Genomic DNA, 72,089 nt, shown 5'->3' on the forward strand with positions numbered 1-72,089 from the left:
ATCATATGACTTCACTCATATGAGGGCTTTAAGACACAGAACAGATGAACACAAGAAAAGGGAAGCAAAAATAATATAAAAACATGGAGGGGGACAAAACATAAAAGAGTCTTAAATATGGAGAACAAACAGAGGGTTCCTGGAGAGGTTGTGGAGGGGGATGGGCTAACTGGGTAAGGGGCATTAAGGAATCCACTCCTGAAATCACTGTTGCACTATATGCTAACTAACTTGGATGTAAATTTTAAAAATAAGAAAACTAAAAAAAAAAAAAAAACAACAAAGATTTGGACTTGTTAAGTCTGAGATATGGTTTAAGACATCCAAATGGAGATATAGACCAGACAATTGCATAGAGAACTCAAGTTTCAAGAGCGGTCGAGACTGAGGACAAACACTTAAGAATTGATAGTGCATACATGAAAAAATTCTCAGTATCACTCATCATCCAGGAAATACAAATCAAAACCACATTGAGATATCACCTCAAACCTGTCAGAATGGCTAACATTAATAACTCAGGCAACAACAGATGTTGGTGAGGATGCAGAGAAAGAGGATCTCCTTTGCACTGCTGGTGGGAATGCAAACTGGTGCAGACACTCTGGAAAACAGTATGGAGGTTCCTCAAAAAACTAAAAATAGAACTAACCTATGGCCCAGCAATTGCACTACTAGGTATTTATCTAAGGGATACAAGGGTGCTATTTCAAAGGGACACATGCACCCCCATGTTGATAGTTGGCACTATCAACAATAGCCAAAGTATGGAAAGAGCCCAAATGTCCAGCGATGGATGAATGGATAAAGAAGATGAGGTATATATATATATATATATATATATATATATATATATACGATGGAGTATTACTTGGCAGTCAAAAAGAATGAAATCTTGCCATTTGCAACTACGTGGATGGAACTAGAGGGTACTATGCTAAGCGAAATTAGTCAGTCAGAGAAAGACAAATAGCATACGATCTCACTTATATGAAGACTTTAAGACACAGAACAGATGGACACAAGGGAAGGGAAACAAAAATGATATAAAAACATGGAGATATAAGAACAAAACATGAGAGACTCTTAAATAGAGAAAAAACAGGGTTGCTGGAGGGGTTGTGGGAGGAGGGATGGGCTAAATGGGTAAGAGGCTTAAGGAATCCACTTCTGAAATCATTGTTGCACCACATACTAACTTGGATGTAAATTGTAAAAAAAAAAACAAAACATAAATTATAGAAAAAGAGACAGAAAGAAAAAATAAAAATAAATAATAATAAAAAAAAAGAACTGGCAGTGCATAGAATAAATAGAAAAGAAGAACAGTCCAAAGACCAAGCTGGTGGACACACCTAGCTATAGAGGTTTGGATCATCAGAGGGAATCAGCAAAGGATACTGAGAATCAGCAGCTGGAGAGGCGGGAAGACAATCGAGAGAACTTGGTGACCTGGAGGCCAAGTGCAGAAATGTTTCAGGGAGGCTGGAAACATCAAGAGCAAGATGAAGACCAAAAACTGACCATGAGATTTAGCAACAAGGAGGTCATTGGTGACTCTGAGAACAATGGTTGTAGTGGAAAAAGGAGTGAAAACCTGAATGGAGTAAGTTCAAGAAGAGGAAGAGAGAAACTGGCGACAGTGAGTATAGACCAGTAAATATTGTAAGGAGGTTTGCTGCAAAGGAAGGAAAGAAAGGGGCATTAGGTCAATAGAGAGGGTTTTTTTAAGGTAGGAGAAATAAAAGCACATTTTTATGATGATGGAAAGTATACTGTAAAGGGTGGAGAATTGATTTGGGAATTGTTGGAGAACTGGACTTATAGGAGCAAATCCCCTCCTTGGGTCAAAGTGGACAGGATGCAATGCTCTCCAGTTGCAGTATTTGGAGTTTGCAAGGAAAGGAAAAATGGGATACCCAAGGTTGGGGGAGCTTGATTGTTCCTGTTTTTATTTCTGTTTGGTGAAATAGGAAGCAATGGTGTCAGCTTACAGTGAGGATGGGAGGGGATGTGGTAGATGTTTGAGAAGTGAGAAAATATGACATAGCCATCTAAGAGAATGGAAGTATGAATGGACTAAGGAAATAGAAGGTAATGGCCAGGCAGCACTGTGGACCCACTGGAAGTCTCTGTTAGCTGATTGTCTATTTCTATGCAGTTCTATTCAGCTGCACATGTGCAGGCAGGGGAATGGCTCCATCCAGGGTCATAGTCAGTCAAGTGATTGCAGCAGAAAACAGGAGCAAGCGAGTTGATCATGTGTGCAATGGAGTGATGATATTGATTGACCTTAGTGTTTGAACTGGGTAAGGAAGGACATGAGGGCACAAGACGGATTAGCAGTGAAAGCAGCAATGAGTGGTCCTGGTGGGGTTGAAAGACTGTTGGAGCCAGGAGATGGAAAGAGAGGGGATAGTGAGCAACAGTGTGGAATGTTAGGAAGTGTCACTGTAAAAAGTTATAGTTACGTAAATAACAAGAGCTGGGGCGCCTGGGTGGCTCAGTGGGTCAAGCGGTCGACTAGACTTGGGCTCAGGTCATGATCTCACGATCATGCGCTGACAGCGCAGAGCCTGCTTGGGGTTCTCTCTCCCTCTCTCTGTCTCTCTCTCTCTCAAAATAAATAAACATTTAAAAAACGTGTAAATAACAAGAGCTGGGGCATGCAGTGGGAGTGAGTGTCAGAGGGTGGGTAGAGAACAAGTTAATTGGGGAAGATAAGGTCAAGGAGTTTTGAGGCCAGGGAACTGAAAGGTTCCCACTCATGGATGTTGAAAGCAAAGAGTAATAATACCGGAGTCACATGACCAAGAGGGGCCCTCCTAATAGAGCAGCAGATGCAGTGATGAGCAGTGTCTGAAAAGTGAAAACTGTGACTTTTCTTTGCAACCTTTGACTTTAATGAGGTTGAACTTTTCCCACAATGATTCACTGGCCATTTGTATCCCTTTTATGAATTGCCTTTTTGGTTCCTTTGTCCGTAATTCTCTTAGGCCGTTCATCTAAGAGCACTTTGCAAAGCACTTTAACCTTCTATCACAAATGTTGTTTGTCTCTTCAGTTATTTGCTTTTTAAATGTTTCCAGGCTTGTTTTTTTTTCTTACATAGGCTTTCATTTTTTACATAGTCCAATCTAACAAAACTTTTCTTTATGGATTCAGCATTATGTGTCATTCACATAAATCTCTTTTCCGATCCAGGTCAGACAAATAGTCAACAATATTTTCCTTTTCTATGGTTTTATCATTTATATTATGCTCACATCCACTCAAATACATTGATAGGTTATTTGGTGACTCTTGCCATTTGTCTACCCAATCAGCAAATTATTTTCAGCACCATTTAAAAAAGATACATTTTTAAAAAAGGACAAATCATCCTTTACATTCTAATTTATAACGACATCATATGCAAAAATATTTATATATTTTCTCTTCTGTTCCATCAATCTATCTATTCCTGTACCGGCCCTATTGTGGCTATTGTGGCTTTATTAGTGCTCCGAGATCTGGGGAGAGATGTTCCTGTTCTACTCATCACTTTCCCAGTTTACATGTTTTTATGACTGTAACTGCTTTAAAGCTGCAGGCAATTATAGAAAGACAATAACGTGTCCGTAGAAGACACAACTTCCTTTGAGCATTCCCTCTCAATATACCACCCTTGTATAGAGAATTAGGAAATCCAGAGCTACAGATTCCATTCATTAGCTCCAAACAGAACCAAATCAGTCAAAAATATACCTAGGCCAATAATTAGAATAGACCTAAAGAGGGTTGTTTTTTTTTTAACAGACCACTTGCCTAAAACAAAATCAGTATCTCCTGACTCTCTTCTCTGTTCCCACTGGCTTTGTTTCTATGGGAATCGGTGCTTTTGAGGGTATGGTTGTCTTAACCATTTACCACTGTGTGGCCCTTCTAATATGATACTCCATTCAATGCTTTCTGCGTGTGATCTCCAGGACGCCAAACTTTCCCAGATTTCCCCTCCCTCTCTCCCTCTCTCTCTCTCTCTCTCTCTCTACTCCTTTCCACTCTCCTTTGCTGGTCCTTCCCCATCTTCCAAGACCCAAACACTGAGTGACCAGGACTCAGCCTTTCAATCTCTCCTCCATCTATTCACTCTGCTGGCAATCCCATCACCCTGTGGCTATAAATTCCATCTGCACACGGTATGTATGTGTGTGCCATCTTACCTTCCTTTCCTATGTACCCACTTTGAAACTGAAGAGTCACCTCGAAGCTAATGTGCCCAATCACCTGATTATCCCTCAAGCCTGCTCCTCCCACAATCTTCCCCATATCAGCAAATGGCAACTGCATTTTCCTAGTTGCTCAGCCAATATCCTTGGAGCACTCCTTAATTCTTCTTTTACTCTTATATCCCACATCTGATGCAGCAGCAAATTCTACCTGCTCTACCTGCAAAATACATCTAGAATCTGACTACTTCCAATGCTATCACCCTCTTCCAAACTATCTTCTTCTCTCTCCTACATTACTTCAACCACGTCCCAACTGATGTCCCTGCTTCCCTCCTCACCACACACAATACATCAACCTGTAATCCAGTTAAAACTTGAACCATCTCTATTCCAAACCATCCAGGGGCTTCCCACCTCATAGAATGAAGTGTCTACACACAGAAAAGCAAAAATAGACAAATGGGATTGCATCAAACTAAAAAGCTTCTGCACAGCAGACAATCAACATTGTGAAGAGAGAACATACAGAATGGGAAAAAAAATATTTGCAAGCCATATACCTGATAGATGGTTAATATCTAAAATATATAAGGAACTCAAACAGCTCACTAGCAAATAACCCAATTTAAATAACCCAATTTTAAAATGGGCAGAAAATCCAAACAGAAATTTCTCAAAAGAAGACATACAAACAGCCAACAGATATCTGAACAGATAAATGAAAAGATGCTCAATATCATCAAAGAATTATAAATCAAAAACACAATGAAATACCACCTCACACCTATTAGAATGGCTATTATCAGAAAGACAAAAGATAACAAGTGTTGGTGAGGATGTGGAGAAAAGAAAGCATTTTTACACTGTTGATGGGAATGTAAATTATCATAGACATTATGGGAAAATATGGAGATCCCTCAAAAATTAAATACAGAACTACCAGTAATTCCTGCTTCCAGGTATATATCCAAAGGAAATGTAATCAGTATCTCAATGAGATGCTCACTGCAGCATTATTTACAGTAGCCAAGACATAGAAACAATCCAGTGTCCATCAACAGATGAGAGCATAAAGATGAAAGAAGATATATAATAATATATATAGTTTATATAATATTCCATTATAGATACATATTATGCTGTTATATTTTTATATTGTATGATATATATAATGGAATATTATTCAGCCATGAAAAAGGAAATCCTGCCATTGATACCTACATGGATTAATCTAGAAGACATTTCGCTAAGTAAATACAGACAGAGAAAGATATATACTATATGATCTCACTTACGGTGTAATCTAAAAAAAATAAAGATTGTACTCATAAAAGCAGAGAGTAGAATGATGGCTGCCAGTGGCTGGGAGAATGGAGGAAATGAGGAGATGTTAGTCAAGAGTATAAAGTTAGTTATGTAGGATGAGTAAGTCTAGAGATCTAATGTACAGCATAATGACTATAATTAATAATATTGCATTAAACACTGGAAATAGGTCAAGGGAGATCTTGAGTGATCTCATCACACACAAAGAAGGAACTATATGAAAGAGGTAATGTGTTAATTAGCTTGACTGTATTTATATCAAATTGTGTTGTATATCTTAAATATATACAATTTTTATTCTAAAATATATGAATAACTTACAAAGCCATTGGTCAACAACAAACCTAATCTTCCTCCAAAATCTCTTCCCTAGCAGCCCTCTAGCCTCCCCTATTTCTCTCCCATTTGCGATTTTTGCCCAGCCACACTGAATTCTTTGCCCTCTTTAAACACTGAAGACACATGCCTGCATGAGGTATTTTAACTTGTCCCTCTCTTCTCTTTAAAATGCTCTTCCTCTGGATACCACATGGGTAGTAGCTACTTCTTCAGGTCTTTGATTCAAGCATCATATTTACAGTGAAAAATTCCCTGATCATTCTATTTAAGATTAAAGTTACAATTCCCATGAGGTACCTGAGTGGTGGCTCAGTCAGTTGAGTGTTCAACTTTGGCTCAGGTCACGATCTCATGGTTTATGAGTTCGAGCCCCACATCGAGTTTGCTGCTGTCAATGCAGAGCCTGCTTCCAATCCTCTGTCCCTCTCTCTCTCTCTCTCTCTGCCCTCCTCCGCTCATTCTCTTTCTCTCCCTCTCTCAAAAGTAAACATTAAAGTTATAATTCCCACCTTCCCAACTAACTCTCTATTCCCTCTTCTCTGGCTTAGTCTTCCCCATAGAACTTATTACTCTCACAAACTATAATGTGTGTGTGTGTGTGTGTGTGTGTGTGTGTATGTATATACATATACATATATATGTATATATATGCATATATATACATATGTATATATGTATATATATGTATGTATATGTATATATATGTATACATATACATATATATATGTATATACATACACACACACACACACACACACACACACACTCATTTAGTGTGTGGCTCCTTTGTAAAACATAAGCGATGTCATAGGATTTGTTCACCGCTGCATCTCCAATGCCTGAAACAATGACAGGCAGAGTAGACACTCAGGAAATGACTGTTGGATAAATGAATCAATCAATGAATGAATTCTGCTAACAATCTTAGAAGAGAACTAGAATAGATTTTGTACCATTCATTGCAATTTGCCAAGGTGCAAGAAAACCCAAATGACTTGCCAAAGACCTTAAAATTGTCTCAAAGGTATGACTACTGTAGAAAAGACACCATAGTTGCTTCTTGTCTGGGAGAGAGCCACAAATTATTTTGCTTTCCCTACCAACATAAGGCCATTTCTTCATAGTGGGTCTAGGGGACCCAATTCTAAGAATGGAAAAGAATATACAATTGTATACAGATATACACGAATATACCTGCCTTCTAAGGAGTCTGAGTACTTCAATATTACATATGTAGAGAATAAGCAAAATACGCAGTCGAGTGCTAAGTTATCTAAGTGTAAAGTCTCCACTGGACAAAGAAGCTTGTCTTCATTTAATAGAATGGTTTTGTGGAAAAGATATGGAAGAAATAAATGAAACAACAGGATGATTTCAACATTCTCAAACACGTAATTACTAAGTACCTGGTCATACTTGGTGCTGGGAGGGGCATGACCCTGCCTTAATGCAATGTTTCTGATATTCTTGATGGAACCTTTCATTTGGAACATATTCCTATGTTTCTTCATTTTCCTTGATTCTCCGTGTTGGTTTCTATGCATTAGATTAACAGCCATCTCTCCCAGTCTTGAAGGTATGGTCTCGTGTAAGGGGTGAACCCTATCAAACTCTTGGTTGCCTCAAACCTTTCCACAAATTGCACTGTATCTGAAAACTCCAAGTGTTTTGTATGACAGATTAAATAGGAAAGCCCCACCTTCACCATCTAGACCTAATAATATCATTCATGCCTCCCACAGAGAGACCACAAACCCGGAGCTGGGATAGACAGCAGGACCGAACCTTCCGACAGCCCCCACACAACAGGTAAATGGAAGGACCCAGAACACAAGCTCCACCACTGCATCTCTCCCTCAGTGCCTTCCCACAGCTTTTAGAAGTTCTAGTGTAGCTTATGAAGTGCCTCACTAGCTCATCGTATCGCCCCTCTCACCCCATCACCATCAGCTCCCATCCAGCCAAGATGAACTCCTAGCAGTTCCCAGGATATGCCAAGAACCCTCGGTGCCTTCTTTGTACCTGAGGTTCTGCGCCTGAAGCCTCTTTCTTCTCCCACCTCTGGCTGGCCAGCTCACCCTCTCTCATGTGGTTCTGCAGAGGACTGCCCTCTGGGGAATCTTTTCTAACCCGCCAGTCTGACTTAGCTGCCCCTGTTCTGTGCTCCCAAAGTAATCCATGCCAACACTGGGCATGGCTCTGCGTACACTGCAGGTTACTGGGTATATCCTCACTAGTCTGAAGAGCCTAGCATGCAAGGACTTTCAACCATACTGTTAACTAATACCCACCTGGGGCACAGCGAGAACTTGACTGATGATGGCTGATGAGCAACTGAAAATCAGAACTGGGTACTAGAACACAATCTATGGAAAAGCACATCACTTTGTACTGCTTGAAGTTATCGCATGCATTATGTAAAAGTAAGCAAATAAGCAAATGTCTTCCTGGGAATGAGTCTCTTACAGAACTTTTCACCCTGAAATTCCTCACAACCTTGGACATGGATACCATATGACTACACAAAGCTCTCATTTGCAAAACTGAACCTTTTCTCTTCTTCTTCAAGCTCTTACCAATTCAAACATGCAGAGACAGCTTGCCCGTCATGCTAACTTAGCATCTTCTATCATTCTGCCTCTCTCCCCCAAGCCTTACTCCAGATCACTTTTGAGAACTCAATTTATCAGGCCAACCAATCTTCAGTAACACCTCAGAAGTTAGTTGTACCTGCCAAAACCAGACTTCTACATCCCAGATTTTCTTCCAAAACTAAACTCTAGTGGTCTTTCTTAACTAAGTCTAGGAGTAAATGTGTCCTAGCTCAGCAAGTTTCTTAAGAAGGCCTTCTCTAATCTATTAATCAGAAAATTTCTGAAACTCATCCTTCTGTTAATATTTTTAAATAATAATCTTGCAAACAACCAGGATATATTGTTTGAAAAGATGTTACCTCTTAGCTTTCAGGCATTTTTAAGGCTTCACTAATCTCTCACTTTTCTTTTGAAAGATCTTAATGTTAATAGATCTCCTACTTTAAGTCTTTCACTCAAGATTCTTGCAATCCTTAATAAATATTATAATCATTCGCCTTAAGACAGAGGTAAGTGAGTGGCAAGTATTATTAGCATGTGAGAATCACAAGGTTCTAAATTTAAGTAATGTCTAGTTGAAGGAAAATGTTAAGACTTGTCATAATATGGAAAACACTATTCATTTATAATAAAATTGATGAAGTTTTAGGAGTATGCTTTAACTTTTGACTTGGATTTTTGTTTTGTAGGCCAGCTTGCTACTAAAAGTCAACCTAAGGCAGGGGGGTGGGGGGAAAATAAGCCATGTCAAGAACCAATCTGGGGGTGCCTGGGTGGCTCAGTCAGTTAAGCAACTGAGTCTTGATTTCAGCTCAGGTCATGATCTCACATTTTGTGACAACAGTCCCACATTGGGATCATGAAATAGAGCCCTGTGTTGGAATCTGCCCTGACAGTGCAGAGCCTGCTTGGGATTTTCTCTCTCTCCCTCTCTCTCTGCCCCTACCCCTTTCTCAAAATAAATAAACGTTAAAAAAAAAAAAAAAGAAAAGAACCAACCTGAAGAACTACCAATGGTCAAAGCTCAAAGAATTTGAGCAATAAATAGTGACAGTATCGGATTATAATCTAAAGAACAAAATAGATATCCATCAATACTGATATAAATAAGAGATTGCACAAATAAGTACATAGGGGAGAACAGACAAATATTCCTTAGAGAAGAATTCCAAATAATACATCTGACTGAATGAGGAAAGTAGAAAACCAGCACTGAAACACCACAGTAATAAATGCTACAGGCAACATCTGAGAGTGAATGCTACAATTAGTGGGCAAACCTTTAAGAAGAAACAGGACATTTTCAGAGTCTCCAAGTATCTCCCCCAAAATACTACTGTAGTGCTTGTTAACAAATGTCTAAAAATTCCTTGATACTCCTTCCTCCAGGAGGTAGAGTTTTATTCTCCTTTCTTTTGAGTATGTTCTAAACATGGTAACTCATTTTATAAGGACCAGAGTTTGGAAAAGAAAAATTAGAAACCTTACAGTGGAAAAACCAGACAGATGCCCCCCTAACCAACCAAGCGATCATGGTCATTATCACCAGCAACAAGCTGTGGTGAAATCATGAGATACGATGTGTGATGGGGGGGGGGGGGGCATCGCCTCTGTGGTATTCTACCCTAAAATCTAAAACCTCAGTCTAACCATAAGAACACAGACAAATCCAAATTGCGAGACATGCTACAAAATATCTATCAGGAGGCCCCAAAAGTGTAAAGGTCATGAAAAAACAAGGCAAGACTGAGAAAACTGCCAGAATGGGGAGACTAAGAAGCCAGGAGGACCTAATATAATGGAATGCAACGGAACCTCGGATTGGATCCTGGAACAAGAGGAAGGACCTTTATGCCCAAACTAACGGAATCCCACCAAAGTCTGTAGATTGTACCAATATTTAATTTCTTAGTTTTGACAAATCTGTGTAAGACGTTAGCATTAGGGGAAGCATATGGGAATTGTCTGTGCCAACTTTACACTCCTCTATAAAGCTAAAATTATGTCAAAATTAAACGTTTTCACAAAGTTAATCTGTTATCCTTAATGGAATAAACTGCTGCTGTTCCATAGAAATGCCATTAGGGGACAGGGGGATGGATATTATGACCATGTCTTACTCTTACCTTCAATGTTCTTTTGTCATGTTAAAAGTTCAACGGGCTTTCATACAATTCTAGGTTCGTGTGAGATGAGACCAGGGTGGTAAGCAGTGTAAATGGAAAAGTGAGAATGTGTCTTGGCATCCAGGGACAGACAGCAACCTAAGCCAAAGCGAAGGGGAGAACCGATCACAGGGCCACAAATTTGTTTCACAGAAGCCAACTCACACTCCCCGTGGCACAATGGCCCCAGGACTATCATGTCCTTAGGAACTTAGGCAGTTCTCTGTGTTTGCTTTGGAGTCTCCCTGCCTCTCATTCAGGCTTCTTTCCACACAACAGCTTATTCTTACATACAAATGTTAAATTGGTGTATCGTATTGACTAATTTGTGGATGTTGATCATCCTTGCATCTCTGGGACAGACCAACCTTGATCATGGTGTGTGATCCTTTTAATGTATTGTTGAATTTGGTTTGCCTGTATTTGTTTTGTTGAGGACTTTTGCATCTATGTTCATCAGGATTATTGTGCTGGCCTGTAATGTTCTATGCTGTGGGGTCCTTGTCTGAGAAGAATACGTATTACATCTTTGAATGTTTAATAGAATTCATCAGTGAAGCCATTTGGTCCTTTTGTTTGTTGGGAGGTTTTGGTTACTGATTCAATCTCTTTACTGGCCATTGGCTTATTCAGATTTTTCTATTTTCTCAAGATTCAGTCTTGGAAGATGGTATATTTCTAGGAATTTATCCACTTCTTCCAGATTGTCCAGTTTGCTGGCATATAGTAGTATGTTTGTAGTATACTAAACTACTATATAGAAGTAGTTTGTTTGTGGTAGTCTATTATGATCCTTGTATTTCCATAGTATCAGTTGTAACTCCTCTTTCATTTTTGATTTTAGGTATGTTAGCCTACATGTTAGCTTATCTACAAAGAACCAACTCTTCACTACCTTTTCTACTATCCTTTTAGTCTCTCTTTCATTTATCTCCACCTTATTATTTCCTTCCTTTGGGCTTCATTTGTTCTTTTCCTAGTTCTTTTACATAAGAATAAGCCATCTAGATCCACAGGGAGCACCTTTCAAGGTATATCACATATACAGTCTTGTGGGTCTGCAATCCTAAACCCTGCAGACTTTCCAGACCAGGAAATCTGGAGGCGTCCCCAGGGGGACAACTGCAAAACTCATGGCTTTCTGGAAGGTTATCAGCCAGCTGTTAGGAGGCCAAGGGAGAGCTCCAGTATGGTTATCTTCCTGCCCATCTTCCCTGGGGGCACCTCTGTAGCCTAAGAATATGTGGCAAACCAGAAGCCTAGAAGCCTGCCCCTCGGATTGAGGCTCCAGGACAAGAAAATATCCTTTTTCACATGAACCCTGGAGGTATGTTTCAGTCCTCTGCTTGTGCAGTGCCCTGGGGGGTGGCAACCCATCAAGGACTGATTGTCCAACGGGTCTAGAAACACAATCGCCCGTTCCCACCAAAGCCAGGTGCTCCAAGGTGACCCTTGTGTGGGCTGCACATGCCCTGTGGCTGGCACAGTGGGCCATGGGGGCAGGGCACTCAGCTGGAGCTGGGTGGGCTTCGGCTGCCGTACCTGCAAGCAGGACACTTCCACCAGAGCTAGCAGGCTTGGGGGGTGGGGTACAAAAATGGCGACCGTCAGCACCAGTCCCAACAAGGCAGAAGCAGAATGCAAAAATGGTGTCTGCCAGCACGTCTGTCCCCAGAGACTCCCAACAGGTTCCCGTCTCTCTGGCAGATGCTGTAAGATTAACAAATGAGTCCCCTATGCATATGATCTAAGCATCTTTTACACTTACTTTTGTGCTGGGTCCTGGGATGAGTGGGTCTGTGTGTAAGCCCTTTAAGAGGGGATTTTTCATTCCCTAAAGCCCTCTGGTTCTCCTGGAAGTCAGCCCTGTTGGTTTTCAAGGCCAGGTGCTTCGAGCGTTCATCCCTCTGACGCAGTTCCCAAGGGCTGGGTTACCTGAGGTGGAGCAAAACCCCTCCCTCCTCAGGGACAAGTTCTGTATCAGTGAGCCCCTTCCCAGTTGCTGGTCCCTGTGCCCAGGGTGGAGCTGCTTGCAAGAGCATGACTGTGCCCCTCCTCCCCATTCCGTGTGGCACTTCTATCCTTTGTTGTGGAGGCGCGGTTCAGCTAGCTTTCAGGTCCTTTTCGGAGGGAACTGCTTCACGTGGAGATGTAGTCTGCTGTGCACGTGGGAGGAGATGAGTTTAGGATCTTTCTATGTTGCCATCTTGAACCTCCTCCCAATAAACTGTCCTGATAAAATATTGACAATAGCTATTAGGACCACGCAGATCTCCCAGGTCTGATTTACTCTTTCCTCAGAGCTAGGTCCCATGGCTCATGACACCCCAGATGCAGCCAGCAACCACTCGAAGCAAGATCCAAGACTCTGCTCTGGCCACCTGCTCAGAAAAGCACTTTTGATATATATTTATCAATTTGACATCCCAGCGGTTGTCACACAGACCAGATATGTAAGACAATGTCTTCCTTCTTACGAAAAATTTTGATTCTTCGTGGCAATCGAGTTATATACATTGTTAGCTTTATACACTGATACAGTATCTATATATCACAATGCCATGTGTGACTTCTTTGAAAGTGATCTTTTAAAAAACAATTAAGAAATCCAGGTGAAGAGGGATTAAAAATGTTTTAATTGTTGAAATACATCGGTAAACTGAGTAATCTACATTGCAGTACTAAGTGGCCACACATCCTCAAATAAAGAACTTTCCATACACCCCACGAACCATCAGTCACAAATCCTCGAAGAGAGTATAGAATTAACATGATGAGAACGGGAGAATCGATGGATACGAAGGATCCAGGGTGACATGAGCCTTCGGCTAAAGAAAACAGAAAGTTAATCGAAACGCGCGTGGGGCATGCAAATTTCAGTGGCTTATTTTTAAATATTGCAACATAAGACACACCGTTCCTAACTGAAGAAATTCTCTGACGCTTAAATAAAGCTGAAAACCAAAAGGTAAAAAAGGAAAAGAGGTAACAGTAAGAATCAACTTAACCATTATTACAGCTAAAAATTAACGTGACCTAGAAATAGTGAAAGGTAACACACAAATATATTACTTTAGGGAGTTCACGTATAGTGCCTTAGTATCTGAAGTCATAACTAGAATAAGGATTTTGTTATATAAAAGCTATCAAAAAAGTATCAGTCAAAAGACATGATCTTCATGAGCTGTGTTGAGTGGCCAAGGTGACGATGCTGCCAGGCATAGCAGGCTGGCTCCAGGCACCAGCTTGTGTCAGCTTGTCTTCCGCAGGTGGACCCCAGAAAGTCCCATCTGCCCATGTACTGTTCACCCACCTCCTGTCTAGCACCACGACGTTCAACATGTACCCATGTTTCAACTACAGACTTAGGAATCTGGGTGGGGAGGGGAGGCGAAGCAGGTGACTATTTAGAATTTCCTTGGGAATTTCTGTGCACATTATGATGTCCCATGGGGTGCAATTCCTTCCAAATCTTAACGAGCAAGCTGTGAAGACAACAAATGTCAAAGGGGGAAAGAGTTAGTGAGCTTAAAAAAAGTACAACTCAGGGAAAACAAATACCAGCTTTAAGCTGGTTTTTTAGCTGATAATTTCAGCTAAATTACTTACTTATTCTTCCTTTCAGTAAAACACACATTCATGATTCACTCAATACTTATTTAAGTCTAAATATGTGGCCAGCACAGCGCGAAGCACTGATGACACATATATAAAGAGACAAAGAGCAGTGGGGAAAGAGACTTATGGGCTTAGAATTAAAATATGACATGATAAGAGGCGCCTGGGTGGCTCAGTAGTTTAAGTGTCTGACTTTGGCTCAGGTCATGATCTCTCGGTTCGTGAGTTCGAGCCCCGCGTCGGGCTCCGTGCTGACAGCTTGGAGCCTGGAACCTGCTTCAGATTCTGTCTCCCTCTCTCTCTGCTCCTCCCCTGCTCTCACTCAGTGTCTCTCAAAAATAAACATTAAAAAAATACACACACACACACACACACACACACATATATGATATGATAATGCCCAGACCAGCTGCACATCAACATCACCCAAATTAAAGACACAGACCGCTCAGCCGTAACATCGTTTCTTTCCTACTTGGCCAGACCCTGCTGGGAGAGGTGTAGCCATCCCCACAATCTCCAGCTCTCCCAGGGGAATCTGCTTCAGCCAGGCCCTCCATGGGCATCTGAGAGCATCCCTCAAGCTTGTCTGGGCTGGGAGTACTCCACACATCTAGATGGGCACAACTTTCACCCAAGAGTCATCTGTAGAAGAAACTATACTTTTGTAGCAAGACAGAAGTCTTGCAGGAGATTCTGAAATCATTCCGCAGTTTGTTTCAAAAAGTAACCAAATTAACTTTGAGCTCTGGTCACTGAGTGGCGTTATTTCGAGAGATTCTGTACATGCTAGGTCAAAAAAGTCTCCGACCCTTTCCATGAAGTATTTTTCTCTGCAAAGGACAGTCTTCTTGGGGTTTCTGAACAATAACTTAAGCCCAGAGAGCCATGAGCTCAGACATATCACAGGGAAGTGATGCTTAGCAACTATGGAAAAAGGAGAGCCTTTCAACTTAGAAAACTTCTCAGGCAATTCAAACAGAGTGGGATGGCAATAAAATAATATGTGTTTATAGTCATGAGCAGTAAAGAGGTATTTTAGGGGCACCTGGGTGGCGCAGTCGGTTAAGCGTCCGACTTCAGCCAGGTCACGATCTCGCGGTCTGTGAGTTCAAGCCCCGCGTCAGGCTCTGGGCTGATGGCTCGGAGCCTGGAGCCTGTTTCCGATTCTGTGTCTCCCTCTCTCTCTGCCCCTCCCCCATTCATGCTCTGTCTCTCTCTGTCCCAAAAATAAATAAAAAACGTTGAAAAAAAAATTAAAAAAAAAAAAAGAGGTATTTTAGAAGTCGTGGGCTGGTTTACCAGCAAGATTGTTAAATTGTTATCAGGGAATTTCATACACACAGAGTCGAACCACCATCTATCTTGTCCAGCTGTCCCATGAGAAAACAGATATTGAGAAAACCTGAGAGAAGGTAAGGGCTTCCTCTAAGGTCGTGCGTTAGTAACAGAGCTCCTGAATCTCCTGATACCCATCTCAAGACACCTCTTTCCACTCTATTCCTGTACTTTTTGAAATACAACCCATTTTGAGGAGAATAACATATGCTTGCTTGCAATTAGATTATCTTTTCTACTCGAAGCAAATAACAAAAGCATTTCTGCACAGGGGAAAACTAGCAGGGAATCTAGAGGGTTAGAACTCTATTAGAAATACTAGAAACAGAGGCGCCTGGGTGGCTCAGTTGGTTACGCATCTGACTTCAGCTGAGGTCATGATCTCGTGGTTCGTGAGTTCAAGCCCTGCATTGGGCTCTGGGCTGACAGCTCAGAGCCTGGAGCCTGCTTCGGATTCTGTGTCTCCCTCTCTCTCTGGCCCTCCCCTGCTCGTGCTCGCTCTATCTCTCTCTCCCTCAAAAATAAATAAATATTAAAAAATACTAGAAATAGAAAATCTCCAGCCAATTCCCAAAAAGAAACTCAACACTCTATGACGTGGTCATGGGCACTAGGGAATAAAGTTCCATTATGCTTTTGCCTTGAGGAGAAAGTCTTTGAAGAAGTGTCTACTCAAGATTGTTGTGTATCTTGTCAGGGAGAAACTGATTACGGTTTCTGTGTCCCTGTCCCCCAGTGGGAAAGCTTATTTGTCTGCACCTGTAAGCTTATTCTGTGATCCCTCCCCATCCCAAACACCAACTCCAGTAACTGGCCATGAGCAAGAAGTTGGTTCAGTCTCAAATCAGTTTTGCTTTGGGTCTGCCAAAGGCTGGATTCTGGTTACAAAAAATAGTATGATGGAGGATGATGATGATGATGCTAATGATGACAATGATTGCAGAAACTACCATTTATTTCATACTGAATCCTAACAACACCCTTTAAGCTAAGCATTAGTGCCATTTTACAGATTATAAAACAGAGGCTATGAGGGGAAAGTAACTTGCCCAGCTAATAAGTGAAAGAGCCTGAATTCAAATCCAAGGGTGTCTTACTCCCAAAGAGAATGGGCTGTCTCAGGAGAGAGGGCATTCCTGATCACAGGACGTTCAAGAGGCTGGATGTCATTCAGCAAGACTGAGAGGCAGCGGGGATCTAAGCATCATATGTGTCATTGGACAGGTGGAGCGAGACTTTCTGCCTCTATGGAAATGCTACTGGGGATCTTTTAGAGACCGGCACACATAGTGAATAAAGGAAAACTTTTTTCCTGTCCTTGTTCTTGCTTGTCTTATGATAACTCTAACTCTAAGCTCTCCACCAGGATAGCAGGTCCACAATGCCTCATCTTTTATACAGTGGTTGCTTCTGTGTATACTGGACGTGTCTTGTAATACCCAACCTGTAAACTTGGGTCTATGGTTTTACTCTTCCCACCTGCATAAGGGCATCTCTGTATACTGAAGACTGCCCATCTCTACATCTCTGCTCTGTATGAACCCTGGCTACTGCCGAACACTTAATATTGATCCTGATCTAATTCCCAGTCCCAGCCTCTCTGGTCTCTCCCTATCTGTCATTTCCAAAGTTTTTGGTAACGAAAAGTGACACCTTTGTGTTTTAGTTAAACACTTAGCTTGTTCTTACTAAATGAATTAAGTTGCATTTGAAACAAAAAGAAATGAAAAATAAAATTAACTGCAAAGAAAATTGATCTAATTATCAAAGACCCCTCTACAATATCACCTGCTCCATTTCATAGAGTTAACCCCAAGATGTGACCCCGCCTACCTAATCTTGAAGTTCAAGATTTCTTAGAAATACATAGCAATAATATCTATTCATCCGTATATACATAGCAATATCACTCATCATCAAGGCTAAATATGTACAATTACTTAGAAAACATACAGTACCTCTTGATCATTGAGTCATGATATTTTCTTCTAATCTTAAAGAGAAAATTAAGAAAAGTTAAGCAACCAGATTATAAAGAACATATTCTAGTTTCCTATAAAATGATGAATACTAGCGACATATATGTATGTGCTAGTCCAGATCATAAAGCAGAGAAATAACAATGAGAAACAAACAACTATAGTATGTTACAAATAAGGTAACATAGCCTGTGTGCAAATTATACATATTAACAATCCTTTCAAACTATGCCTCAGACAACTGTACGGTGGTGGCCGATAATGAGCACTCTTCACCACGAGCCACACATTTAACAAGCTAGCTGTGAGGCTGCTGTTATGCATGCTATCATGAAAAAGACATCATTAGCCCCACGATTACTACTCATTAAAACAGAAAAAGGGACCTCGCTTCATTTACTTATACAATAGGCGGTTGTTTTTTCATCCGATCATCAGACTGCCATCAGCATATAAAAGGAATATATTACAAGAACTTACCTTTATGTTCTAGAAGAACTCCGTAAACTTACTGAATCATTTGCTATCACTGTCACACCAATCGTCACTGAGGTTAACAATAAATTTAAACTATCCGTGGGGAAAAAAAAAAAATTTAATCCATGGAGCATAACCACAAATAGACGCTAAATTTTGCCCTGGAATTACTCTCACGATGTGGGTGCCAATTTCAACCAATGATTACAATGAACAGATAATGGCTTTTCTACATGGTTAACTGCAACTAAGTAATACATAGGTTGAGCTGGGCAAGCTGAAACATAAATTTCATATTTTCCCCCACAAAACGAACAGATATTTAGAGAAAGTAAATATCACAATTTTACTTACTTTTTCGTACAGTCTTTGTTTGATTGGATACCATATTGACAGCTTCAGACGGTAGACCAACATATACCCCTCCATAGTTTCTTCGTGAAAAGAAGCAGATACAGAAAAATCAGACCAATATTAAGGGAGCTCAATATTTGCAGAAAGTGATAGAAGCTTGGGATACTGCCAACAATTAGAGAATTATTAAAATAACTCATGACTTTTCAGAGTCCAGAGTGCTGACCATTACACCATGGGACCCACCTAACTCATGACTTTTCAAAAGTAGAATTTGGAATATAATTGCCCTTGGAAATACAATGTTTTCTATGTTAAAAAGAAGCTCTATATGAAAAAAGAAAGCTATGTCAATGGAATTTTTTGATATTTAACTTGGAATGGAAAAGAAAAAAAGAAGTTGGGATTTTTGTAATTTAGTACAGTAATAAATATCCATAGAGTGACATGGTAGTTAATGAGTCAACAGTCATCAAGAATTTGGAGTGGTCAATGTGGTAGTTGCTATGGACACACAGAAATAATTCCCTGTAGGTACATATAAACATAAAAGGATGGGAGGGAGAGCTAACGAGAAATGAGAGTAGAGTGCAGCCAACCAGAGGAGGATAGGGAGGGTGGAGGTGAACACCTCCTTCATTGCTGCGACAATGAAGGAAGTCATCAGTTAGGGAGAAATAGCATCCAAAGGCCACAGGATGGAAACCAGCTATGACAGGCCATGTGTAAAAGACAAAAATTGAGCATGCTTGAAAGCAAGGCCCGTGGGGCACCTGGGTGGCTCGGTTGGTTAGGTGTCCAACTTCGGCTCAGGTCATGACCTTGCTGTTTGTGAGATCGAGCCCCACGTCCGGCTCTGTGCTGATGGCTCAGAGCCTGGAGCTTGCTTCAGATTCTGTGTCTCCCACTCTATCTGCCCCTCCCCACTTATGCTCTATCTCTCTCAAAAATAAACATTAAAAAAGAAATTAAAAAAAAAAAAAAAGAAAGAAAGGCTTATGAACTTTGGGCAAGTTCTTTTTCAGATCACATGCTCCTACCTGTATTCTCTGTGCCAGAAGTTTTCTGGGTGTAACCAATGCTATTGGCAATGCACCACAGTGTTAAATTACATCCGTGAGTTAAATTAATCCATGAAAGACAGCCAGAATTATTCACTTAATTAAAGCCAGATTCAATATCAAACATACCTCCTCTTGTCATCTTCCGTTATCGATTCTTCTGTTCTGAAAGGTCAAAAATATTTGCTATGAGCCAGTTGGTCACATTGCCACAGACTTTATTTTTTGGTTGTAAAAAGAAGAGGGCTACTGACTTAAAGTCAATTTTGCTTATTTAAGTTCTCCCATCAAGTATTTCCATAACACTCTTGTTCCCACCCCAATCATTCATGCACTAAAAAAAAATGTCATTTTCTACTTAACAAAATGTGCAAATCCAGCAAATGCCAAAAAGTCCAACCGCTAACAAAAGGACAAATGGACGGCAACCAAGATTGGAAAGAGCACACTAACACAGCCTCAGGAAGCCTGGCCTCTTGTCATGGGTGTGCCACCAGCACACCCATGGGCTGTTGGCAAGTTGCCAGCCTGCATCTCATCTGTAAATTAAGTGGCCGACCAGATGCCCAAGGTGCCCACCCTCTAGTCCTAGGGTACTGTGATTTTTTGATTCTCATGCCACTCGGTGGTACAATTCTCTCTAGGTATGAGAAATTTCTTTAGTGCAGAAGAGTTAACGTTAGTTTGACTTCCTTCTATATAAACGGGCCATTTTACATATGATCTACTGCATAGAGAAGGAAGAAATGTTTAAAAGGTGACTTTTAGAGGGGATCACAATTTTAAAATGTACAGCATCTTTCCTCGCATGAGAGGAATCCATATTCTACTGATACTCCTTGGCATATTTCTAAGAGGATTGGGAAGCTTTCCCTCAAGCACTAGTTAGCATACATAAGTTACTTTTCTTAAAGGCAAAAAACCAAGATTCAAATGTATCTGGCTGAGTCCAACATGTAATCCTAAAGGGCTTTAGGATTTCAACAAGAAAGAATGAATCACTGAATCTTCTAATTTTAGGGACTGTCTAATCATGGTTTCATCCATTTAAAAGTTGGGAATGCTTCAAATGAATATGTACAAGAGATTTTGCCTCATTGCAACCTCCAGTAAGTCTCAAGCCTCTGCAGAAGGGAGGTGTAGATTTGGAAATCATCCGTTGAACACTGGCCATGCCCACAGCTACTACTCCGATGGAGTGCAAAATCCATCTTGAGATCTAATTTATCCAGATTGAGCACATAACCTAAATTTGCCAGATAACCGTCAATTTCATTCATTTCTTGCTAAAGCTGGATCATTTTTTAATTCAAAGGTGTCAAAGTCATACTGTATTAGAAATGGTGTTAAGCTTTAGTGAAGTGGTATACAAGGTGTTGTTCACCACTTTTAATTAAAATGGATTTATAACCCGTTAGTGTAGATAATAGGACAATGATGGTGACTAACTGGTTCGAGATTATTAGAACTGTTTACCTTGGTCCCAAATGGCTAATCCCATCATGATGTTGTTTCTGAAGCTACTGGTAGGTTTGGACAAATACAATGTCTCATTTTCTGGCACAAATTTTTTTTTTTTCATATCCAACTCTGTCTATTTTAATTCTTTCTCCCCTTGCCTGATTCTGCTTAAGGATACACTAAAAGTTTTAAAATATATTTTAGCTCCCCCAAATATAAGAAAATAGTAAATTATTTTTAATCTACTATCTCTTATAAAGTATTCAATGTCCTGAAACCCACTCTGTGCTCTCCATTATAAAATTAATCAACAACCTTGTACATCTAACTTCCAGGAAATGATAATGCAGCTGCCACAGATACTGGGTGATAAATTAAGCTTCAGACAAATTACTAAGTCATTAAAAATACCATTTATAAAGACTTATTAGATACCCACTCTTTTAAGCCTTCAAATACGCTACAATGCCTGCCTTTGTATATATGCCCCCACGTGCGAGGCCGCTCCTTCATCTGTTCCTTCCACAAACAATTATTCTACAATACAAAGACCACATGGGTAAAAATGGTGGCATCGCTGAGTCTCTCCTGTGTGTCAGACACAGGGCAGGGCACTTCACAGGCATCTCACAGGGCACCTCACAACAGCTCTGCGAGTTTGGACCTGGGGAAGTAGGTTCACAGAGCCGTGTCATTAATAAATATGTGAGACCAATTAATAAATATGCGAGACCAACAAGGAAGACTGACATTTAGACCCCGCCTGACACCAAAAACCGTGCTCCGTGTTGTAATTCATCACTTGTCTCTCAAATAGGAAGATGGAAAAGTCAGAACGCTGCCAGTGACAAAACAGCAGGTGGCCACTCCCGACCTGGGACCTGCCTCCACACCGCTCTTGCAAAAGCTTTTGAGCATCACCTGGCTCTCACAGCCGCCTGTGGAACTGTGCAGGCATTCTGCTCGTGCTATTACATGGCTTCCTCATCACACGGTGGCTTTTAGCCACGTTTTCAACATGAAAACCTGAGGCTCTGAAAGGCTGAGTGAGTAGCAATGACCAAGGTTACAGAGCCAGGTAACAGAGCCAGAATTCAAATCTCAGTTTGTGTGATTCCGACTCCTGTTTCAGAAACTGTGAGCCCATACGCGGGTATATCAGAGAAACACCCCCTTCTACCAAGCTGGATCTCTCCAATTTTTATCACTCCATTTAAGGAAAGAGGAAAAAGTAAGACAGTAAAAGAGTCTTAGTCAACATTTTGTTAGCATTCGGAGAAACTTCTAACTGCTCCAGGGGCAATCAATCCTCACAGAACTTGCTGAATTGCTATACAACTCATTTTTATACAAGTTTAAAAATTGTCCTGATGGACAGTTATGTTAGAATCTATTCATCTGAACAGCCAGATCCAGACTGAGGTTAAATCAGAAAATGGTGGTTGGTCTAAGTCCAATCTCCTTGTGAACTGACAGGTCCAAGCCAGTGTGGTCAGATGCCTGGGAACCAAATGCTGCCCTGCCTGTGGCCAAGTGGACAGCATCCTACCAGCTGGCATAATGTGGTCCTGACCCAACTGCATTAGAAGAAGAAATGGTCCATCAAGCAGCAGCAGAGATTCCTGAAAGGTCATTTCTTACTGAAGAGAAGTGGACATTATCTTGGAGCAGTCCAAAACTTGGGGTTGAACTTACTATACTTCTAAGCACTTACTAAGCCTTCAGAATTCTAATCCTTGGGGAAATTCTTAAGTTTTGAAGAATGCCCTTGCTGCTTAAATATCTGGGCTGCCCCACATGTACACCATTTTAAGGAATCATTGGGTTTTGTCTCCTTATAAAACAAAATTTGGAAAGATTTTGTTATCAACCCGCCTTAATAATTCATTGGCAGATATTTTCTTAGACGTACAGGTGCCCAAAAGAGCTTCTGATGAGCACGGGATGACCCAGGGGGAGCCTGTGTCTCTGACTCAAAGGCAAATCAGTTTTACATTTTGGTAAGCCTGTGCCATCTCCTTTCGGACACATGCAGATTTCTGTTTGGTTTCCGAAGTCATGAAAATAGTCTGTGGTCGTCTGTCAGTCCCACTGATCCAGAACACCAGGCTGGGAACCGTGCTCAGGCCAGAGCATCCCCCACCCCCACCCCCACCATGGAGGAACTTCTATTTTCCACTGAGGACTTGATTATTTTTCTTTTCTGGCCACTACAGTTTAAGTGGGAGGGCAGTAGCTACTGTGAGGCCTGCAGCTGTGAATGTGGCTCAAGTACTAAATCTGGTCCCCCAACCGGTGAAGGAAGTGGAGGGAGCCACACCTCCCCCAGCTTTGTGTGAACAACAAGCCATGGACAGATGGTCTAGAAGGTCCTCAGCACTACCCTATACGCTGCCGGCACTAAAGCAGAGAGGTAAGGGCACAGAATGAGACGGCTCCAGCCTCGAACCTTAGAGAGAAGAGCCTGAAGCCTGAACTGTTCCCTGCTAGAAAACATCAACAGAGTGAAACCTAGGCCAATTCATGGCAGACAAACTGGAAAAGAGGATAAACTGCTTTGCTGCACTTAAGCACCACCCTTCTCAGGTGCTAACTGGTCCCAATATCTCTACAAACTCAGCCTACCCATAATCTTGTTCCCTTAGAAAAGGAGCAAGGACACATACATCAACCAGGCTAAATCCCCCATCATGGTAATCCACTCCCAAAGAATAGTTCTGAATCACAGTTCAAGAGTCAATGCCCAGACAGCTACAAGCAGAGGCACTGAAAACTGGGAAATGTACCAGAAACAGGGAAGAATCCTTGAGGTTTCTACTAGGAGACCCAAACACGGAGTTATAAGAGGTAAGGGACCAGCTACCATAACCAAATCACCTACAAACAAAAAGTGAAAGGTAATTTTTACTGACTCCTTTCCCCTCCATGGAGCCACAGGCTGGGGTCAAGGAGAGGGAGGGAAAACCAGCACAGATTACCAAGAGGTCAAGAGTGATCTGGAGACAACTATATGGCATTTCAAGACAAATTCTGCTCCTGCTCGGGGACCTGTGCAGGACTCTGTCTCCTGTCAGCTGTGACCTCTCGCTTCCAAATCCTGCCCCTCCCCACACCCTGGGCTGTGGGGCTGGGACTCTGACAAAATTCTCTCCTCCGCCGCCAGTCTCCCTATTAGGTTCCACCAAAGGGAATGCTAGAGGGACATAAAAAAGAGACATAAATGCAAAGGAGGGAAAGAGGGCTGCTCTTTCCAGCTGTGCTCTATCCCTGTCTGCAACAGCCCAGCAGCTGGCTCCAGTCTCCAGAACAGGCCCCGGATTACAACATTCAGATGTGACAGCACCGACCTGGCAGTGCGCACCCCACCCCCACCGCCTCAGAAGCCTGGGTCCCAACCCACAGACTCCTCCTCCTCCAACTCCCAGATTATGACGGCCCCAACCTCCTTCCTTTGTCACTCCAGCCTGAGAAGTGGTAGCCACTTCCTGCTATTCCCACCCCTGATCAGTGAGTCAGCCTTCCCTATCCTCCAAGACCCGCTTAACCAACTCCTCATAGTGAATTCTTTCTGTTAATATAGTTAATGTGGTTTCCTTTTCTCTGTGTGGATGCTAACCCATACATTACTTGGAAGCAAGAGTGGTTTATCTCCCACCTCCTGAATTGAAATGTCTTACTGAAGCATCAAAAGCACTTGTGACTTGCTGTTTATCCAGGTCAATGCACGGGACCATTAGGATGTGCTGAAGGATACCAGTAAGATCAGGATATTGCAGAACAGAGGATGAGGGGAAGCAGGGGGATCTATGGAACAGAGGCAAGGCTGTGATGTATACTGTTGGCCTTGCCAGGTAAAAGCAAACTGCTTCTGTACTCCTTGCACACTGGTGCAGAGAGAAGGGACTTGCCACACCAAAGGCTGCATAACAGGGGCTAGAGGCTACGCTATTTTCCATAAGGACACCACACCTTGAATGGCCGCTGAAATTGCCCCTTCACGAAGTTTGCAATAATCAAAGTCACTCTCTAAAATAAACCTCCCTCCTGGACAGACCAAACAGGCAAGTTAAATGGGGATGTGAGAAGTATCTCCATCATTTTTTCAAGTCTTTGGTGCTGGCACTAATTTCTGCAGTTCCCCCTAGAGATGCTGTATCCCTTTTTGTTTATTATTCTAGTAGGGAAGGAAAATTCCATGGGCTTCCACTTGGGCCTTCCTGCCATGACAGTCATTACTTTGCAGGTCAAGGAGCCAATGGGTGGCTTCTCCCAGTTGCCAAATATGTCTCCTCTGATTATGAATTCAAGAACTAAGGAAAAAACCAGAGCATGGGTCTCCAGGCTACTGGGCACACTATAGTTTGAACATTAGCCAAGTTTTCTATCATAAGCCCACACATGGACTTCTGGGCTACAGTGGCATTTTTGGGTCCTCAGGAATTAACATCAATTTAGAGTCAGTATCTAGAAAGCTCTAAAAGGTCCAGGTACTTCCTTTTGCTCTGGACACAGCTACTCTAGTAAACAGACAAAGGTCCCTTGAGAAGGTGTGGAGAAATACCTATAGTATATACAGGTGGCAGTGACAAAAGTTCCCTCAAGAGAACATGGCCTCAATCACTGGGAGTCTGACTTGGGTTGGGAAACTGGGTTAAGTGGCTATGCCTTTCCACTGTAATGACTCAAATTAGGTTTCTGGCTCATAGACCAGAAGTTTTCCTCTTATAAAAATACAGAGAGGGAGAAAATGACCCTTTAGAAGGCTATCCTTCTAATTTATCCCTAGACAGGCTGTAAACCACCAGCTATCATCAGAGTTCCCTCCAGGATGAGCCCCTGTGCCCCGTCATCCCAACCCTGCTATCTATTATGGTAAGTGTGTCCACCTTGTGGTTAAGTTCCACTTGGTAGACATGCGATCCTGTCCTCTGGGATTCTGTCATACCACATGAGATAAAGAGCCCATCTCAGGGGCACAGCCACCTTGCAGAGGACCACCTCCTTAGTGCTTATTGGTACACCCTCTCACTATGCATTCCCCAATTTACTCAAAGCTTAGTGGGGATGGGGGGCGGTGTCCTCTGCAGTGGGGAGCAGGTCATACTTGAGAAATTCACACCAATATCCCAATTTCCTTAAGCCTTTGGATTCCTTCCTCTCCAGACCCCAGGGAAGTTGTGACCTACTCTGTCCCTGAATAGAGTAAGCTCAATGATGCAGAGTCTCGCCAACCAGGTTAATAAACTGTTAGAGTCCCCACCATGCACCTAAATTATTCAATACAAAATCTCTGTTAAATACAATACCAGCCCCATATATATTCCTTCCACCTTGGTCTCACACCCTTAGATCCATTTCCACACACATTTCTTCAGTTCCTGGTAATATAAACTACACAATCCTGCAATTACTTTGTAGTATAAGCTCTTTCCTATAAGACACAAAGTCAGGTCAGACTTTGTGTCTGTGCCTTGGGAGCACATGGAGCTCTGACTCTATCTGTGTGTCTGAGGAAAAGAAGGGGTGGACGGAGTAGGTCTTGAGGACAAGCAGCACCTAACCAAACCACCTCCCCAGATGAGGGGACCCTATTCCACACCTCCCCACGTAGCCAGGCTACTCCTTTCCCAAAGGCACTGCCAGGAAAACCCGAAGTTTCTGTCTGGCAAAGATGGAGAAAGAAAAGTCAGCTTTGTTTCACATCAATTCTAATGTAGGCCAATCTAGTGCTCTAACCAGAGAAGTAAGAAACAGAAGAGGCTAAAACAGCTGTCTCTATTAGAACTGGAAACTGAAAAGCTATGAAGTAGTCCTTCAATGTGGAACTGAATCTAAAACAGTAACAGAAAAAGCCCTTCCATCTGACACCGTTTCAATGGCCTAACACAACACGGCAAGAAAGTCACGGCCCTCTTCATTTCTTGTTTCCCCAACTCAATAAAGAGTAGAGGGGGAAGGAAAAGTGTGAAGAGGCAGGCAGACTGTCTTTTTTTTAATGTTTGTTTGTTTATTTATGTATTTATTTATTTATTTAGAGAGCTTGGGGAGAGGGGCAGAGACAGAGGGAGAGAGAATGTCAACCAGGCTCCATGCTCAGCGTGGAGCCCAACATGGGGCTCAATCCCACAACCAGGAGATCATGACCTGAGCTGAAATCAAGAGTCAGACACTCAACCAACTGAGCCACCCAGGCGCTACCCCCCCACCCCTGCCATTTGCCCTAATGCACAAGGCAAGAAAGTCAGGGCCCTCGGGACACCTGGGTGGCTCAGTCAGTTGAGCGTCCAACTTCAGCTCAGGTCATGATCTCCCGGTCCGTGAGTTCAAGCCCCGCCTTGGGCTCTGGGCTGACAGCTCAGAGCCTGGAGCCTGTTTCGGATTCTGCGTCTCCCTCTCTCTCTGCCCCTCCCCCACTCATGCTCGCTCGCTCTCCCTCTCTCTCTCTCTCTCTCTCTCTGTCAAAAATAAATAAACATGTTAAAACAATTAAAAAAAAAAAAAGAAAGTCAGGGCCCTCTTGATTCCTGGTTTCCCCAACTCAGTCAAGAGTAAAGGGAGGGAAGGAAACGTGTAGAGACGCACATAGGCTGGCTTTTTTCACTTAGTGGTGTAAGCAAACATGTATTTGAATACGTTTAAGGGTCTGGAAAGGCCAAGATTTAAACGCAGTTTAATTTACGGCTAAAGTTACAACTTCAAGTCCTCTGTTAGCAGGGACGCGTGCCCCACTCAGTGTCAGTGAAGGGAGAGGCACAGGAGAGAGATTCAAGGAACAGAACCTGCAGGAAGGGGTTCGGGTACAAACATGGTCCATTTTGCAGTCATGCCTAGGACGGCCTTAGAAGGAAGACTTACTTCCGTTGTGCAAAGAGCAAAGGAACAAAGTAGTACTAACAGCCTTCCATTACTTTTAACAAGAAGACACTCCATTTTCTGCTTACGTGTGACCCACTGCTATACAGAGTGCACTTGCGGGATTTGCTTGTTTCCTCCAGAGGGAGCATGACTGAAAGCCTGCTGCTAAATGGCTTCCTCTAGTATCAGGACAATGCTTTATTTCTAATCATAGACAGCATTTGAAAATGTGTGGAAAGTGACATCATATTTGAAGAAATGTAATAACGAAATCATTCTTAATCACAAGCTCACACCCCATTTTAGGAGGAAAACCTTTTAAACCACAAGAACGTTTCTTACAAACATATGGAACATAACAATTTTGGACCAGGTTTAAGAAATACATTGGGCATTTAATTAAAAATGGGTCTCCGTCTGTTAATAAAAAGTTCAGCTTCCTTTATCAAAGAATAGATAAATGTTCGCAGGCAAAGAATGTGTCGAGGGTAAACCCACCCCTCGGGACTCAGGCTCACAGGCTCTGACTCAGATTCTCGGTTGCAGCATCAACCACCATGTTTGCAAAGACCAGGGTTACTGAGGGTGGACCACAAGTGAACACATTTGCCCAACTTGGGGATTGTTGAAAAGATAACTCCTCCGTTAGTTTAAAAATGACACGCCCTCGCAGACGAGTAGACTGGTTACTGATTTCTATCTCACCAAAACTGACCCAGCCCATGACCCTCCCACAGGCATGGCAGAAAAAGAAGAAGAAGAAAAAAAAAAAACAAAAAACCCCAACCGACCAACGGCAACCACCACAACTGAGCTCGCAGTTTCAAAACTGCTTTCTTCTATCTCAGCATTTCCATCATATACTTCTAGCCTACTTCCTGTGAACCTGCTAAAGCCAGCACAGGGTCCCTCCTACCCTTCTCAGATTCAGTGTCTATACGGATCCACATTCTCTAGGTAATGGCACACCCCGTCTGCTTCATACTAGCTTTGAGCACCTTTCCTAAATAAACCAGAGAGACTGGATTTCCCCCTAAACATAAATAAGCTCTGACTTTTTTAAAGTCAAGATTCCAGAAAATGAGCTGCCTCAAAACCAGCTACGTGTCTGTGGTCACTGTTTGGGGCAGGCTGGCTCCCTTCTGCCTGTCCTTTTTTTGCATGAACATATTTGCGGCCGCCTATTTAAAACCAACTATCTGCATAGAACATTTCAATCTTTTAGTTTATTCTGCTGTGATTTCAACCCGATCAATAACTATCACTTTAATTAAGAGAAACCTTATTCAGAGTCACTCTGTCAAATATAAACCACTACTTTTTCATCCTCAGTAATACCTGGTAGTCAAAATATTTTCGTCACTATTATTTGCTTGGTTTCTGGGTTGTGTAGAATAGCTATCCCAAGTGACCTAGAAAAAAAAAAAAAAAAAAAATGGTTCCGAAGATAAACTAAATGGAACCATGGCATGGATACATGATGTTCACTTTCAAGAACAAATACAGATGATAAATATTAGCCAGCTAGCCAGCCGCTCCAATTATCATCTACTGTTTCAGCCTCGCCACAGCTTGCCTTAAAATTCACAAAGTTCTCATTTCCCTAGCCTTCCAGAACGAACACAGTTGTGTGGCAAGGAAATGATTTATATTTTTACTTGCTTATCAAGAAAAATGTTCTAAATATAGAGTTTCTTATTAGCGATAATCTAACAAGTAGAAAAAACAGCCTGCGGTCTCTTCTTTTTCCATATTTGCAGTGTTGCTAAAGAGGCCAAACTTATTTTGATTTGTAAACAATAAGATTTAATATGGAAACCTCTGGAGACCATGTGCGTAGCTCTAATTATCTATTTTTAGTTGCCATTCATGATAATATTTTGGAATAGGTTTATTAATTGACAATGTTGACTTCCCGCTGACACTACAGCTCCCTGGATAAAGTATAATCATTTAAGTTTCTTTATAATACGTTCTTTTGATGACTCCTGCTTTTTAAGTGTGATTCCAATCAATTCTACCAAACACTTAATTACATATTTTGGAATATATGTAATCTCATTCATTTCTTCAAGATTTCAAAACTTCTTTGAAGAGTTATCTTTAAATCTCTCTTCTTGTATGACCCCCTTGGCCAATATTGGTCCTGTTCTTTCTTCCAGAATGTATTACTGGAAAACATGAATAACATTCATTCTTTGTATAAGGGCAATGGATTGAGAGCCAAATTGCAATTCCCCTCCCCTCCTTCTGCTCTCCTTCTAAGAAACACACAGTGCTTGGGATTATTTTGGCAATGGCTGCAGAAGCATCATTTGTTAAAGACAGGAATGTTCTCTCCACCTCCTTATCTTAAGAAAACTTGCTTTTCCCTGATGGTATCACTTTTCTCAAAATCTCCCAGTGTCTCCAAACAGGAGATGAAGCCAGCAGGCTCCCAACCTCCCCACAGAGCTCTTTCCGATAGGGCCAATGTCACCTTCATTCAAACACTCTCCTCTGGACACTGGAACCCTGCTACGGCAGCTCCAAATACACTAAAGATTTTGGCCCTGACCCAGAGGTTTTCTTCTGAACCATCATTATCTTGGAGTATTTTAAATTCCATGAAAATCACCCAATCGACCTTTGCTTCACATTTTGCTGACTTCCCCTATTCCAACGACTTTTGTTGCTACTCTAATAACTCCCTCCATGACTGCTCTGAAGAGCTTAGTTCCTGGAATTACTTCACCTCTGACATTTTACAGTAGACAATCTCACTCCCTAGAGGGGGGAAAAAATCATTATTCTGATCTTCCCCTCTCCCTGCATCCCCAAGAAGCCTCCAGTCCAGCCATCCGCCCACTCTCCCCATTCATCAGCCCCTTAGGCTCCCCCTCTCCAGCATGTGCCTTGCAGCCAAGCATTTCATCCACTCTTGCTGGTCACACCAACCTCTGTGTCCCAGGATGAACCCACCCATCTGCTTTCTGTCTTCCTGTTCCTACTGCACTGCCCTACCTAAGGAGAATCAAACCGTGTACCGACAGGCAGACAGCGGGAACCACCATGCAGTGGTTCTGAACTGCAGCTCTGCGCTGGGTCTTCTCCTGCCAAGTGTTTGTGACAGAGCCTCTGCCAAGTCTTTTCAGTGACACTTAAAGCATCAAACACTTCTAACTCCCATGTATAGGCAGCAGCAAAGCATAATGCCAAGTATCATCCTGGGATACTAAATATACTGTACCAATAACCATCACAACCCTTGAGCAGTTACTTAACTCTCTGGGCCCCATATCCTCATTTGTAAAATGAAGCAGCATTACTGTCTCCATCAGATCGTCATGGGTACAGAATGGGATAACATAGATGCTGGAAATCACTGTATGGCATACAGTCCTCAATAAAGATAAGCTCTAGGAACTGAGAACAATGATGACGATAATGATGAAGGTGGTTGCCCTGTACACTTACCATCATCCCAATTTTACGGCTAAGATTACGGAGGACACCGCCACCCGGGGAGCTCAGTCAGTTAAGCATCCAACTCTTGATTTTGGCCAAGGTCATGATCTCACATCATTCGTGGGATCAAGCCCTACTTCAGGCTCTGCACTGAGAGAGCAGAGCCTGGTTGGGATTCTCTCTCTCAAAATAAATAAAGTTAAAAATAAAAAAATAAAAATAAATAAATGCGGGTCTCTCTGCCTCCAAAATGCATGCTTTTTCATTGTCACTTCCACACCATGCACCTCAACCTCCTGCTTCTTCACCAATACACTCAGGTTTGTAACTAGGAGTAGAGAGTGTTCAGCTGACACAGGTGCATTAGACATGAGAAATTCATAAAGAATTCCAAGGACACTCGAGATGAAAGAGTCAGAATCTCATTTTAATTTAAAAAGCAGCGCTTCAATGTATTTTCTGTTAACTCATTCTGAGATATTCTCCTCTGTAGCTGCTACCTTCCAGAGCAATAAAATTGCTTCGTCAAGAACGGAATCCTCATGAGAGGTCACCATACAAGTTCTAAGCAAAAAAAGTATTTGAAATACCTCATTTAAGCTGAGTGGCTATGATCTTTTATTTTCAGTAGCAAACATTAAATTAGTGTCATCTTCTTTAATACTGTTTCTTACTAAAATATGTTTGTAATATTCTTATAAATATTGCTTAAAATGTGAATAAAGAGATGGAAATTGACCTAGTGCAGAATGTACTTTGCGTATGTTTGCCCCATTTGGGTAACAGCATCCCAATTTGTCTGTAGTGTGAGGACCACCACTCTCCCACTCTTTGACCATATATGGTCAGGTGGAGCTAATGATGCTGATTGGCTCCAGTGGTAGACACATGACCCAGGCCTGGCCAATGAGAAGCCAACATTCCCCTGGCTCACTGGTTGATTCTGAGAGAGGAACATGACCCCATGCACTGGCAGGGAGAGTCCTAGCCCTAGGATTTTTAATCATACTGCTGGGAAAGAAAAGCTCTTTTTCCACAGGAATTATTATTATTATTATTATTATTATTATTATTATTATAAGTATCTCACTATCCAGCACAGAACGCAACACAGGGCTTGAACTCATGACCCTGAGATCATGCCTTGAGCTGAGATCAATAGTCACACGCTCAACCGACTGAGGCACCCAGGCACCCCTCCACAGGAATTATTAAGCTGATAAGATAAAAAGTTGGCCATCTCCATCACTACTTGGGAAAGCTTCCTAAGAATGGAGCCTAAAACAGGAAAGCAGAGATGAGTTTCTTCCTGTCATTTGATCACCTGGATCCAGCTGTGACTAGGGCCAAACCCCTGGAGCTTTTCCATTACACATGCCAATAAATTCCTTCCTGTTTGTTTGTTTAGGCCAGTTTAAGCTGGGCTTCTGCCATTTCCAACCAAAAATATCCCAACACAACCTATTTGTGCCAAATAGCTAAGAAAATTCACTGAAATAAGGCAAAAAGCATGGTTGATTTTTGCAGGTTTGTGAAAGCAGCCAACTGGCATCACATGGAATCCACATCTATTTTGTTTTGCATGTTACAGCACTGTGATTTAATTTTTAAGAGACAGAGGGAGAGAGAAAAAGAAAGCCTCACTCACTGATACGCTATGGTGATTACATTTCTCTACAAGCATATTTCAGAGATATTGTAGGCTAGGTTCCAGACCACGGCCATAAAACAAGTATCACAATAAAGCAGGTCAAATGAATGTTTTGGTTTCCCAGTGCATATAAAAGTTATGTTTGCACTATATTGTAGTTTATTAAGTGTACAATAACATTATGTCTACAGAAACAATGTACAGACTTTAATCAAAAAGTACATTATTGTTAGCCATAATCACAGATCACAGATCACCATAACAAATATGACATTGAAAAGGCTGAAATATTGAGAATTACCAAATGCGACACAGACACGAAATTGCAAATGCTGTTGCCAAAAAAGAAAAAAAGGCTCCCACAGATTTGCTTGACTCGGGGATGACCCAAACCTTCAATTTGTAAAAAATGCAGTATCTGCAAAGCACAGTAAAGCAAAAATGCAATAAAAGGAGGGTATGCCTGTATATCCTCACCCAGGCTTCCCTCCACATCTCAAGTTACTAAGGTTAACTTTCTCTCTTAAGTTGTTTAGCCCTTCCGCCTCTTCTGGGATTCACTTCCATCAGATGATCCCCCTTATCAGAGATGACGCCCTCCCCAAACCACCCTCAGCACATCTCACTCCGCTGGTTTCCACCCTTCCGTCCATGGGCACTTAGAAAATAAACAAAAAGCAAAACAAACTTCCATAGACAAAATCATCCACACACACAACCGAGCAGAAATAGAAAAATGAAGAAATTGAAGAAAATTGTGTAAAGTGTTCATGATGGCTGTTTCTGGTGGTAGGATAATAGCTAATTATTTTCTTTTTTAAAAAAAATATTTTTCTGCACTTTCCAAATTTTCTAGGTATTCCTTTTATAACAGAAATACACTTTTGGGGCGCCTGGGTAGCTCAGTCAGTTAAACATCCAACTTCAGCTCAGTTCATGATCTCGCAGTTAGTGAGTTCGAGCCGCCATCGGGCTCTGTGCTAACAGCTCGGAGCCTGGAGCCTGTTTCAGATTCTGTGTCTCCCTCTCTCTCTCTCTCTCTCTGCCCCTCCCCTGCTCATGCTCTGTGAGTTAAAAAAAATTTTTTTAATGGAAATACACTTTTTAAAAATAGGCTTCCTCTTTTTTTTTTTTTTTTTTTTTTTACCTTTTTAAAGTTTTTATTTAAATTCCAGTTAGCTAACATTCAGTGTATATTAGCTTCAGGTGCACAATACAGTAATTCAACGCTTCCATTCATCACCCTCTCGTAACCTAACACCAGCCTTCCCTCCCTTACTGGCAAACATTTTACAACAAAAGACCACACACCATTTCCCCGCTCCTCGCCCACTTCCACCTTGACCCAATTACTACTCACATCACTCAGTGGAAACTACAGTCCCCCAGGTGACCCATGTGGCCACCACGCCACATCCAATGGCTTCCCTTCCCCCTTTAGCCCATCTATTTGGATTGTTAGCCATCCCTTCCCTTGGCTCAAGTTTGAAACCACAACGTGATCCTCAGATTTGCCCTTCCTTTCCTTCTCCATTCTGTCAGTCAACAAACCGTAATCCTATTCCAAGAGTACTTTGAACTCAGAGCAGCTCTTCTCTTTCCCAGGCTACTGCTTGCAGTCTGCCCCTCCGTCTGCCTCCCTCTTAACTCCCTCACCCCCTTAACTCCCCATGCGTCCACTCTTCCCCCAGCTCACAAACTGCCCTGTCTTGGGAGTTATCACCCTAAAAGCTCAAACACAATCTTTGAATTCCCCACCTTAAAATTCTAATGGCTCCTGAATGCATATAATATCAAATGCAATCACTGGCCTGGAACCAAAGGCCCTTCATAAGCCAGCTCAGGCCATCGGCCTCGTCTTGCATCTCTGCTGAGCATGCCCTCCAGGCTCCAGAACAAACTGACGGGCTGAGGCTCTCTTGCACCCATGTGCTTCTTGTCATGCTCCTCTGCTTGGGCTGCCATTCTTCTCTTCTCCACACGAGCTCCTATTCATCCCTCAAGACCCAGACCAGCATTAAATTCTGACTATTTTCATAATCAGCACCTATCACTCTATTTTGGTCCCCAATAGACAATAACCTACTAAAAGGCAGAAGTATCATTTTATTTGTTACTCTATCCTGGCTTCTTGTCTACAGAAAAGAGGCAAATGGGAAAGAAAAGGCAAACCTTCCCTAGAGAATGGGTTTTTTTTGTTATACTAAGAGAGTGATTATAGTATTTCTCACTTCTAAAACTAAACCATAATCCCCCCAAAAGACTTTTATGTTCTCTGCATACTAATATGATGGTTGCCCTACATGAAGTTCTGTACTCTCAGCACCCATTATATAATTTTGGCCACTTCTTTTGATTTGGGATCAGTCTCTCTAGATTAAAAAATTAAATCTTCATGGGTCGCCTGGGTGGCTCAGTCAATTAAGCATCCAGCTCTCGATTTCAGCTCAGGTCACGAACTCATGGTTCATGAGTTCAAGCCCCACATCAGGCTCTACACTGACATTGTGGAGCCTACTTGGGATTCTCTCTCTCCCTCTCACTCTCTCTGCCCCTCCCCTACTCATGTTCTCAATCTCAAAGTAAATAAATAAACCTAAAAAAACTAAATCTTTGGGGCGCCTAGGTGCCTCAGCCGACTTCAGCTCAGGTCATGATATCACGGTTCATAAATTCAAGCCCTGTGTCAGGCTCTTTGCTGACAGCTCAGAGCCTGGAGCCTGCTTCAGAATCTGTGTCTCCCTCCCTCTCTCCCTGTCCCTCTCCTGTTCGTTCTCTCTCTCTCTCTCTCTCAAAAATAAATATTAAATTTTTTTTAATTAAATCTTCATATTAAAAAGTTTAAATTGCTGGGTGGCTCAGTCAGTTAGGTGTCTGATTCTTAATCTCAGTTCAGGTCTTGATCTCAGGGTCGTGAGTTCAAGCCCCATGCTTTAAAAAAAAAAAAAGTTTTAAGTGTCTTTATTTCATAGCTCCTTGTTCATTCATAGTCAAGATTTATAAATATTTACCTTCTAGTTAGAAAAAAACAAAAGAACACTTTTAAATATACCTTTTGTGCAAGAAAAAGTAATATTATAATAGTCGTTAACTTTTTCCAGTTTGCTACATTAATTTCTAAAAGAGTCAATCATTAACTAAAATTATATCTTTCTAGGACATACAATGAAGTATATACATAGTCACAGAAATTTTAGATCTGGAGAAGTTAGGATTTCAAAAAGTAATTAAATTACCCATCTCATAGCCTAGAATAGTTAATTCTGTTGACAAAAGCATCACTAAATTTTATTAGAAATTTCCATGCCTCTTAAAGAAAGAAAAAGTCAAGCTGTCAATCTCTCTCCTGGAACAGAAATGACGGCATTCATTCGGCAACTGTTCATTGAACACCACCTTCAAAACACAATACTAATAACTATGGGAGATGTTCCAGATGGGTAAGACATTTCACTTCCCTCACTGCCCGAGGAGGACAAGATAAATAGCTACAATATAAGCCCAATTCGATGTGTCATTAGAAAGGTCCAAAATGCTATAACATTTGAGAAGAAAAAGACACTCTATCCAGTTGAGAGATCCAAGAAATTCTTCCCACAAACAAGACATAAGCCCTGAAGAAGAAATAGCATTTTTTTATAACAGAATTGAGAAAAATGCCATTCCAGGCAGAGGGAACAGCAAAACACAAGGATCAGAGGCAGAACACTGGAGGTCAGGGGGCCCCTGACAGAGGCCTCACAGAGCAGGACTTAGCTCACTTCCCATCCTTGGCCTTGCTCACCCCAACTGCAGTGATTCCTTCCACCTCATGCAGAGTGTGTCAAATAAAGGCTAAAACATAAATGGCCTTCCTGTTCCCAAAGGATTCTGGGCTCAATCCAGCAGGCAATGGAGAATAATTGCAAATTTTTGAGCGGAGGTCCTACAAGGGCAGGGGAGTGCCTGAGGAAATGAATCTGGCAACAATGTATAGAAACGGAAGGGAGGGGCTGAGGGGAGACCAAGATACAGCAATGACAGGAATAAGGTCAGGATGCGGAAGCTGTTGTTGCTAAAAGTTGTGGAAATAAACTCAAACGCTGCAATCAGGAGTTTGAAGCAATGTAGACTCCTTCTTGGGTACCTGAAGTCCCACATAAGATACATATTTAACTCTTGAAAAACCTCTTGAAAAACAATCCCATTCGAATCTTCTCTGAATCTTCCCTATAATTAAACAAAAAAAAGTCTGACTCTATTTTTGATGTCTGACCACTGACAGCTTTCAAGTCTGACCACTCCCCATTTCGCCTCACACCAGTGCGAGTGGATCCGAGAAAGCAGGGACTTTACTTCCTTAGTGCCAGTGAGGACAACAAAATCAGGCAGGCCGCTCCCCCTGCACACGAGCCCCTCAACCAGCCCCACTCCCAACCCCAATAAAAACCAAAGCCACTCACCGCCACCCTCTTCCTTCACTCAAGCTGATGGGCCAGGTGGGTGCCTACTCTTCTCCCCCAGAAAGCCCCATTATGTGTGTAGAGGAAGAAATCTTCCTATCCTCCTTGGTATGTGTGTGGTTCCATCAGTATTACCATCCAAATTGGCTGGGGGGGTGGGGTCCATCCCACTCTCCACGGAGTAACCACAAATACTCACTACAGCAATGTCCCTTCTGTCCTAGATGAGAGGTATTAAGACGGAGAGAAGGGGCATGATGGAAACACTGGAAGGGTTCCTGAGCTCCAGAAACCTCTCCCAGGGAGATACATGCCCCTTTATCAATGTCCTGTGGTATAAAGGATCAACTCAATATTGACTATGTTGAATGGTCACATACATTCACTCCAATATCTAATTATCAGAGGCACCCGGTGGCTCAGTCGGTTAAGCATCTGGCTCTTGATTTCAGCTCAAGTCATGATCTCACAGTTCGTGAGTTTGAGCCCCGCATCAGGCTCTGGGCTGATGGTGCAGAGCCTGCTTGGGATTCTCTCTCCCTCTCTCTCTCTGCCCCTCTCCCCGCTCATTCTCTCTCTCTCTCAAAATGAATAAACTTAAAGAAAATTTTCAATTTTAGTTTTAAAATTCAGTGTGCATTTGATAAATGCTCGCTCCAGCCTCTCCCCACTGGCTAACTCTACAGCATAGTCATAGGAGCTACGTGCTAAATTAATTCTCCCATAACCACTTGCTTTCAATTAGAAGAAATTTTGGCATAAGTTGGGAAGGAAGCACAATTAAATGTTTCCCTTCCTGAAAGTTCTGAGTTACATTGCTAGGGTAACTGAAAGGCTAAAACGGAATAATTAATAACACAGTATGATTCTTCAAATACCACTTTAGTTATACACCAGATGAAACTCTTGATTTTTACACAGTACAGCCAGTATTCTCATGTCTTTTCAGGCATACCTACATATATTGAAAGGCCATGATCATGAAAAACAGTGTCTTCCTCAAAAAGAGTTTAGAAAATCATAATATTAACTACTTACACATCTTTAGCTGCTCCCGCAGGGCCTAGGGGGGAAAAAAAGGTTTGCATTACTGTGATAGAATTGCTACAAAAATATTAATCCCGATACCCATCCAAAATGATGTTCTAGAAGAGACAAGTTGAAAATATGTTTTAAAAAGATCACTTCAAAAAGAAAAAAAGAGAGCAAGAAAATCATTATATTCAAATATTAAAATTTGAATTTCTTCTGCCCACTTTTAACAATTCTATAAACTCTAAGGTGTCAGTTCTAGACAGGATTTTACAGATCACCTAATCCGATCCCTTCATTTTCCAGATAAGCTGACAGATTTGAGAAATATTTTCATTTCTAAGTCACACATGTTCTAAGCTGGTGTCCACATGACCTTGCTTTAAGTCACACCATGCACTAGTCACAAAGTAAAGCACAAGACAAATTGGAGGGACATCCTCAGTAAACTACGAGTCTTAAGGACACCAGCCTAGCTCCCAAGGGTGTTACATGCATATCTAACTCTGCTCCTATTTGCTACTGAACCCTGTCCCATCTTGGCTTCCCACCCACATGCCAAAAACAACCCCTCTCTTCTAGACCCCATTCCTGTCATTCAGCACAGATTCTCTCCCCAACATGGCCAGCCCCATCTACACACTGCCTCCTCCCAGGATCCTCATCTGAGCGACACAGAACTTGGTTCCAACTATACTAGGTAGTGTTTTTTAATCTCTTAAAACCTCACTTCCCTCCCTTGTGTCAAATGAGGGTAATACGAGTATCTTTCTCAAAAGTTAATGTAGAACAGAGAATAAAATGGAATAACCACAGCTAAGAGCTATGGTTCCATTTAAAATGGAACAGGGTGGGGGGCACCTGGGTGGCTCAGTCAGCTGAGCGGGCATCTGACTCTTGATTTGGGCTCAGGTCGTGATCTCACTTTCATCAGATGGAGCCACGTGTCGGGCTCTGAGCTGACAGTGTGGAGCTTGCTCGGGATTCTCTCTCTCTCGCTCTCTCTCTCTCAAAATAAAGAACTAAAACTTTAAAAAAAAAAAAAATGGATCAGGGAGGACAGTGAGGAGGCAGGCCCAGCTCATGCACATATTCTGTTCCAAATTCTCAGAATCCTTTTGCTGAACTCAGCTAAAAGCTAAGGCATCTACTTATGTTATAATGGACCAAAACGGGCTTTCTCACACTAGCAACCGATCACACATGGATTGCTTTAACTGTACTTAAGCCAGCACCAAACACCTTTTCTTCAAAACAATTTATGAACACCTTCTCTTTCCTCTAAAAACTCTAACCTCCTTTGTCTTTTCAGAGTATGTTTTCAACTTTGGTCAAATTCCTGTCTCCCAGATTGCAATCCCTAAGACCCCAAATAAATGCCCATATTTTATTTTGCAGCTTCAGTTTCATCTTTCATTATCTGATGCTACTGTGGAGATTTTTTTTTAATATTTTAAATGTTTATTTATTTTTGAGATTGAGACAGAGAGACAGAGTGCAAGCAGGGGAGGGGCAGAGAGAGAAGGAGACACAGAATCCGAAACAGGCTCCAGGCTCTGAGCGGTCAGCACAGAGCCCGACGCGGAGCTCGAACTCACAAACTGGGAGATCATGACCTGAGCCGAAGTCGGCAACTTAACTGACTGCATCACCCAGGCACCCCAAGATTTTTTTTTTTAAAGATGCATGTCAACACCTAGAATAAAGTCTGCTACATAAAAATAGCTAAGGTGTTATTATTAATTAGCAGTCAATTTCATTAGAAATTAATATCTCGATTTCCATACCTATGAAATGGGAATTAAAATAATTTCTGCCCAAGTCATAGAGATTTGAAAACAAAAAATGTGCTACAAAGTAAGCAATAAACCTGCAGGAAAAGTTATTGCCAAAACTGCACAAACTGTACCCCGGTGATACTAATTTAAGATCTGTAATCCTACACATTCAAAGCAGAGCATAAAGATAATCAAGACTGTGTCTCAAACAAATTCTTTTAAGGTTCTGACCAAACCCTAACTTTGTAACAAACTTCATTCCTTTCTTTAGAGAAGAGTGACATTTTATGTCACAACTATCATTAAAATTATAGAAATAAAAGTTGGTTTGGAATCTGAAGTCATAAAACCAAAATAAATTCCTAAAATTAAAAAAAAAATCTTAACCTAAGAACATTGGATGTTTTGATAGAAAAAATAAGCAAAGGATTAGTGCCACCAAAAACCTGTGTAAATGAATGTTTTATTTCAGAGTCAAAACGAGTGTAAGAATGTGGAAGAAAGTCTAGAGAGAAAATAATATCTTGATTTTCGTATTTTCATTTTCATGGAAAAGCACACGGAATGTTTTGAGGGTTTATTGTGGTCAGGAGAGCCAGAGGGGTGGGAAACTTTGATTCTGCAAAGTCCTCCAGAGAGAAGAGAGCAGAGATCATAGTGTGGACCATGAGTCCTCAGCAGAGAGATGAAGGGCCGTCTGATAAATCCACACAGAGAGCAGAGGGGACAGAAGCCACCTCACTCCATCTTGGGGATGGCCCCAGGGTGGTAGGGAAAGAACAGTGTGGGATGGGAAGGCAGAGACCCACGCAAAGTCCTTGCTCTGATCATTCCGTCCAAGGTCACTAAATCACTGCTTCAATTGCTAATACTGGGCAGATTAAAAGCAGCTGAGAAGACAAAGCACAATGTGTGCGTAACTACTTTCAAAACAGCAACATGTTGTCTAACGAGTACTTAATCAGCCATTGGAAGCCAATGGAAGGTGAAGGGAACCTTCCATTCACTTCACCTGATGGCTGCAGGCCCCATGCAGGTGCCTGGTATTACCTTCCCAAAGGAAGTCAGCCCACCATTTTTCCTGTTTGCAAATGTCCCTCATTTAAAGGGCACCATCTGTTTAATACGTGCAGTGGCGGGGTGGGCAAAGAAGTCAGAAACACTACAGGTATTCACGTGATCATAATATATGCTCCATTTTTTGTTTTAAGGGAGGAAAATGTGCATCTTAGAAGCAAGGGAACATGGTAGTAATGATTTTATAGAACCAGAACAGGTATAACATGACTCCCAACACACAAGTTCTCAGAGTAAAAAAAAAATAAAAAATGTGTTATTGTTGCAAACCTTGGCAAAACTATCAGAATATGCAGGTACATAAAATGTAAAATATCTTCGGGGCGCCTGGGTGGCTCAGTCGGTTAAGCGGCCGACTTCGGCTCAGGTCATGATCTCGCGGTCCGCGAGTTCAAGCCCCGCGTTGGGCTCTGTGCTGACAGCCCAGAGCCTGGAGCCTGTTTCAGATTCTGTGTCTCCCTCTCTCTGACCCTCCCCCATTCATGCTCTGTCTCTCTCTGTCTCAAAAATAAAATAAATGTTAAAAAAAAAAATTTTTTTTTAAATGTAAAATGTCTTTGTTCTGCAAAAGTATAAAACTGTAAAACTAAATTGAAGAAAAATCATTACCCTCACCACAACACTGTAATCACAATTCACCTATATATTGATTTTAATTAACCAGAGGGAGATCTCTAGAGAATTTATGCCACAAAAAAAAAAAAAAAAAAAAAAAAAAATTATCTAGAACAATTCAGATAGTGGCAAAATCCCATTTGCTTTAAATTGTGTTTATGGTCCATGTGATTTATCATTTGCTAAACAAATATTTATAATGGTATCTAATTCTTTCCTGGCCCCTGGGATACAACATTGATTCCTGTTAGCACCACCTCATTTCCTGCCAAAATGACTCTTTACCGTTTAAACATAGCCTTGACACATTAATATAATGGCCTCAGAAGAAACAGAGATGGAGGAAAGGTAACAATGCTTCTTGTGGCATGAAATCATCACAAAATATATACACTAGAGATCTGATGACTGTTTTCCAAAACTGTATAAAGGATGATAATTTTAAGTACCTTCCTAAAAAAGAGAAAGGGTCTAAGATTTGCTCTCAGACAAGTACTATATGCAATTTCAGTGACAAAAAGTTATTATAAATGGTTTGGGTCTATAGGGAAGAACACTTCCCTACAGACAAAAAAGTAGGAAACAATTAAACATTGTTGGTTGTTTCAAACATCACTTCACTTCACCAAGACTGTGTATACCTTTTACTTTACACACTTCAAAAGACTAATATCTTATTCATGAGTCTCAAAGTTCAAAAGCCTCAGTCACTTGAAAATGCATAGCAAACCCAATTTATTCAAACACTTTAAAAATTTAATCTGATATTGTGGGGTCATAGAAAAATATTTGGGCTTTGTCCCTTGTTCCTAGCACAAAACTTCTAACACCTTTGGAATTTCCTGAGTGATAAGGGTAACAGGAGCCTCTTTCATACTAATGAAGGGACTCTTGGCAGGACCCAAGATAGCTTCGAGATGGGGACTGGTCGCCAAGAAAGCCAAGCCTTGCTAGAAGCTTGGAACTTTTGGTCTCATCCCTGTTCCCCAGGGAGGGGAGAGGAGCTGGAGATTGAGTTAATCACCAATAGCCAATGATTCCATCGATCAGGCCTATGTAATGAACCCTCTCTAAAAACCCCTAAACAACAAGGTTCCGAGAGCTTCTGACTTGGCAACCACATCCATGTGCTAGGGGGGTGGCACAATCCAACTCTATGGAGGCAGAGATTCCTATACTCGGGACCCTTCCAGACATGACTCTATGTACCTCTCCATCTGGCTGTTTGTTTGTGTCCTTTATAATAAACTGGTAAATTTAAACCCGTGACTAAAGTGCCTTCCTGGATTCTAAGCCATTCTAGCAAATTATCAAATCTGGGGAGAAGAGCTGTGGGAACACCCAAATTTGCTGCCAAGTTGGATAGAAGTGGGAGTAATGGGGACCCAGTACTTGCAACTGGTGTCAGAAGTGAGTACATCTTGGGGGTGCCTGGGTGGCTCAGTCAGTTAAGCGTCTGACTCTTGATTTGGGCTCTGGTCACAATCCCACAGTTCACAGGATCGAGCCTGGCATTAGGCTCTTCGCTGAGCCTGCTTGAGACTCTCTGCCCCTCCCCAATGTGCCCTTGCACACGTGCATGCACAATAAATAAAGTTTAAAAAAAAAAAAAAAAAGAATTGAGAACATCTTACGGCACCTTGCCCTTAAATCTGTGGTGATGGACACAGAAAACAACAGAAATTCTGCTCTTGGAGTTCTGGAGTCCAGATGCATAAAATTAAGACATCAACAGGTCCAAACTTCCATGTTCCTCTTAGCATCTGGTGGCAGTGAGCATTCCTTGGCATTCTTTGGTCTGTGACCTCATAGTGTGTGCACTCTACTCCACCCACGTCCCCACATCACTGTGTCTGTTTTATAAGGACACTTATCACTGGATTTAGGGCCCACCCAGACCATCTAGGATGATCTCCTCATCTCACAATCCTTACCGTAATTACATTTGCGAAGACCCTTTTTCCAAGTAAGATAATCCACACATTCCAGGGATTAGGATACAGCCATATCTTTTTAGAGGCCACCATTCCTCCCACTACACCTCTCACCCCTGTCCTCCTCCTTCCCTCTAAAACCCAAAATTCTCTTTTGAAAAGAAATATATAGGGGCGCCTGGGTGGCTTGGTCGGTTAAGCGTCCGACTTCGGCTCAGGTCACGATCTCACGGTCCGTGAGTTCAAGCCCCGCGTCGGGCTCTGTGCTGACAGCTTGGAGCCTGGAGCCTATTTCAGATTTTATGTCTCCCTCTCTCTCTGCCCCTCCCCAGCTCATGCTCTGTCTCTCTCTGTCTCAAAAATAAACGTTAAAAAAAAAAATTTTTAAAAAGAAAAGAAATATATAGCAAAATTAAGGTTTGCAGGGGGAGGGATTAAATTTAATGTTACAGTCATACATTCTAGAAACACAGACACAATCTTACTCCTCATGAATGATAAAGCAAGCCAGCTACAAGACACAACACGGGTTCAGCAGTTTTAGGGAGACGGACGTCACACCTTGGTTCCTATAGACAGACGTTCCTTCGTAATCTAAACAGCCTTACAAGTGAAGAGTGAGCTGTACAGTCGGGTACGTTCTCAACATTGTTCAGATTCATACAGTTATTGTCACAAGCTTCCTCCCATGTGCCAAATGCTAATATAAAGAAAAGATCTATCTTTTTTAAAGAAAGGCTACATACATTTTTACATTTCAAAAACTGGCCTATTTAATTAATTAATTAATTTTTAGAGAAAGGTTCTACTTTCTTTCTTTCTTTCATGTGCATCTATTTTGAGAGAGAGAGAGATAGTGTGAGCGGAGGAAGGGCAGAGAGAGAGAGAGAGAGAGAGAGAGAGAGAGAGAGAGAGAGAGAATCCCAAGCAGGCTCCATGCTGTCAGCGCAGAGCCCCACACGATCCAGGAGCTGGATCTCACGAACTGGGAGATCACGACCTGAGCTGAGATCAAGAGTCGGATGCTTAACCGACTAACCCAGACACCAGGACAAACTAGCCTATTAATGCCTTTTTTCATCACCGTTCTATTGCACCGTATAGAATTTATGTTATAAATATATGTTCTATGTATAGAAATGTTACAGACGAAATATTCACAAGTAAATAAATTGCTAAATTACATATTAAATCATACTTCCTTCTTCCAACTGAGTGGTGATAATTTAAACACACGCACCAAAAAATAAAATTGTGTACATGAAGTATTTCTAAAAAAGCACTAAAGATTTACAAATCACTCTTCTTTCAGCATAAATGACCAGAAACACAAATGACTATGGTTCTTATGGGAAATAATAAAAAATAGGCAGGAATGTCTTACTCTTTATTTGTTTTATAAAAGGAAAGAAAAGGCCCTCTGAGAACTGTATAAACATAACTACAGAAAAACTAAACAAACTTCTCTTTAATTTTGACAGCTTGTGATGTCTCTTCTGACCCATAATAGTTCTAAAACGATGTCATAGTCTCAGTTTGGCCAAAAGAAGTTGAAAAACAGCTCATAGTTCATCCAAAGCAATGTTATTTTTTCAAGAAGCCAATAAAAGAACTAGATTCGTAAGTCATCTCTTCAGTAAGGGAGAAAAAAATCCAGGTCAATGTGTCCTAGAAATATAAAATTACGTGCATGAATATGGAGGCTCTTACAAAACCTCTCTGTTTGCAGGTTGTCCTTGTTGAGCAGCTCCACGTTAGGCAGCTAAAAATTAATAAATAAAGGCTGCCACATAAGTACAGACATAAGGTAAGGGATTGGCATCTCGCTCCTATATAATTTAACCATGTCTATATCGAGCGCTAAGTGGCCTATGGCAGAACTGAGTAACTCGCTGAGGTCACCTTTACAAACCCTGCACGCAACAGCAACGTCAGTTCCAGGGAGCCAGGACGCGGGAACGTCCTGATGCTGTCCAGATTGTCACATGAATGGTTAAATGCCTGGACAGAAGTACTTCTACATCTCTCCTCATTCACCATCACTTCTCACTGCAACCTGCAGGAGAATACCAATCATCCGCACCTTCCTACCTTCCCTTTAGAGGCGACAGAATCTTCCAGTGACCCAGGCATTTCTTTGGGTTCATTTTTATTTCTCCGTCCCATGCAGCCCATCCTCAGCCTGGCTGTCCCAAGGGTCTCTGACATCAATGCCTCCAACACTCCAGGCCCTTCTCACTCCCCTGACTCCAGGCAGCAGCTTTAAAGTATGCCCCTGCTGTATGCCCACTCTTTCCTTCTACACCAGTTACCAAAGTCTTTCCCTATATTAATAATAAACAGCACAGGGAGTGCTTACAATATACGAGACGCTGTTCTAAGTACTTTGCTTACATTAACTCATTTTACCCTGAGTAAGTTCTATTATTACTCCCTCATTTTATAGTTGAGAAAACTAAGGTACAGTTTAAGTGAGTTGCCCAAGGTCACACAGCTGATAAATGACAAAAGTAGGATTTGAACTGGGGCCCTGTGGCACCAGAGGCCCCCCTCAACTCTGAGGCTTTCCTGCCTTCCTTCCCACTCTTCCTTCCTTCCCAACACCCTATAACCAACGTGAACTACTAAAGCCAGCCAGGCCCGCGGCGCCTGGGTGGCTCACTCGGTTAAGCGTCCGACTTCAGCTCAGGTCATGATCTCACGGCTTGTGGGCTCAAGCCCCGCGTCAGGCTCTGTGCTGACAGCTCAGAGCCTGGAGCCTGCTTCAGATTCTGTGCCTCCGTCTCTCTCTGCCCCTCCCCTGCTTGCACTCTGTCTCCCATAAATAAACATGAAAAGAAAACGCCACTTATGACATAAGTGACTTCCTGGGTGCTATCAACAAAATTTTCTGTTATTCCCCCATACAGCCTGCACTAACGCTAAGCACAGTGGCAACGTTTCAGGACTACCGAACCATTGATACATGTACACTAAAGCTGGACCACACAGCTACATCAAAAGAAGAGAATGCAATTATCTGGCGAATTGAGGATGAGGGAAAAACTAATCTAAATAACTGGACTCAAAAGGATTGTATTAACCCCCTGCGTACACTGATAAAAATAGAGTAAATAATTATTAAACTCCTCCTCTTCAGACTAATGTTATATAAAGAGCAGAAGAACCATTACAGAAACTTTCTGATACTAAGCTGCCACGAAGTTATGATCAGACACTTACCAGTTACATATATCTGGTAGAAAAACTACAACTAAAAATTTCAATCAACTACCATGAGCAGAATACATCTGAAATAAGTCCTCTGCTGCAAAGAATTTCCACAGCCTTAGCCTGCACTGAAGTAGGCTATTGTAGATATTTGGAACCATCCAGACGTTTTAAGGATTTTCTGGTTTACCTAAAAAGAGACGGTCTGGCTTACATTACAGACTCGCTTAGCCATCTATATGTATGATTATATAAAAGGGAATGGCTGACCTGTTTAGATCATTAGCCTAAATGCAGGGCTACTCTTTTCTCCACTTAAGTTTAAAAATATATATATGCTCAAAGAAAAACAAGGGGACAGAGAATCTGATTGCTGAGAGAGAGAGGTGGGGGTGGGGAGCAAAGAGAAACAATCAGACCTCCCTGCTTTACAGTAAATGCAGCACTTTTAAAATGGATTATTTAATCCAAATGTTGCTCTAGCATTTACGGTCTAGACTCTAGACTACGCAAGAAACCTAACACAGTTCTAGGTTGGGGAAAATCAAACTCCCACATTGAGACAGTGATCTTACTAGAACATTATGGTGAAGAGAGCTCTTCTGCAATCGCAATGGTTCTCATGACCCCATTTGGACCAGCAGCACAACTCCTCCCTGAAGCCTCCTCTGATTAAACTGTATTATTCAACGTCTCCTGGGCACTTGGATGTTCAGCGTGCATTCTATCATACTTTGCTTTGCAAATGTTCTCAAATGGTTCATCTTCCTACCTAGACTATCAACTTCTCAAGGGCGTGAAAGTTTGATTTCATTCAATCACCCTTTGCTGGTTGCTCAGCCTTTGCCTTAAAGCTCCTAGTAAAGTCCAGTGCTCTGCATGTACAGGTGGACTGTGCAGAAGTTTATGGTTAGAAATCTCCTTAGGAGAAATTAAGTAGGGCCTGAGTGATCTAGGGGCTGATTCCTTATGGCTGTTTGATCATTTTACTGCATATCAGTTTCTCCATACACTGGACATATGGAATCAAATTTACACAAGTACACTACTAAGTATCAATTTGTCACATTAACCAATTTCTCCAGGCAAAAGCCAAGAAAGGCAGTTGTTCAGATAGATCAGGGAGAGGAGAAACAATTATCGTGTTTTACCTGAATTACTTAGAGAGTAAAACAGGGCTTATAATAAAGATTTTAGGTTTAAGGGTATTATTATTAGGTGTTAATGTACGCTTTGGAAGTAGATTTGCCACATCATTGCAGAAAAATGCTCAGGGAAAGCCATTTTACCTTCAACATGGTAATATTCCACTACTCTATAATAAATTACAGCTTACATAGTGCTTTCACTGTAACTCAGAAAAGTGAAATGAAATACCCATAGCAACGCAACCAGCCCAGAACCAAAGTCAAGCTTGAGCCCTAGCCCCCAGTCTCCAAGTTCAGCACCCTTCTCACCTCTCTGTACTTTTATATTATGTATATATGGATGGATGGGTGGATGGATTGCTTGCTGAAAAGCTCAAGGATAGCTATTGACCTGTATGACCCCGGGATATTTCAGAAGTTGTGCATGGTAAGTACCTAGAGGGCAGGGACAACATCTACTTAATGCATTTCACGCCACTTGGGTTCAGGACCACAACTTTGCAACTTGGCCAATAGCGTTTTGGATGCTGATGTCAAAGTTCACAACTGAAAGATATCTGAATACCGTTGCACTGTGGTTTTATTTTTCTTAACCTTACATAGTTCATCCTGATGCATTTCCTTTCTGAAACTCAAGTCCTGCCACCAGCTGACAGAAAATTTCAAAATAACAATGACCAAATGCCAAAGCTGGCCAGCTGGACTCTAGCAAGGAAATGTTTGGGGGAGGACCTTGTGAAAGACGGGGCAGATCCATCAAAGAAGTGATGCAGTAAGTCCTTACTCATCATGTCTTCTGTCATGTTTTACAGTCTGCACTCGCTATCTTGTTCTTCCCTGAACGAAAAGTAATTTTTAGCAAAGAGCAAGCCAGAGGAGAGAACAGCATGCTCTTATGTGAACTCTTCTTCATAAACAAAAGAGAGGCTACCCAACCAGAAGACATGCACTTTGCATGTACTGTTCAATAGAACTATACCTCCTTTTATGTAATAAGGGATGTGCACCTAGGGAAAAAAAAGAAAAGGTCAACCAAATATCTGTAAAAAGAATCATGTTTTCCCATTTTCTTACATTACCATTTCCAAATTACCTTATCGTTGTTCTGATGTAGCAACAGTATTCCTCCCTCCTGGCCCCAAATCTGACAAGCAGTTCATTAATAAATAAAAACGCAAATGAACTAACCAACCGTATAGCTCCACTTTAAAGAAAATGTTAGAAATCCTTCCTATGATTTTTTTTAATGTGGATAATTGTTGACATTCTTTTAATTTTTATTTAGTTTTTTTTTTTTAACGTTTATTTATTTTTGAGACAGAGAGAGACAGAGCATGAATGGGGGAGGGTCAGAGAGAGGGAGACACAGAATCCGAAACAGGCTCCGGGCTCTGAGCTGTCAGCACAGGGGCCCGACGCGGGGCTCGAACTCACGGACCGCGAGATCGTGACCTGAGCCGAAGTCGGCGCTCAACCGACTGAGCCACCCAGGCGCCCCCAATTTTTATTCAGTTTTTAAGTTTACTTACTTATTTTGAGAAAGAGAAAGCGCATGCTCCAGTGGGGGAGGGGCAGAGAGAGAGAGAGAGAGAGAGAGAGAGAGAGAGAGGAGGGCAGAGAGAGAGGAAGACAGAGAGAATCCCAAGCAGGCTCTTCACTGATAGAAGCGGGGCTCACACTCCAGAACCGTGAGATCATGACCCGAGCCGAAATCAGGAGTCGGACGCTCAACCAACAGGGCCACCCAGATGCCCTGTTCTTAACCTTGCAGTGGCCTGCATGGGGTCCCGGTGCACGTCAGATTGAGAGGCACAACGCATGGTGCAGGATGTGGCCTTGACACTGTTCCAGGTTTCCAACCAGAGCATTCTGGCCACTCTCAGGTTAGAATCCTGTTTGTCCTCGTTAGCACAAGGTGCTTACTAACCCGTCTCACTGTTACATGGATGGAAAAGATTTGGTCCCTGGTGGCTCTCTGCATATCCCAAGAACAAGAATTTAATTCAAGATGATAAAGATCACCTGTAACAGATCAACTTTTCAGTGAATCCCTCACCTGGGTTAATTCACAGCTCTGAGACTAGAAGCCCACATATTTTAGCGCCTTCTCCGAAAACGGAATATTCCATGTGAGATTACCCACAAACAGGAGAAAACAAACTTGGCCAGTTAACAGGGCAGCTTTCCACATCTGATCCCACTAAGCAAAACGCCAACATAAACTTTAAAATAAATAAACAAACAGGGCTCGAATTTTAAACTCCATCTTCCACGGAGGTCTGGGTTAAGGGAAGTGACAGGCCCAAGGTCACCAAGTTATTGACAGGGCGCCCACACCAGCGTGCTAGGAAACACTGCCGCATCGGAATGCTGCTTGCACCTGCCGGTGGGGATAGGATGTGGCATCTGACTGATCTCAACTGGAGGAGACGGGAAGCTCTTTAACCAGAAGAATTACCAAAACAGGCCAGCAGACATTACTCCAAACAGATCCTGACTCTTTAACTGGGAGACGCTAGCTGGGCTAAATGCGAAGAAGAGTTGAGCTTTAGAATAAGTCACTCGACAAGAAAGCCTAGCTGACAGGGGGGAAATCTCGGGAGCTGTCGCCTGCCAATCCACAAAATGAAGCGGAGTAAAAGAAGTTTCAATAGAATTTCCAGTGAAAACTACATGAAGCGATCACTCCGAATATGAAAGCTTTGTCACACTTTGTCTTAAAGCATCCTTGAAACTGCAGCCTCTCGGAGAAATCCTTCGGGCAGCCGGGCCGGGTTTAGGCGTCAGGACAGACTCGGATGAATTTTCGGAGCCCCGTCTGCGGCTCTGCCCGACCCACTCGCACCCCGCCGCCACCAGCACCACCGAGAAAGTCCTGAATTGCCCTGCCGCACTTGCCTGTCGCAGCGCCAGGGGTCCGAGGGGCCGGGGGCGAGGACCGCGAGGCGGCGGGGCGCGGAGGGAGCGGCTGCGGACCGCGCGCAGGAGCCCTCTGCCCCCGGAGGGCGCCGGGCTACCCGCTGCAGGGGAGCCCCGCCGCGCGTCCTCCCCGCGCACCCTCCGCAGGACCGCCCCGCAGGCTCTCCGCGTCCCGCCGAGACCGCCCCCGCGCGGGGTGGGGAAATGCCCTGCCTTGGGTCCCTCCGAGAGCGGGCGGCCTGCGCCCCCCGGCCCGAAAATGGGGAACGGGGAGAGAGGGGGGCTGCGCGCCCTGCCTCGCGGGGTCCCCGCCCCGCCGCCTCTCCCCCCACCCCTACCCCGGCCTCTCCCGCACGGGCGGCCCGCCCCGCAGACCTCCCCGCCGCCCCCGAGTCCCCGGCCCGCGCCCCCGCTCACCTCGGCCGGCGCCCGCGCTCGTGGCGGTGGAGTTCCCGCAGCCCATCGCGCCGCTGGCCGGGGAAGCCGCGCTCGGGAGCGGGCGGCCGCGGGTCCTGGGGGCGGAGACGGAGGCGGAGGGCGGTGCGCCCCGAGCCGGAGGCCGGCGGGGGGCGCGCGGGGCGCGCCGGGCCGCGGGGAGGGGGGCAGAGCCGGGTCGCCCCCTCCCGCAACCGAGCGGCGCGGGCTGGGACGCGGGGGGAGGGGGCGCGCGAGAGGAGGCGGCGCGGCCCGGGGGCGGAAGCCGCCCCGAACCCCTCGCCCCCGCCGCGGTCGGGGTCCCCGCCGGACCCACCCGTCACCTCGGCAACCGCCGCGCCGGCCAATCCTCGGTCTCCTTCGGGCTCCCCGGCCGGGCATTGGTCGTCGTTAAGAGGGGGCGGGAGTTTAAAGTGGGTTTGGGGGGCTAGGGCGAGGCTGGGGGCGTGGCCGGCGCCGGCAGTAGGGTGAGGCTGGAGGCGACCGGAGATGCCCACCTGCCGACCTCCACGCCCTCTTTGCCTTTTCTTCCCCACTTCCCCTCCCTGCTTCAGGATGTGGGTAGGAAAGGAAGTGGCAGAAACAGCTATTTGCATACAGTGGGCGCCCAATAAATGTTACTGACTGAATGATCCTCAGATCTGAAGCCAACACCGAAATCCATTTCTGCTGAAACAGAGAGCTAATGCAGCTCTTTGGTAAAGAGCATAAAGTCTTCCCTAGCTTGGTGCTACTAACCTACTCCACTTTAATTGCAATGTTGATAGCCTAAAGGACCTCCACTCATTCAATAACAGAATTGAATTTACTTGGCACCTTTCAGCCTAACATTTGGGCAAGTGTGACAGGAGTCAGACTGTCTGATTTACAACCTCTGCTCTGCCCCCTTAATAATTGTGTGGCCTCATCAAAGTTACTTAACCCATTAGTGTATCAGCTGTTCTAAGATGGCAGTAATCACTCAGGCACGTAACCCGGTGCCCGATCCTAAATAAAGGCCAGCTCTTCTTGTTCTTAAGTCTATTAGAATCGAATACTAATTCCCTGAAGGTAAGGACTATCAGTTTTATCATAGTGTCCTCCTGGCTCGTAGTACAGACACAATAAATGTTTTGTGAGATGAATTCAGGCCAGGAATTAAATCTCCATTTTAAATCCATTTAATATTTATAGAGAACGTAGCCTGTGCCAAGTCCTTAGTTAAAATTAAGTTCCAGTGATACAAACATGTAGGAGACAGTCTAACCAGGCAGACAGATTATAAACAGATTAATTACAATATAAGCAGGGATGTTAGCAAAGGAATAGAGGGTGCTACGGGAGCCCAGAGGATGCTGGGATCCTGGTTAAAACACTTTTCTAAAACAATACAGTTGTATTTAGAGAAAACCTTGAACTAGAACCAAGACCCTGGTGGACTATTAACATGACCTTTGAGGCAATGGTAAACATGGGGTAATCCCATTCAGGATACACCCTCCCTCATTTGAAAATTAAATAGATTTGGGCACCTTCTGAGGTGGTAACTAATTCTTCGGCAAATAAAGGTGTTTCTGAGTTGTCTGACTTCTAGAAGCACCGTTTCTCTACCTTGGCCTCCGCCATCTTTGTTCAGTGGCTACCCCCATACAAACCCAAAATTGGTGGGCAGAGGAGGAGGGGAGGACTATCAAACAGCCAAAGGAAACAGTCTTGTTTATTTCTGTGCTGACACTGGACTCCAGCCCTAGGACACTTGCAAGAAAGAGAGAAACAGATCCTGACATCTAGTAAGTGGCCTGACACCGCCAGGCCTCTGTGTTCTTCTGTTAAGCACAGTTACACAGAACACCAATATCAGACCAGGACACTCTATAACTCTGAGGAAGTGAGACCAGCGCCCAAAGGAGGGCTCGATCCCAAGAACCGTGAAATCATGACCTGAGCTGAGATCAAGAGTCAGATGCTCAACCGACTGAGCCACCCGGGTGCCCCAAAAAGTCCTGCTTTCTCAAATCCCAACCATAATCATTTAACTTGAACCCAAGTCCCAGGGATTCTTTCCTAACATTCTGTTAGTGAGATGGTTGCCTATGGTGTGGCTTCTCTTTCACTGCAATAGCAGTAAACCCAACTTGCTCAGCTACCAGCATGTTCCTGGTGGTCTCAGGTTGGAGGACATTGACGCTTGTGAGTGATATGTACTCTGCCTTATAAGGTTACAGAGTGTGTTATCTATTCATTCTTTCAACAAACACCATTGAGTATTTCCTTTGTGCTAACCACTTTTCTAAATGCTTGAGATGAAATAGTGAACAAGGCACAGAAGAAAAAGCCAGTGGGAGGAGACAGATTAGAATCAAACAAAAGAAAATTTTAGATACTATAAGTGTGATGGAAACAAAATAAAGCAGGGCACTGAAATAGGTGACTAGGGGTAGAAGGAGAGGTACTATTTTAGGTAGGATCATCAAGGAAGACCTCTCCAAAGAAGGGGTATTTTAGCTGAGGTGTGATTGAAGAGAAGAAATCAAACCTGTAAAGACCAAGGAAAGAGCATCCCAGGCAGAGGAAATGGCCAGTGCAAGAGTCCTGAGGCAGGAACATGCTGAATATGGTTCACAAATAGAACAAAAGGCCAGCATGACAGGTCTAGAGCAGAGATAGAGAGGGGTAGTTGGGGAGGTAAGCCAGATCACACTGGGTATGATGGGCTTTGTAAGGAGTTAAAATTGTGTTCAAAGGGCGATGCGAAGTCGTTTGATGAGATAATATAGGCAAAGTTCCTGATAAAGTGTCAGGCACATAGTAAGTGCCCCATAAATGTCAATCCTCTCCCTAGTGTGGAGTGAAAGAATAAGTCTAGTGTCTCCTTTATCCTTTTTAGGAATTTCTTTTATTTTTTATAAATAACAGTTAATTGCATCTGGATGTTTTCAAAAACAATGAGTCAAAAGAAAATCATTAATACATGTCTCATTTCCTGACTGGTCAATTTTGGCTTCATTCTCTGTGCCAGTTAAATCACACCATTGAGCTGTTGTTTTCATTCTTCAGACAAGAACCGATGTGGTGTGAGGAGGAGAGAAGATGTGCATGGCTGAAATTGATCTGGCCAGGGAAGGAAACCAAGACACAGGAGAACGTGGAGCTAAATAGTCTGTTTTCATGGTTTTTCTTCCATAAAGAGTTCCCCACCAAGAAGTTTGGCAACCCGAATTTTATTTTTGTTTCTCTCCTTTTCCCTCTGGACACGCTGCAAGATAGCTGCCTCAGCTCTGGGTAGCTCAGCCACTGGACACAACAGAACTCAGCAACAAAAGGGGGATTTTGTTTTCCCCCTTTGGGTCCAAGCTGAGAGGCACTGGGAACGCTTCCTCTCCCACTTCTTTGGCCACGATTTGGATCACATGACTCTTCCTGATGCAACCACTGGGAAGGTGAATAGGATGGCTGTAATTGGCTCTGGTTAAGTTACAATTTATCCCTGAGTCATGACAGGGAGTGCAGGATAGACACCTGAACAAAATTGGGGCTCTGCCAGCATGGAGGGGGGTAAGAGTATAGCTGCTTAACCAGTAGTAGTCATAGATAGAACATATGTGTCCCTTTGTACTATCTCTCTCTTCTAGATTAGTTCTCTTCTAGATTAGGCTCCCTACCCCCTTGGAGATGGGCACAGACATATGACTAGCTTTGGACAATAAAGTGTGAACAAAAGTGAAATATGAGTCAGAGGCTCTGTGACTTCTGGTCTGTTGGGAGTTAGTAGACAGGTGTAGAAGAGATTTGTTATGGGTACTACCTGAAAGATCCAGGGGGCAGGATCAGAAGTAGGCAGGGAAAGCAGGCTGCATTGGAGGTCTAACACCCACGGGGGAAATAAGAAGAGGGATATGTATATGGGGCGCTTGGACAGCTCAGTTGGTTAAGTGTCCGACTTTGGCTCAGATCATGATCTCGAGATTCATGAGTTCCAGCCCCGTGTCAGGCTGTGCAATGACAATTGGGAGGCTGCTTGGGATTCTCTCTTTCTCTCTCTCTCTCTCTCTCTCTCTCTCTCTCTCTCTCTCTCTGCCCTTGTCCCATGTCCTCTCCCTCAAAATAAATAAACTTAAAAAAAAAAAAAAAAAGAGGGATATCTAAAGAGGACTAGGTAGGAAGAACCCCAGACTGCGATGCAGCTCTGAGAAAGTCTTGACCAAGGCCAGGGAGAACTTCAAATGCAGATTGTTTGTGGAGGACCCCCTTGTTGGGCAGAGATGGCCAGGCCCTAGGGACCTGGCTGGGCTGTGAGCTGCCCAGAGAGAGAACTTGGCCTCAGCTGGGGCACAGCAGCAGATCCAACGGTGCCAAAAGCTGGGGGCAGTGAGCCAACCCCACTCCTCACAACAAGTTCTCTCTTGAAGGGCGATCTGAACAGCTCATCTCCAAGCCGTCCACACAGGAAGACACTCTTGACTGAGAGTTCTAGATTCTCCAGTTTCAAGGACCCTGGCAGCACGTGTGAAAGGGCTGCATCCTGCATCAGCCTGGATCCCTAAGTCACTACATCAAACAGGTCCCCACCCACACTCGTGCTGGACCTAAAGAATGAGCAAGAAAGAAATTTTTATTGTGTTTAAGCCATTGAGATGTTAGGGTTGTGTTATCATGACAAACCATTAACATGTAAAAACAGCACAGGGTTCATAACGGATCATAACGCAGATGTGGTAGCACCTGTGTCTGCTGCATAGACACTTTTAAGTGCCATGAAGCTGATCACGAAATTGATTGATTATTTACCCACGGTGATTTGTCTCTTTTATGTGTGTGGTTATGCCCCCTTCTGCCTTCCTATAGTGTTCCCTTGCCCTTTTTCTTTCTTGACTAGTTTAGCTGTACATTTGTCCATTTTATTAGAGTTTTCAGAGTCACTTTTAGTTTTTTTGGCCATCTCTTTTTGTTTTGTTTTCCATTTATTTCCAGCCCTTATCTTATTATTTTCTTTTTTCTAAATTCTTTGAGAATACTCTTATTTTTATAACTTCTTTTTTTAATGTTTATTTATTTTTGAGAGAGAAAGGAAGGAAGGAAGGAAGGAAGGAAGGAAGGAAGGAAGGAAGGAAGGAAGGAAGGAAGGAAGAGCGAATGAGCAGGGGAGGGGGCACAGCTAGAGGGGGACAGAGGATACAAAAGGGGTTCTGTGCTGACAGCAGTGAGCCCAATGTGAGGCTCGAACTCACAAACTGTGAGATCACGACCTGAGCCTAAATTGGACACTTAACCAACTGAGCCACCCTGGTGGCCCTATTTTTATAACTTCTTAAGTTAAACACCAAACTCATTTAAGTCTTTCCTTCTTCCTTTCTTTCTTTCTTCCTTTCTTTTCTTCCTTCCTTCCTACCTTCCTTCCTTCCTGCCTTCTTTCCTTCTTTCCTCTCCTCAATATGGTTTATGTTGCATCCAAAAGTTTTCATATTTCATTAATTTCACTGTTGTTCAGTTATAAATACTTTGTAACTTCCATTATCTATTAATGCATGAGTCATTGAGAACTCTTTTGTTACCATATGAATTTCGTTTTAAAATGTACCCATGGTCTTGGAGAGAGTTACTGGCTGTGAAAAGTGATGGTCTGCAATATAGGGACTTCCCCCGCCATTCTCCATGCTTAACCTTCGAACATGTTTCAACACATTTTCTTCTGGCACAGGCTATCGTTCAGCCCACAAATGATGTGTTTTAACAGACAACGCTGAATGTAGGTAAGTTGTATCTCTCTAATTAAACTCTTAGCTCCTTGAGGACAGGGATGGGGTGTTACACACTGTGTTTCCTTACTGCACAATGAAAGCAGGTAAAAATGTTTTTGTGTGGGCGTAAACGGAGAGAAGTGAGAGACAGAATCATAAAAACATTTTTTTTGTCCAACAGCCATTATTAATCCTAGGGCTGGTTTTTCAAGACCATTTGCATCATCTTTCTGAAAACAATAATAATGAACATTTTGAGCTCTTCCCATGAGTCAGGCACAATGCTGACTACTTTGATGAATTATCTCATTTAATCCTCGTAAAAACTCTCTCGGGCGTTGGTTCTGTTGCATGGTTCCCAGACTTAATACGAAGGCTGGGAAACAGTCAGGAAGCTTGGATTCTGGGCACTGGGGACAATATAGCCTCAATGCACGGTGCCTGTCCATCAGCACCACTGCAGCTGCCACTGCCTCGATCCACCAAGGCTGCTGTCACAAACCCAACCCCACCCTCACTGAGCTACGGGCCATTCTGTAAAGCCTCAGGAGGGAAGATTCAAGGTCCAATGCCATGTAGGGTCAGAGATAGAAAGAAGCTGTCCTCCCTCCAGCTGAGAGAGAAGTGGGGATCTCTGCTTCCCGTCGTGACTAACACAGCAGGTGATTTCGCCAAACTTGAGAGAGAGTTCATTTCCTGAGTAGTTTTTAAAAAAATTTTTTAAACGTGTATTTATTTTTGAGAGAGAGAGAGAGAGAGAGAGAGAGAGAGAGAGAGAGAGAGAGACAGAGCACGAGCAGGGGAGGGGCAGAGAGGGAGACACAGAATTCGAAGCAGGGTCCAGGCTCTGAGCTCTCAGCACAGAGCCCGACATGGGGCTCAAACTCACGGACAGTGAGATCATGCATGACCTGAGCTGAAGCCAGATGCCTAACCAACCGAGCCACCCAGGTGCCACTTTCCTGAGTAGTTTTTATTTATTTTTTTTTTAATTTTTTTTCTTAACGTTTATTTATTTTTCAGAGAGAGACAGAGTGTGAGTAGGGTAGGAGCAGAGGGAGAGGGAGGCGCAGAATCAGAAGCTGGCTCCAGGCTCTGAGCTGTCAGCGCAGGGCCCGACGCGGGGCTCGAACTCAAGAACAGCGAGATCATGACCTGAGCTGAAGTCGGACGCTTACCGCCAGGGCCACCCAGGCGCCCCTCCTGAGTAGTTTTTAAAGGCAGTAATCTACTATAGCATGCTTACCATTTGATTTAAGAACGTTGAATCCAATGCTAGCAGAGAGGTCTGGCCCACCATTGCACTATTAACCAATAGTTAAGAGTAAGAACTTGAACCCATGCCTTCTTGTTTCCTGCTCTACTCTCTCAATGGTACTCGTTCTGCCCCTCTTATCCTGAAAGGCCCACCGAGCTGATGGTATCTCTCTATCTTCCTCCCTTGCCGATATTATTCTTCCTTTGGGAGAATGAGAGATTGAGGGAGGCTAACCTTTGGGTCTCAAATAACCATCAGATTTGGGATGTGGCTTTGGCTCTGAAAACCTAGAGAATTGGCTGAGAAGCCCAGTGAGTTACTGGCTGGGGAGGCAGCGCTGGGAGGTACTTAGCAGGGACCTCCCCATCGTGGGTAGGAGAGAAGGATTTCCCTGGGGCCTGGCCACAGGCTCATTGGCCTCAGTGGCTGCCACACCCCTCCTGCACCCCACAGCTTCCAGGCCTTTCTGGCCTCTCTTGTTCCCTGGTTCCCTCCCTTCCCCCTTTCCATCAGCGCCCAAGTTTCCTGAAGGAACTTTACTAGGATCCCTAGAGACAACAGTACCCTTTCCACCATAGGGAAGGGTAATGTTCATCAAACTTTCCTAACTAGATTAGATTATCAGACACCCAAAAATGCATCTTCCCAGGCCATGGGGCCATTTTTCTCCCGCCCACCGCTCTGATGCCCCTTCTGCTCGGCAGGACTAGTTGAAATAGGAGTCCCTGTCTCTCCCACAGTCCCAAAGCAGCAGATGGGCGTGCCCCCAGGGAGACGGCTTCCATGCTCCCCAACTGCCGTCAGCCCTCTCACGCTTTGGGTGAACTGTGGCAAAAGCAAACCGGGCTTCTAGTACATAAGCAAGGACATGTTTGACTGAGCTTTGACAAGAGACCGAAAGCCAGCAGGACTCAGCTTCGCACCCCCCCGCAGCTGGGCCCCATCCTCAGGTCCCATTTGGTGGCCTTGGTAGCACCAGACTCTTCACATCGTGGTGGAAAAGACAGCTATAGCAGCTCTTCGTGTGTGTTTCGGTTCAAGGCCAAAGAGAATGCATGTGGTAATTCTTACTGAATTCCCTGTAGTCACTCTGACCAAGCCAGCTTTCCATCCCATGCTCACCCATGAACCAGTCACGGGGAACAAGAAATTTGATTGGCCAGGCCTGCTCCACCCCCGCCTCTCTGTTCGGACTGCAGGGCTAAGTAAGGAAGAGCAGGCCAGACCTTAGTCAGGCATCAAGGCTGGCTTCTCCTCCCTGTCCATTCCTTGCACCAGAATCCTTTACAGAATGTAAGTCTAATCAAGTCAACCCCTCCCATCTTCCTGAGAATCTTTAAGAACTTGCCACTACTCTCACGATAAAAACAAAAGTCCTAAAGCTGGCCTAAAAGGCCTCACCTGGTCTGACCTCTAACCACTTTCCTTCTTCTGTCCTCTTTTCATGACCTTCTTTGTTTTCTCGTTCTTCTCCTGTCCCTGCCACCACAGGGCCTTTGCACTAGCTGTTCTTGCTGCCTGGAATAGTCTCTCTCCTCCTTACCTGATTAATTCATCTTGGCCTTCAAGCTTGACTCAAGAATTACTTCTTCAGAGAAGCCTGCCTCACCTCCCCGATGAGGTTAAATGTCCCTGTTACAGAGACTCTGGGTCCTCTGAGCAGTTGTGACAATTGCAGCGTTAGCTTTCCATGTGATTCTTGGCTTAATGTCTGTCACTCGCACTAAATTTTGTTTGTTAGCACAGAGACCAGGCCTGGTTTGGCTTCACTGTTGCTTCTCTAGCACCTCCTTCAGTGTTTGGACCAAAGCTGGCCCAGGAATATATGTGAGCATTCACTCATGCCACCGAGGAGCTGACCTTCTAGAGAAGAAGACAGAACTAAAAAAAAAAAAAAAAAAAAAAATCCCCAAATCAAAAAGATGCCCCCAAAGCACATTTAGAGTAAATGCAAAGAAGTTATTCATCCACACAACAGGTTAAGACTAAAAACACAGGTAGAGAAGCTACTTAGATGGTCATGGTTATGGTTAAGGTGACACCTGAGGAAAGGAAGGATCTGGGCTCTTAAGCTTCTTGGCTTCGTGCTTCACTCAGACAAGGCCACCTCAGGGCACCAAGACCCTGGGCTTGGAATCAAAGAGCCTGCGGTGCCCGAGAGTGGAGAGAAGTGTGCTCAGCAAATTTCCTAGGATTTCAGAGCCAGAAGGGGTCCCAGGAAATGTGGTCCAGCGCCCTCCTGCTGGACCCCATAGTAGGGCTCACACAAAGCATCTGCTTTCCTTTCTCTAGGCTGACACCTAATGAGTTTGCTGTTTTTAAAGGGAGGGGGTGGGACAGAAGTCAAAAGTAGGCGTGTGACTTCAGTCTCCTTGTCCAGCACCCTTTTCCCTCACCACTCACCATTACTGGCCCTCACAACTGGATGTGGCTACAATTTTTAAAACTTGACGTCAAATTCTTGTAACATAAATAAACCATTTTAAACTGTTCAATTAAATGGCAATTAGTATTCCCATCACCACGATCTAGTTCCAAGCCGTTTTCATCACTCCAGAAGGAAACGTTGTACATGTGAGCGGTCACTCCTCGGTCCCCCCTCCCCCCGTTTCCCAACCCCTGGCAACCTCTAATCTGCTTCCTGCCTCTATGAATTTGCCTATTCTGGCTACTCCTTACAAATGGAGATGTTATGGGGCGCCTGGGTGGCTCAGTCGGTTGAGCATCAGACTTCGGCTCAGGTCATGATCTCGCGGTTTGTGAGTTCGAGCCCCGCGTCAGGCTCTGTGCTGACAGCTCAGAGCCTGGAGCCTGCTTCAGATTCTGTGTCTCCTCCTCTCTCTGCCCCTCCCCTGCTCATGCTCTGTCCCTCTCTGTCTCTCAATAATAGATAAACGTTAAGAAATTTTTTTTTTTTTACAAATGGAGATGCTACTGCATTTTAAATAGTATTCTTACATTATAAAAGCTTGTACATTGTTTTGTGTCCCTCCCCCACCATAAACTTATAGACTAATTAGCTCTAACTGAGATTCTAGGATAAAAGGTTTTATTCAGAAGTCAGTGGTTATTTACAATAATTGAGAAGGAACCAGGTAGAGATTTACAGCAGGCAAGTGACAGCCTATTGCTCGGTGTATAATCAGCATCATGATGAAAGTCTAATGCACATGTAAAATAAATACTGCCCTGTCATTTTCTCTGAAGCAAACTATTAAGAAAATATCCTCATTTCCGGGGGACAACTGTGAACGTTTTCCCTGGATCTCTGAACACTCACAATGTGAAAGGCATTTGTTAGCCTGTGAGGAGCGGACGACGAAAGGAAGAGAGGTCAATCGGGAATTCAAACCATGAGCAGGAAGTGATTTGCCTGAAATTTTCTTTGTTTATGTATTTTAGAGCATATTATTTTTGAAGACTTGAGACATGAGAGTAATATTTGATACCTTGAAGGACTCTTTCCTTCAAGGAATGTTATATATTCATTTACAAGTTTAATGTTAAACTTGTAAATGCTCTTTCACTTGAATTACACTTAATATCATATATTTTAAATTATAAAATACAATCGAGTCTTAGGGAAACCTGTGAGTGACAGTTAAGATGCTTGTATATGAAGTCTTCATTACAATGGACTGTCATTTTATAAATTCGATTTTAAAAATGGGGTTTTTAGCAATTACATGTTTGTTTCTCTAAACAGGAAAATAAAAGGGAGCTTGGTATTGAAATTCTGAAATCTACATTTCCCTTGGAAAGTTCTTGGGGCACCTGGGTGTCTCAGTCAGTTGAGTGTCTGACTTTGGCTCAGGTCATGATCGGCGCGGGGTCGGAGCCCCGCGTGGAGCTCTGTGCTGACAGTGTGGAGCCTGGAGCCTGCTTCGGATTCTGTATGTGTCTCTCTCTCTGCCCCTCCCCTGTTTGTGCTCTGTTTCTCTCTGTCTCAAAAATAAACATTAAAAAAATTTTTTTTAATTTAAAAAAGAAAAAGAGAAGTTCATTTCCTCAAAAGGAATTTCTCTCCCTTCTGGATTATTTTTTTCATAAAAATAATCTGCTTTTACTGAAACCAGATGAGCTGCATGTTCACCCCCGTGATTGCCTTATACGTATATCTGAAAGCCAAAATGATGCATTCTAACACACCAAGGAAACTTCTTTAGTTACAACACCATAATTTCCAAGTTTATTGTCCATTCATGGAGGTCAGTCAAACCCTTATGCTAGGATCTCAAAACTGTGGCTATCACAGCTGGACCATCAATATGGAGTCTAAGTTCAGTTGTTAATTGGTCAAATGGCCTCGTTGCCATGACTAACTAAACAATATACATGAATGATTAAGATTAAATTGCTTGGAAAAGAGGGAGGGAACTTGGAAGGTGAAAAGGAGGCATTTAATCATTAGCTAAAGCACATGGAATTTGGACTCCTGTGTCTAGACTCAAAGGGATTTCTAAAAGGAAGTGATTTCCAAATTCAAGCCCTTTTAGTAGAGAAAATCTGCCAGGATTCAGAGAAATAATGAGGACACCACTTTCCGATTTTAAATCCTTCAACAACAAATGACAAAAACATTGTTTTGATTAAACTAATACAGTGGTTCCCAACTTGAAGGTCTTAAACGGTGATTTCAGATCCAGTGCCTCATGCTGGAAACTTCCTGGACTGAAGTTGCACTCTGAATCCCAATTTCTTACTGACTCTCCATCCACCCACCTTGAGTTTGTCCAGCCGCCCCCACAACTGGCTGCTTCTCACCCAAGCATGAATCAGACTTCTCCTTACACTGCTTTGTTTAATTTTGCGGACCTTCAGTTTCCCGAATGTCTCGATGATAACCCCAGTGAACACTCACACTGTGTTTACAGTGGAACATGGCAGGGAATTGAAGCCTTAGGACTCTGGAGTCAGACATATATGGGGCCACTTCCTGACATTTATAACAGAATAACCTAAAGCCCCCTAACCTCTTTAAACCGATGGTATGCACCCAATCTAAACAACAGAGAGCACCCAGACTCTAGAGCCAGATTGCCTGGGTCCAAATCTAATTCATCACTTACTAGCCAGTTACTTACTCTCTCAGTTTCCTTATTTGGAAAGAAAGAAAGAAAGAAAGAAAGAAAGAAAGAAAGAAAGAAAGAAAGAAAGAAAGAAAGGGAAAAAGAATGGTACTTGCATCAGAAGGTTGCTCTGAGAATGAAATAAGTTAATATATGTAAATCACATCAGTATTTGGCACATGGCAAGGGCCATAGGAGCTTTCAGTAGTGGTAGCAGAAACGTCACTGTCGCTGTCACTGAATAATTGTATGGGAACTGAATGAGATCACAAACCGCCTCACAAGGAGTAAATATTCAATCAATAGTGCTGCTTATTATTACTGCTTCAGAAGACATAAAGGCAGGGACGCTCATTCTCCTTCATTTGACAATAGACATTTCTAGCGACCAACTGTGCCGGGCACTGACCACACAGAGAAGCAGAGACCGGAGGCCAGCTCCCAGCAGCACTCACGCAGGCAGGGAAACAAGTGTGCGATAACAGTGTCTTGGGTGCTATGCTACGTGTTTATATAGGATTCCATGGCATCCCAGAGCAGGCAGATCAGGGAGGGCTCCTTACAGAAGAGGACACTCGAGCTGAATCTATTAAATATGTACAGTGCCAGCCAGATGGAGAAGTCAACAGGCGTTCCAGGAGAGGAAGCAGCCACACCCCACGCTTGCTGCCAGGGGGTGCTTTCTGGCCTGACGTACCTCACCTTATCACTCTCTCTTTTGCATCCCATCTGGACCTCTCACTGCCAAGGAAACAAAGGCTAGTAGGCATTCAAACAAAGGCATTTTTTTTGAGAGAGAGGGAGAGAGCAGGGGAGGGGCAGAGAGAGTTGGAGAGAGAGAATCTTAAGCAAGCTTCATGGCCAGCGTAGAGCCCGACCTGGGGCTTGATCTCACAACCATGAGATCATTCATGACCTGAGCTGACATCGAGAATTGGATGCTTAACTGACTGAGCCACCCAGGTGCCCCAAAACAAAGCCTTTTTATCATCTGGCCCTACCTGCTTTGTAAACCCATCTACAGCCACTCTTCTTCGTGAGCACTATGTTCTGCGCATTCCATTTGGGCTTCTCACCTTGGTTCACACAGGTGCCTCTGTGTCACATCCTTCCTCCCTCTCCTCCGTCCCCCACCCTGCACCTTCACACTCCACCTTCAAGCACCATCGAATGTCACCTCCTTGGCAAGTTTTCTCCTGTCTTCCTGGGAAGAAATAATTCCTCCACCATCTACACCTTAGGCACACTCTTTACCACATTGTATCATTACATCTCGTTTCTCTCTCTCCCCCTGTGCCCCCACTAACACACAAATTCCACAAGGTCAAGGTTTTATTGGACTTTAGGTTCCCAGAGCTTAGCCAAACACATGATACGCTCTTGATAAACTTGAGCTATTATTTCTCTGATGGTTGCTAAGCAAACACTCACTGAGTCACGAAGTTAGTATAAGCAATGTTTGCTGGGGAAGGAGTCAATCTACCAGCTCATGGATTGTTGACAGCAGTTTTGTGCAGGGAAATCAAGCACCATTTCCTGACCTTGTCTCTCCTTAGCCTCCTGAGCACTTGCTTTTGAAATGTACAACCAATAAGAAAAAAAGAAATGGAATAAATTACACCTTGGGAGTCCCACGTACCCATAATGCACACAGTCCTGATATCTGACCTCCTCTTGACATCCAGTGAGCTCCCACCAGCTGTTAGAAATCATGGCCTAGATTTCCCTGCACAATAAACTGGAAGCAATTTCCACCCATGGGCACAGAAATTCTTATCCTCCACAGCTTGCCAGGGACATAGATGAGATCGATTCAGACTCTCCAGTTAGAAGCAGGGAGCTGGCCCCCAGGTCACATACAACATGGTGCTGAGAAGTGCTTCACCAACGTCACTGGGAATGAACAACACCTAACAAAAGAACATCTATGGCAGCAAAAGCAGAATAAGAGCACCTAAAACCAGCAACCTTTTTTTCTCTCTCATTCACCACATCACCAGGGGTGGGCAGCTGGGGCCATCCCATAATGTGGCCACGCTCCTGAAAAATTGAAATGGGCATTGTCAGCACAGAGTCCAATGCGGGGCTCGAACTCATGGACTATGAGATCATGACCTGAGCCAAAGTCTGGTATTTAACCAACTGAGCCCACCCAGGTACCCCTCATTTTTTTTTAAATTTTTTTTAAACGTTTATTTATTTTTGAGACAGAGAGAGACAGAGCATGAACGGGGGAGGGTCACAGAGAGAGGGAGACACAGAATCTGAAACAGGCTCCAGGCTCTGAGCTGTCAGCACAGAGCCCAACATGGGGCTCGAACTCTCGGACTGCAAGATCATGACCTGAGCCGAAGTCAGATGCTTAACCGACCAAGCCACCCAGGCACCCCACCCAGCATTTTTTTAACGTTTATTCATTTTTGAGAGACAGAGCATGAGTAGGGGAGGGGCAGAGAGAGAGACATAGAATCCGAAGCAGGGTCCAGGCTCTGAGCTGTCCACACAGAGGCCAACACAGGGCTTGAACCCACGGACTCTGAGATCACGACCTGAGCTGAAGTCAGACATGTAACCGACTGAACCACCCAGGTGCCCCAGGACTTCTCATTTTTACCACTTTCAAGTCCCCCACAAGGAATATCAGTTCTTACCTCTTCTCTGGCTCTAAGAGTAGGAAGATCTCTCCCATTTATAGAAATAAATTCTACTTTTTGATTCTCTCCCCACTGCTCCTTCTAGCTCTTCTCACTTCCCCAGTTCATGGCCTGCTTCCTATCTTTCCACAGTCTCCCTGCCTATTTGTCATGAGTATTTGTTGAGGATCTTCTGGGTCCACCGACCTCTGGACTTGGAAGGTGGTGAGACATGTAACACCTGTCGCGGTCCTAATCTACGGGTCATGATACTGTCAGATGTTGCTACTTGCCACTGAACTCATCCCAATTGGTACACTGAGTGACAGGGGTGGTTTTCGTTTGTTTAGCATTTCTTCCCCTTCTTCTCATCACAAGCACCTGACTCTCCTTTGGGTAACCCTTTGTTTCCTATTTCATGGGGTCCTGATGGGATTATGAGCCAGGAGAACTCATCAAGCACAAGGATTGGATGACGGGTGGACTGTGGTCCAAGCTGGACCAATCCAGCTCTCCCCCAGACTCTGCTCGTGAGCTGAGTGACACCAGGGTAGAAAGCAGTTGGAGCCATCACCCTGATGGCAATGCCCAAAGCAGCCTGTTCATGGAATCTCCAAAGCTTCCACGGTTATTGTTTTCCTAAGGCCTGCTGTTAACTAAAACAGTTAAAGCAATTCACGAGGACCCAAGTTTGAAGTAAAGATGATTTTGATAGAAGGGAATACTTTTAGCTTACAAAATTTTTTTATTTAATTTTAATTACTTTGAATCGCTTCTCGGCCTTTTGGCTAAGATCGAGTGTAATTTTAATTACTTTGCCATTATTTATCTATTCATAGGACAAACTCCTCCCTTGATTCTGTAGAACCATGCCATTTTCTTTCAACATATCCCATTTTTCTTAGGTTAACCTGACTTGGTAACTGTAACCACAGGAATGTAACTGACATAGTGACTAATAAATATATTAATTAATAAATGCTCCTTCAGAAATCAACTTAGAAGTGCAAACTAAAAATGCAGTTCTTCCAAAGGTAGCAAAGTTAGATCAAAGTTAGAATATGCATTCAAATGCAGCTTGATTTCTGAAGGTAGTAATTTCCCAAATGGGATAGTCCCATGGCTGATAAAACCCAAATTGGAATCTCTGAGAATGTTCTTTGAAAGCATTCGGGGGCACCTGGTCATGATCTCTAGTTCAGGTCATGATATCACGGTTTGTGAGTTCGAGCCCCACACCGGGTTTTGCACTGGCAGCACAGAGCCTGCTTCAGATTCTGTCTCTCCCTCTCTCTGCCCCTCCTCTGCTCTCTCTCACTCTCTCTCTCAAAGTAAATAAATAAACTAAAAAAAAAGTGTTCGGCTTCTATTCCAGTTGTTCCTATATATGCATGGCAAAAAAAAAATGCCTAAAAGATCTTATGAGTTTTGTTTGATTATGTTTCTCATTCGGAAAACATGTAGTTAAAATAAAGCTTAGTCTTCATGCCTGGGGTGCCCATCGTTTCTGATACTTGTCACAAGATGGGAGATGTTCAGGTTGGAGGGACAGGTCCCTTCTTCCAAGCTAAAGAATTGAATGGACCATAATCTCAAGTCCCCTCCCCCACACCATTTGTAATATTTCCCAAGGGATAAAATAGACTCTAACTTATATTAACTTATATTACTTTAATTAGTGTTGTTGGCAAGTCTTAATCTGACAGGCCAAGATTCATCCTACAGAAAAACAGTTCACTGCTGGAGGTGACAAGCTGCTAATGTTGAAAAGCCCTAAAGAAGCTCCTTGGCAGGTTTGCTGACTTGTAATTGTTTCTAGAAGACTGTCCGAAACCTCCACCATGGCTTTGGATAGCATTTTTTCAAAACTGCAGTCTTATCTTTGGGCAAGAAAAAAATGGTCAAGACAGTTCACCAGGACTCAATTTCAAGGTAAAGATGATTTTGACAGAAGTTAAAGACTTCTGGCTTAAAAGGGAAGGGGCTGTTTAATTTGAACAGCTTTGCCGTGATTCATCTATTTATCTATGAACATCAGGTGTTTGTTCCAAGACTCTGTGCATAGACCTGTAAGTACTGTGTTTAGCTCACTTCTTTCTGACACTCTCCCATTACAAATGTTTCCTTATTCTTATGATAAATGCCACCTATTATCTTCCATACTTGCCACTAGTTGCCAAGGAAACTTCCTTGCCTTGTGTGTATAGAATTTTATCACCTTTATTAAAAAAAAAAAAATCAGGGCGCCTGGGTGGCTTGGTCGGTTAAGCATCCGACTTCGGCTCAGGTCATGATCTCACAGTCCGTGGGTTCGAGCCCCGCGTCGGGCTCTGTGCTGACAGCTCAGAGCCTGGAGCCTGTTTCGGATTCTGTGTCTCCCTCTCTCTCTGCCCCTCCCCTGTTCATGCTCTGTCTCTCTCTGTCTCAAAAATAAATAAATGTTAAAAAAAAAAAAATTAAAAAAAAAATCTTTGTAGGCAATTGTTTATTTCTTATTCTTATCAGGCAGTGGGAAGGAAAACACAGTTTCTAATCCCAATGAAGAAAAGTTTCAGCCGAACATGGGAATGGTATTTCTTAAAACATGTTTTGCCACATGAGCTAAGACAGTGGTTTCTGAATGCTAGTTCATGGACTAGCTTACCTCCAGAATAGAAGAGCTTCTTTTAAAAACACAGACCCAGGGAATGAATGAATCAATTGTTTTAACAGAACACGTGTCCATTTGAAAGACTGAAGTGCAACCAAACGGACTAGATACAAAGGTGTCCAAGAGGCAAGGGCTTGGAAAAGCATGGTACAGAACACTAGATGCGGAAATGATCAAATTTGTGAAAAAAAGATATAAACGTGCCCATGATGATACTATGTACAAAAGTATTTGGAAGACAATACGGAAAAATGTGTTGACGGTGGGGTTATTCTAGGAAGCGCAAAATGGAGGAGAAGGGGTTTACTTTCCACTTTTACCCTTTGGCACTTTTCTGAATTATTTTAACTGATAGCATGGAACAGCCTTTACAACTGAAATTAATTAATCAACAGTGACAGTACATTAAAAGCTTTCCAGGGCATTCTGATCATCAACAATTTCAGGGACCATCGCACCAAGCAAATGAGATAAAAGTCTATTAGTTTAATTTCTCAATTAAAGGAACCAGGTTTCCTTCAAGATGCAGGTTCTTCCAATTATCCTGTGAGTGCCAGACCTCCAAGCAACGCTGACACCTGCTAGCATTTAGCTGCAGAGAAAGTAAAAAAAGAGAATAAATAATGCGGGGGAATAAATAGCTCACATTGAAATTGAAGTGGGAACATTATAGCTCAGGAAGAAATAAGTCTTAAAACTACTTTTACAGAGATGGCCAACTGAGAAGCTAAATTCCTACCCACTATCTTATATGTCTGATGCACAGGATACTTTGTCTCATTTAGTGAAAAGATCCATGAGGCAAGCTAAAATTTTTATTGCTTTGGTTCCTTCCTGAAAAGTTGGGTGGTCAGTGGCCAACATATGGAGTGCTATTGTTAAGAATTGTAATCATTTTGGGGTGCCTGGGTGGCTCAGTCGGTTGAGCGTCCGACTTCGGCTCAGGTCATGATCTCACAGTTTGTGAGTTCAAGCCCTGCATCGGGCCCTGTGCTGGCAGCTCAGAGCCTGGAGCCTGTTTCGGATTCTGTGTCTCCCTCTCTCGCTCTGCTCCTCCCCCACTCATGCTCTGTCTCTCTCCATCTCTCAAAAATGAACGAATGTTAAAAAAAAATTTTTTTAAAGAATTGTAATCATTTTGATATAGGTAGGCTGAGTCAGCCCCAGATGTAATGTTCTTTAGCATTCTTCAACAGTAATATTCCACTGCCACAAGCCAAAGAGCAAGAATCTTCTACTCTTTAGGTGACAGCTTTGGGATACTAGCTTTTATACACTTTTGCTCTTTTTCATCTTCCTCCATCCACACCAGACCCTTGGCCCAATGCCCGCCCTGCCATTAGCCCTCTAGAGATCAAAGCAACTTAACAGGCACATAAAACAAATCTCAAGACAGAAATTCCTGCAGGTAGGAATTTAGGAAGACACAGATAGATGGCTCTCAGCCAGGTCAACATTCAGATCCCTAGCACCCATCTGAAATGTGGATTCAATAAGTTGGGTACTGGACCCAGGAATTTGAATTTTAGCCAGTCCCCCACATGATTTTGCTGTTCCTTATATGAAAAACAATGGAGAGAACACAGTTTTGAACTGAGAATTAAAAGTACTTAGATTTTATAGGCTGAAGTCTGGTGCTACCTTGGTTATTTGGGGCAAGTCACATTGTCTTAATCTGCCTTCAGTTTCTCCCTATTGAATGAAGGATTACATTATAATCATCTCTGAGGTCTTTTCTACCTCTAAATTTTTGTGGTACTATAAATTAACGCGGGGATCAGGCCTTTATGGAAACTCTCCATGTTGCTTCCTAGTTATCCAGCTGTTTCTGTCATTATTTAATGAAAGGACATTATTTTTTTAAGTTTTAAAGGCTCACATGTTTATTTATAATTACTTTTTACAATACTTCAACAGAGCAGCCCTTTGCTAGTTCTAATTCTTAGCCATTAAGTCCTACAAAAAATAAAACCAAGCTTTTACAGCAACTGAATCAATACAGAACTAAAACCTTTATAGCTATTTAAAGGGAGTTAGTGACCAAGGTGCTTATGTGCAACACAATGTCCTGTCCATCAAAGGGGCACGTGCTTATACTAAAGGTCTGACTCATTTACTCATGCAACAAATGTATATATTCCCCACCCTCCCTCCACCCACCTGTAAAACAAAAACACAGAGCTATTTACAATTGAGAAGAAATATTCTCTGTCAACCAACCCCATGCAAGAACATTCTTTACGGGCTTTCCTGGAAACCGAAGCATCAAGGTCCTTTGCTTTGGGTGTCTCTAAGTGTTATTTTCTGGGCCAGACCAGGCAAGACCACAGCATTGCCCCAAAGGGCTGATAGGTAATTCTCAGTGGGCCTCTCAGTCATGGAAGTCTCCCTGAACTGGTACCTCTCTTCCGGCCTGGTCTCTTCTGGTCACTTGGATACATTCCAGTTATCAGCTTCTCCAACCAGCTTGCTCTAATCATCTAATCATGCTTTGGCAGATGGAAGTTGCTTCCTCGACTTCCACCCTCACCCTTGTCCTTACTAGGAGAAGCCCAGTTTTGTTCAAGGCAACCGAAAATATGCAAGTTCTCAGTTTACTTTGGAGCCAGGATGGTCATATGACACGTTCTGTCCAATGAGGTACAGGCAAAAGTCCCCAGGGAACACATCCCTTCCTCAGTAAAAAGGCAAATGCCCCTGCCCCTTTGTTCTTCACTGCCCACCACCTACCCGTTCCTTTTCTGGTTTAGAATTTGGAGGTGAGGCCCGATGATGCAGCAATCGTGTTACAACCCAAGATGAGATGTAGGAGGATAAAGGCTCATATGGAAGGAGAATGGAATGGTGGAAAACACTGGGACCCTGATGGTGTTACTGAGCCACCACACCAGTCCTGCCCTGGCCCCCCCACATACGAGACAAATAAACATCTGTGTTTAAGCTACCCAATGGAGTTTTCTATTATTTTTTTAATGTTTATTTATTTTTGAGAGAAAAGAGAAAAACAGAGGTGGGGGGCATGACCTGGGGAGGGGCAGAGAGAGAGGGAGACACAGAATCCGAAACAGGCTCCAGGCTCTGAGCTGGCAGCACAGAGCCCGATGCGGGGCTCGAACTCACGAACCGTGAGATCGTGACCTGAGCCGAAGTCAGACGCTTAACCGACTGAGCCCCCTAGAGACTGGCTCTTCCTCGGCCAGGTCATACTTCTATCATAAAATGATTTGGCTTGTCCCTGAAAAATTAAATCAATAAAAATGTCAATGTCAGAGATGTCATTGACAGCTTCTTGTCTT

The 72,089-nt window shown here is 43.1% G+C and overlaps 1 protein-coding gene across 1 annotated transcript; it reads right to left on the reverse strand.

Annotated features, from left to right (window-relative positions):
• Positions 1–13,248: 13,248 nt before the first annotated feature.
• C8H12orf75 (chromosome 8 C12orf75 homolog) lies at positions 13,249–52,066 on the reverse strand. The gene is made up of 5 exons (XM_058741543.1): positions 51,449–52,066; positions 19,592–19,627; positions 18,402–18,481; positions 17,550–17,584; positions 13,249–14,120 (listed from the first exon to the last, which is right to left on the reverse strand). The coding sequence occupies exons 1-4, from the start codon at positions 52,060–52,062 to the stop codon at positions 17,580–17,582; spliced, it is 735 nt and encodes a 244-aa protein (XP_058597526.1). The 5' UTR covers positions 52,063–52,066; the 3' UTR covers positions 13,249–14,120; positions 17,550–17,579.
• Between the last annotated feature and the right edge of the window lie 20,023 nt (positions 52,067–72,089).

This window comes from Neofelis nebulosa, chromosome 8 (assembly GCF_028018385.1).
Source record: "Neofelis nebulosa isolate mNeoNeb1 chromosome 8, mNeoNeb1.pri, whole genome shotgun sequence".
In the NCBI taxonomy this organism is placed as follows: domain Eukaryota; kingdom Metazoa; phylum Chordata; class Mammalia; order Carnivora; family Felidae; genus Neofelis; species Neofelis nebulosa.

Bases quoted from the DNA above. Each gene is read 5' to 3' on its own strand.
- C8H12orf75 (XM_058741543.1), bottom strand. From the start codon at position 52,062: ATGCAAATAGCTGTTTCTGCCACTTCCTTTCCTACCCACATCCTGAAG. The intron at 19,628-51,448 runs GTGAGCGGGGGC...TTGACCTTTCAG, and splicing joins GAGCGCGGGCGCCGGCCGAG to AACAGAAGAATCGATAACGG. The intron at 18,482-19,591 runs GTATGTTTGATA...CTTTTCACGAAG, and splicing joins ACGGAAGATGACAAGAGGAG to AAACTATGGAGGGGTATATG.